We start from the raw sequence: 72089 nt of genomic DNA on the forward strand, positions 1-72089 counted from the left end.
ATTGTGCGAGGCAGATACTCAAGGTCATCAACAAAGAACTCCTTTGGGTATTCAGCGTCAGGTGGCAAAGTCTTCATCATGCTCAACATCTGGCTCATGTTGGGCTCTGGCTTATGGAAGATGCTCTCCAGTGCATTGAGGTGGAGTTGACAATCAGGTTCGAACAGCTCTCCGGGAGTGGGTAGGCCTGTAAGCTCAATGATGTCAAGAGCTTTGGCTTCATGATGAACATTTCCTGTCATCCACTCGAGAACCCATGTCTTTGTATCCCTGTAGTACCGCGAATGTGGAGGGTAGCATAGAATTGAAGCAAAAGTTCCTCATTCCAATGTTCTTTGTCTGTCACAAAGCTTAGCAGACCTGCATCACGAAAGCAGTCAAGTGCTTCTTCTAAGCATGGCAGTCCAGCAATGGCTTCAGTGTCGAGGCGTATATGAGGGAAAATGCTCCCTTGATCATACAGAATGCAGGAGTAATAGCTTCGCTGCTGATAGCTCCAGAAACGATCAGATGATATTCTTGGCCTTGAGTAGGGGTTCTTTGCTCTGTCAAAGAAGGTGTTGTGGCTTTTGAAGCCATTTGCATTGAAGGACCCTGTAGAGGTGGCAGTACTTGGGAACCTTGGCAGTCTTGGCTTTGGTTTCTGGACCAGAGGCCTATGCTCAACATGATAATCAAACTGAGGACCAGAGGCATTAGGCGGAGGGACCAGAATGGGCCATTTGACAGTGATTAGCTGACCATAGTTGTATGCTTGCTCGATTGTATGGGGCCTTGGTGGCGGAACAGGAGCAGTGGCAGCAACAGAGGCGTCAGGCTGCACAACAGATGCTTCAGGAGCATTGCATCATTGGCTTCTGGCACATTGGTTGGTGCAGGCTCCACATTTGCGTCAGCCATGACTACGTCGTTGGCTCCATTTGTGTTGGTGGTGGCAGCCTCAAGATATTCAACCTCCACTTGATGAGCTGGAGGGTCGGGCACTGGCACGTTCATTTCAGGAACAACTTCTTCAGTAATGGGGGGAGTAGGGACACGTTCTTCTTCTTGTTTGTCATCGGCTGATGCAGCCGGATTTTCTTCAGCAGCTTTGGCTTCAGACACGGAAACATTCACAGTCGAAGTGGCTTCTGGAAACACTTGACGTGCAACAGATTGGTGGTGCACTTCTCCTTCTGGAATGCTCGAAAGAGGGACTTGAGGCCTTGGTCCTTTGCGAAGCCTGCATAATGCTGGCGACGCCTTTAGAGATGGAGTTGGCTGGGCCTCAAAGTCTTCCTCTTCTTCTCGCACAGGTGGTGTGACTTGTTGTTGTTGGGGAGTACTCCAGGAGTCTTGTTGTTGTGGGTGATCAGCCCATGATGCATCCTGAGCAATTGGCGTCAGAGGACGACCAATGCTGATGAGTTCGCTGTTCGTGAGAACAGGCGATGATACCAAGTTGTGTTCGATCTGAGGAAGAACTACATCATTTTCAACATTGTCATTGTGACCAATGTCTTCAGCAGCGGTGGGATCAACTGCTGGAATGTCTTCAGCTTCATGAGCCTCTGTGGAAGCAGGCTCATGAACTATCATCCGTCGTTCTTGGTGTTAAGATGCAGGGCGAACCATTGAGATAGGTTCAACAACTAAGGGCTTTGTGTGAGCAGCCCGATTATTCTTGGTTTTGCGCTTCTTCTTGGAGGGAGCAACATCAGAGGCTTCAGGATTTTTCCTTTTTCTGGCTTCAGCCTCGGCAGTCCTTGTCTTCTTCAGTTCTGAAGTGGTTGACCTGACCTTTGGCTTTGAGCCAGTCATGCCGCTTGGGAAGACTATGCGAGGTTCTTCCTGCCTTGAAGGTGCAGATTGGTTAGTTGATGGCTTCTTCTTCTTTGCAGCCATTCTGGGGTCAATGCCAGGACGACCAAGAGCCTTGCGCTTCTCAGCCTCATTGTAGGCTAGCACACACTTGTCAGCTAGACTCTTCATACGGTCACAAGAGCCTTTAGCTTCGTCGTTCTTCTTGAGAAAGGCTTCTTTGAGCTCGTGCAACATGATCTTGAAGTTTTTGACATCTTGCATGCTGAGCTTTGCCACATGCTTCTTGAACTGGGCTTTCTCATAGTCGATCTTGTGCTTCAGTTCAACGATGCGCTGAGCAAGAGCTAGCTCAGAAGCAATAGCGCCATTGAAGGAGACGCTGAGGCAAATGGGAAGTTGCAGATCTTCAAAGCTGAGATTTGGGGTGTCAAACCACTCATCAATGAAGTTATGGATGATTGCCACATTGAAGAGAGGCAAATTGTCGGTGTCAAAACCGGCGGATCTCGGGTAGGGGGTCCCGAACTGTGCGTCTAGGCGGATGGTAACAGGAGACAAGGGACACGATGTTTTTACCCAGGTTCGGGCCCTCTCGATGGAGGTAAAACCCTACTCCTGCTTGATTGATATTGATGATATGGGTAGTACAAGTGTGGATCTACCACGAGATCAAGGAGGCTAAACCCTAGAAGCTAGCCTATGGTATGATTGTTGTAATTGTTGTGTGTCCTACGGACTAAACCCTCCGGTTTATATAGACACCAGAGAGGGCTAGGGTTACACAGAGTCGGTTACAATGGTAGGAGATCTACATATCCGTATCGCCAAGCATGCCTTCCACGCCAAGGAAAATCCCATCCGGACACGGGACGAAGTCTTCAATCTTGTATCTTCATAGTCTTGGAGTCCGGGCGATGATGATAGTCCGGCTATCCGGACACCCCCTAGTCCAGGACTCCCTCAGTAGCCCCTGAACCAGGCTTCAATGACGATGAGTCTGGCGCGCATATTGTTCAGCATTGCAAGGCAGGTTCCTCCTCCGAATAATCCATAGAAGATTGTGAACACCAGGATAGTGTCCGGCTCTGCAAAATAAATTCCACATTCCACCGTAGAGAGAATATTATGCACACAAGTTCAATCTGCTGACGTATTTCGTGGCATGACGTCATTCCACTACTAAGCTTTTACTTGAATAGTTTTTTACTATACCACCTCAGCGCGTTTAGCGAAGCGGTTTCCTTGGCACGTCTTGTCGAAGCAGAGATCGTGTTCCCCTTATTCCGGGATTCTCATCAATACGGACGTGGGTAACCCAACCGCGCCATTGATGGTGGCGCTTGGGGGATAAGCGAGTTTTACCAGGCCGGTGGGGACGCATAGTCTTCGTCCGTCCATATATAAGGGGATAAGGATCCACCTTTTTTACCCACGCCTTCTTCCTCCTTTGCTTATCCATCTCCGCGCACTCGAGCTCCAGCGCCCAAGCCCGCTCATCTCGTCTCAACCTTCTCCAGCCATGTCCGGAGCGGGAGGCAAGTGGATGACCTCCTCCGTTACGGAGGAGCACATCGAGAAGCTGCGCGGCGCCGGATACCTGTCCAGCGACATCGCGCACCAGCTGCCCGACAAGGGGCAGCTCATCCGCACCCCCAGGCCCCATGAGAGGGTCGTATTCCTTCCCCACTTCCTCCGCGGACTAGGCTTCCCACTTCATCCCTTTGTCCGGGGGCTCATGTACTACTACGGCCTGGACTTCCATGATCTGGCGCCAAACTTCATTCTCAACATCTCGGTGTTTATCGTCATGTGCGAGGCCTTCCTCTGCATCCAGCCCCACTTCGGCTTGTGGCTAAAACCCTTCAATGTCAAGCCGAAGGTAGTGAAGGGCGTCCAAGCGGAGTGCGGAGGCGCCATGGTGGGCAAGATGCCCAACGTCCTCTAGCTCGAGGGCGCCTTTGTGGAAACCATCAAAGGGTGGCAATCGGGGTGGTTCTATATCACCGAGCCGCGGGACCCTAAATGGGCAGCGGCCCCCGAGTTCAGATCTGGTGCCCCTATGCAGCTCACCTCCTGGAAAGAGAAGGGCTTGCTATGGAGCAGTTCGAAGGAGCTGACTGGACTCCAGTCCTGTCTCCAGACCTTGGTGAACAAGAAGCTCAAGCTTGTCAACGTGATCCAGGTCATGCTCGTCCGCCGGATTCTCCCCTGCCAACAACGGGCCTTCAACCTATGGGAGTTCGATCCAGCACAGCACCGGACCCTGAGCGGGCTCTTCGACACGACGTACGAAGCTTCCTGGAGGGTGCTATTCAAGGAGGGAGAAGCCCCCGCATTCGCGACTGAAGATCGCGGATTCAGCACGAAACGCCCGAACGGTGCGGTAAGTTATCCTTTACAAGACACCTATTTCTTTCATAGTTTGACTCTATGTGGGATCTAAAATTCCCAATGCCTTTAACAGGACTGGCAGAGGACGTCCGAACAGGTTAACTGTCCGGCTCCCCTCCCTGAAGAACCAGCGGATGCCCGTTTAACGGGGCTACTAGTCCCGGCACTTTATGTGGTGCCGGAGAAGAAGGCCAAGAAGAAGGCCACGGGAACCCGAAGGAGTTCCCGGCGCCAGGTGGTATCAGACTCATCGTCCGATGACTCCGAGGTGGACTCCTCCCCCGAAGGCGAGGAGGAGAAAGAAGACTCTCCCCAGGAGGGGGGAGAGAGGAAGAGGAAGGCTTCCCCAACGGGGGAGGCCGAAGGGTCCAAGAAGGGAAGGACCCTTCCTCCGGACAGCTCCGCCAACGCCAACGACGGCGAGGAGGAGTGGCCCTCAAGGGCCAAGCCCATGGCAAGATCGTAAGTATCCGGATTCCTGAGCGATTTGTAATTTCTCTTTTGTGCCACGTAGTGTCCTTCTAATGCCGCGTACTACCTATAGCCTGGCCGAGGAGGATCTTCCCACTTCATCCAGCGGGTCCTTGGCTCCGTCGGATGTAGATTCCATTCCGACCGCCTCCACCCCTCGCGATGCTGAGGACGCCGAGGTGGGATCCCAGGAGGGGACCTGCCAGGAGGGGGAGGCTCAGGAGGTGCCACAAGGCAACCTCCCGGACTTCGTGCCGGACTCCGTGCCGGAACCCGCAGTGGTTCCGGAGTCCGGCAGGCGGCCCCTTCGTAGGAAGGGCAATACCATGACACCGGCGGCCTCCGTCCAACCGGAGGTGCCGGAAAACTTGTTGGAGGCGCTCAACGGCGCTTCCATCGTGGAAGAACACTGCACTATTATGAGTGCGGTGATTCAGAAGGTTCAGCTCGCCAAGAGCGGGCTGACCGAAGCTTGCAGCAGCCTTCTAACAGGCTTTGAGGTAAGAAGTTTTTAAAATATGCAATGTAATACCGCATAGACAGTAGCCCCTGATTCTCGGTTCGGTGTTCGGAAAGAAAAGCCGGACTGAGGATCTAAAAAGATATACGCAGGAGTTCTAAAAATTATGTCAATATGGGTTTGCAGGCTGCGCTGCTGACCTCTGCCGCATTGACTGCGGAGGTCGGTGCTTTGAAGCAGGACCTCGAGTGGACCGAGAACGAGCTCGGTCTTGCCAAGAAGCAGCTCGAGGACAAAGAAGGTGAGGAACACCGTATTAAATTTGTACGTTACAGAAAAGGGTTTTGGTTGCAATAGAGATAACAAGGATAACGTGGGTACTGCAGGGGCCACGAACGAGGTGGCGACCCTGAAGGAGGCCGTGTCCGCGGCCGAACGCAATGCGGCCGCGGAACGAGCGGAGCGAGAGAAGCAGGAGGCGCGGGTGGCGGAGGTGCGGCAAGAGCTCCAGGCTCTCATGGAAAAGCATGGGAGTTTGGAGCGCGACTCGAAGACTCGAGAGTCCGAGCTTGCCTCGGCTCTTGAAAGTGCCAAAGCCGCTAAGGCCGAGGCCCATAAGGCCCTCCAGGAGATTGAGGCGGTGAAGAAAATAGTGACGGGTAAGGCATTTTTCATGCAAAGCAAGCATGTTAATGTAAATTACCTGTTACTTACCCGGATTCGGAGCTCTCCAGGAGCATTTGCAGATCTGCCTCGCAGCGTATCCGATGCCGCCGCATTCTACCGGGCCGAGGAGGGGAGTTCGACAGAGAAGGTCTTCTGGTCTCAGTATGCTGAGGCCGGACATCCGGTGCCCCCTAGCGACCAGCTGAAGCAGCTGGTCGAGCTCCACAAGGTAGCCGAGCAGGCCATGAAGGGCCTCATAGTACGGCTGTGGCCTGGAGAGGCCATGCCCGGGAGCTACTTCGGCCTCGTGCAGCGGCTGGTGGATGCGTGCCCCTGGGTGGAGGTCATCAAGCGCTCCGCCTGCATTGAAGGTGCCCGTCGGGCCCTTGCCCGTGCAAAGGTGCACTGGGGCAGGCTGGATGCTGAGAGGCTTCTGACGGATGCACCGCCGGCGGGCAAGGAGTATCGTATGCCCGAAATGTACATAAGACTGTCCTGAAGGGTGCCCGCAAGATTGCGGATGAGTGCCCCAGAGATGTAATTTTTTAGTAGACTCGCAATGTGTTATCCTGTGCGCTGAAAACTTTGTTCATATGCGCTAAGCAACGCTTATTTGATTTAAAATATTACCTTCTGTGCGGCTGTTTATCAAATCTAAGAGATGGCAAGTCGTCAGCTTCAGCCCGCAAGCTACGAGTGCTGGGGTGTTCAGGATAAACTTGAGCACTCTTGTTCCCATTTTTGGGACCATCTAGGGAGGCGCTCAACACAACGAACAAGGCAACCGGACTTATAATGCTTGAACACTCTCACTTAGCCATAGAATTCTATAATTTTAAATTTCGGCGAAGCCCCTAGTGTTCGGAAGACCGAATTCGGGGCGCTATCCACGGCTGGGCCGGACACAGCCGGTTCCTCGCTCTAAGCGGCATAAGTCTTTAGGGACTCGAAAAGACCTCTCGAACAGCGACCAGCTCTCGCCTTATCATGACGGTCAGTTTTAGCTTTCTCCACTGAGGCGCTCGCCCAGCTCAACCGGGGTGCAATCGCAGTGGTTCTCCCATTGCTACCTTAGCCGATAGAACGGAACATAAGGTACCAAAACATGGGAGCCGGGCAAACCCAACTATTGACCCAAGACATGATTCGGAGCCGATGCATATAGTGCTATAAGTTCGGGGTGCCGCACTTGTGAAAGTGTTCGGGCTTCTCACACCATAATGCGGGGAACATAAGCCCCTGGTGTATTCGGTCGTACCAAATTGTACGGATGCAAGATGTCATAAACGAACATATATATAAAGAAAAGGAATGCAATTATAAGCGAAAAGTGATGCATTGTTTATTCAAGGAATTCTGCTATGAGTGCAGAACGATACAAATAGTGCGGTAAGCAAGGGTTTTGACTATTAGACATGTCCCCCTCCAGGGGTAGGCTGCGGAATGGTGTAATAAACAGATTTAATGCTCGTAATGGAGACCACCTGAGTGTTCGTCGTAGCCATTGTTCCTCCCTGGCTGTTGCATCGTGAGTTCGGCAGATCTACTGCCGGACAGGGCCTCTGGTAAATGGAGTCCTGTGGATAAAAAATAAAAAGGAAAAGAAAAAGTGCGACACACTTGGGAGCCCCTGGTGTGGTTGAGCCGCACTCTGGGCCTGTCGTGGTCGTGCCCCTCCCCCTGTGCCCAAGGTATCTCCAGAGCGTAATGATGTACGCGGAGAGCTTGTCTTGCAATCATGCGAGGGCTGGGGTTAGGGCCGCATTGCTATGCGTACTCGGAACGTGCCAGGTGGTCTTGATGTATATTGCTCCGGGCGCGCTTAGTCATGTCCGGTCTTTTAACGGCCAGACTCGAAAATTGCCTTAAGAGGCTGCTCTGTACTTCTGCCGCGAGAGCCGCTGTGTGTTCCTCCGTTCGGAGGGAGCGTTCAGTGTTTCCATTGACCGTGCTGACTCCACGAGGGCCTGGCATCTTGAGCTTGAGGTATGCATAATGCGGCACCGCGTTGAACTTTGCAAACGCGGTTCGTCCGAGCAGGGCGTGATAGCCACTGCAGAACGGGACTATGTCGAAGATTAACTCCTCGCTTTGGAAATTATCCGGGGATCCGAAGACCACTTCCAGTGTGACCGAGCCTATACAATTGGCCTCGACACCTGGTATGACGCCTTTGAAGGTCGTCTTTGTAGGTTTAATCCTTGAGGGGTCTATGCCCATCTTGCGCACTGTATCCTGATAAAGCAGGTTCAGGCTGCTGCCGCCATCCATCAGGACTCTAGTGAGGTGAAATCCATCGACGATTGGGTCTAAGACCAATGCGGCGAATCCGCCATGGCGGATACTGGTGGGGTGGTCCCTTCGATCGAAAGTGATCGGGCAAGAGGACCATGGATTGAACTTCGGGGCGACTGGCTCCATCGCATATACGTCCTGAAGTGCATGCTTCCGCTCCCTCTTGGGTATGTGGGTTGCGTATATCATGTTTACCGTCCGCACTTGCGGGGGAAACCCTTCTGTCCTCTACTGTTCGGCGGCCGGATCTCTTCCTCGTCGTCGCTATGCAGCCCCTTGTCATTGTTTTCGGCAATTAGCTTGCCTGCCTGCTTGAATACCCAACAATCTCTGTTGGTGTGATTAGCTGGCTTTTTGGGGGTGCCATGTATCTGACAAGAGCAGTCGAGTATTCGGTCCAAATTGGATGGACCCAGAGTGGTTCTTTTGAATGGCTTCTTCCGCTGACCGGGTTTAGAGCCTCTGAATCCGGCGTTGACTGCCGTATCCTCAATGTTATCGCCGTTAACGCGGCGTTTGTTTTTGCTGCGACGCGACCTGCCATTGCGGTCCTTGCTGTCCGGACTGCCAGAATTTTTGCTGAGGTTGTTACTTCGAGCTAGCCAGCTGTCCTCTCCCGCACAGAAGCGGGTCATGAGTGATGTGAGGGCTGCCATGGATTTCTGCTTTTCCTGTCCTAGGTGCCGGGCCAGCCACTCATCGCGGATTTTATGTTTGAAGGCTACGAGGGCCTCTGCATCTGGACAGTCGACGATTTGATTTTTCTTTGTTAGGAACTGTGTCCAAAATTTTCTGGCCGATTCGTCTGGCTGCTGAATTATGTGGCTTAGGTCATCGGCGTCTGGTGGTCACACATATGTGCCCTGGAAGTTGTCAAGGAATGCGGCTTCCAGGTCCTCCCAACACCCAATTGACTCTGCTGGCAAGTTGTTAAGCCAATGTCGAGCTGGTCCTTTAAGCTTGAGTGGGAGATACTTGATGGCATGGAGATCGTCACCGCGGGCCATATGGATATGAAGGAGATAATCTTCGATCCAAACCGCGGGGTCTGTTGTGCCATCGTAGGATTCAATGTTCACGGGTTTAAACCCTTCAGGGATTTGATGATCCATTACTTCATCTGTGAAGTATTGTGGGTGTGTGGCGCCTCTATATTGAGCAATATCACGACGTAGCTCAAGAGAGCTTTGTCTGCTGTGTTCGACCCGTCCGGAGTTGCTGTATCCGGCGCGACGGTAGTCGTCGTGGGTCATGGGGCGCCCGCGTGATCCGTAGATAGATCTTGATTGTCTTGCCTTATCCTCCTATATATCCCGCAAGTCCGGCGCATTACCCCGTGGCTTCAAGCGGTGCCGGGGTACGGTTCTGGCGGAGGGCCTGGATGCCTCTCTGTCGCGGCCTCGAGGTGGTCGGTCTGCCGTATTGTGCGCTGGTGATGAAGGTTTGTATGCTTCCTCCTCTAGTCGGGGGAGCAACTTGCATTTTGGGTAGCTTTTGGAGGGGCGTTCGAGTTCACACTCTTCGGCCGCGAGGACCTCGGTCCATCTGTCGGCCAGCAGGTCTTGATCAGCTTGAAGCTGTTGCTGCTTTTTCTTTAGGATGTTCGCCGTGGCCATTAGCCTGCGTTTAAAACGCTCTTGTTCGACGGGATCCTCGGGCACGACGAATTCGTCATCATTGAGGCTTGCCTCGTCTCCAGAGGGAGGCATGTAATTTTCGTCCTTCTCGTCAGCCGCTCTCTCCTGAGGGCTGGCTACTCCGTCCTCCTGTGCTGAATCGTGCTGGAGGGGGTTGTCTTCGGCACTCTCTGGGGTGTTATTATCTCCGATGCCGGAATCTCCATTCTTGCTGTGGCGGGATTTAGAGCGGCGCCGCTGACGTCGGCACTTGGGCTGTTTCTTAAAGGAATCTGCCTTCGCTGCTTCTTCGTCGTCCCCATCCTTTGGGGTGTCCACCATGTATATGTTGTATGAAGAGATGGTCTTCCAGTGCCCTGTAGGCGCTGGTTCTTGATCGTCTCCGGCATCGTCGTCCATACCGTCGATGTCTTCAGAGTCATAATCTAGCATGTCGGTTAAATCGTCGACAGTGGCTACAAAGTGGGTGGTGGGTGGGCTTCGAATTTCTTCGTCGTCCGCATCCCAACCATCCTGACCGCAGTCCGGCCAGGGCTCTCCTGATAACGAGAGATACTTTAGCGAATTCAGGATGTCGCCAAAGGGTGAGTGCTGAAAGATGTCCGTAGCGGTGAACTCCATGATTGGCGCCCAATCGGATTCGATTGGCAGGGGCGCCGGAGGCTCGGAGTCCGGCAAGGAGTCCGGCACCTCGGAGTCACAAGCTTTGCGAGGGACAAGGTCGGTATTCGGCTCTATCACCGTAGAAGTCGCAGCCCCCGAGGCGGTGTCCAGCCACCTGTCCTCGATCTGCGTGGTCGGCTCCGAAATATGGGTTAGAGCGGACTCATGTGCGGCCTCCAGGGTACTATCCGGCGGCAGAGCTAGATCGTGCCCATCGTGACAGTGTGGCACGCTCGGCTGTGGCTCGACTCCATCGAAGATCAAGTCTCCGTGGATGTTAGCCGTGAAGTTTAGGCTTCCAAACCTGACCTGATGGCCAGGGGCATAGCTTTCGATCTGCTCCAGATGGCCAAGTGAATTGGCCCGCAGTGCAAAGCCGCCGAACACGAAGACCTGTCCGGGGAGGAAAGTCTCACCCTGGACGGTGTTGTTGTTGATTAAAGAAGCCATCAAGCCTATCGGTGACGACACATAGGAGCTCTCAATGAAAGCACCAATGTCGGTGTCAAAACTGTCGGATCTCGGGTAGGGGGTCCCGAACTGTGCGTCTAGGCGGATGGTAACAGGAGACAAGGGACACGATGTTTTTACCCAGGTTCGGGCCCTCTCGATGGAGGTAAAACCCTACTCCTGCTTGATTGATATTGATGATATGGGTAGTACAAGAGTGGATCTACCACAAGATCAAGGAGGCTAAACCCTAGAAGCTAGCGTATGGTATGATTGTTGTAATTGTTGTGTGTCCTACGGACTAAACCCTCCGGTTTATATAGACACCGGAGAGGGCTAGGGTTACACAGAGTCGGTTACAATGGTAGGAGATCTACATATCCGTATCGCCAAGCTTGCCTTCCACGCCAAGGAAAGTCCCATCCGTACATGGGACGAAGTCTTCAATCTTGTATCTTCATAGTCTTGGAGTCCGGCCGATGATGATAGTCCGGCTATCCGAACACCCCCTAGTCCAGGACTCCCTCACAAATCATTGAAGATCTCTGCTTCTTCCTTGCTCTTGATCAGTAGCTCAAGAGCATCATCTGCAGGATCTTCATCGCTGGACAGATCAATGTGCTCTTCTCGCAGAATGGCATCAGGAGTCAATGTCTGATCAGTATTCTTGACGATTTTCTTTTTCTTCTCCGTCTTCTTGGAGATACGTGATAGATCTTCAGACTGCACACTGTCTTCAGGAGGTGCAGTGGCCAGTGGCTTCGCACGTGAAACTTTTGGAGGAGGAGCTGATCTTGAAGCCTTAGCCTTCTTTGGCTTCTGCGGCTTTGGAGTAGGAGTTGGGGCTTCATCAGTGTCAGCATCATCATCAGAATGATCCACTTTGGCACCTTGGACTGAGATGTGAGTGATGAGGCCGTCAAGGTTGTAGAAAGGACCGATGACATTGGGTTCTGCATCACGTCAGCCGTCAGCACGGGGAGCAGAGGGCCCAGGGTTGAAGTTTAATCCCAATGACTTCTTGTTTTCCTTGGCCGATGCCTTTGCATGCTGGAAGTTGCGCTTGAAGACATTATCATCACGACACCAGAGCAATGACGATGGGTCGGCATTTTCAGGCTGAGGTCCACGGACCATACAATGATAGAAACCCTGTGCAATAACTTCAGCTCTGTTCTTGGGTGGAAGGCTTCAATAGAGAATATCACCCCAAGGACTTTCGATAGCATTCTTCTCAGCGTATTCCTGGGTCACGAACTTGTATTTGAACCATTGTTCAGCCCAATATCGTCGAATCCATTGGATTCGTGTCTTGCCCTGATTATAATCCTCTTTAGGATCTGTCTTGTAAAGCTCTGTGAGGTCATCAGGCAAATCTCTTGATGTTCCCCCACGACGCTGTCTGCCACCCTTCCTTACTGATTTCTCTACAGCCATGAACTTCAAACTGAATGGCTTCAACACGTTCAAAGGCTTCAAAGGCTTTCGCTTGCTGGACAAACAGGAACAGGCTTCGGGAGAGTTAATGTGATGCTGTAAGAATTCTGCAAACGAATGTAGACTATGAGAACCAAGGGATTCTCCCACGGACATGTACCTGTGACAGCATTATAGATGCGAGGGATGGGGAAGACACTACTAGGGAAAAAGCTATACACAGAATCTTAGCAACAGCGCGGTTCAAAAAACTGCGCTAGTGCTATATAGCAGTAGCGAGCTATTAAAAACCACGCTACAGACACAAACTTAGCAGTAGCGCCTGTTGTAAAAAAGCGCTACTACTAATATTCCCATTGGCAGAATGCTAGGCTACGCATAGCAGTAGCGAGCTTAACAGAAACGCGCTACTGCTAGAGCACAGTTAGCAGCGCGTTTCCAGAGAAGAGCGCTACAACTAACGGAAATAAAATAAGATGATAAACAAATAGAAATTTAAATGAAAATGAAAGAAATAGAAAAAGGAGAAAGGGAAAAATAAAATGTAAAGCAAAATAAACGAAAAAGTGAAAAATCAGAGGAAGGCATAGCAGCAGCGTTTGTTTGTAAGAGGCGCTATAGCTAACGTAGCTGCAGCGCGTGCCCTAGACCCCCGCTATAGAAACAGAATAGGAAATTAGCTATAGCAGCAGCGCGTTTTGAGGAAAGCGCTATAGCTAACTTAGCTATAGCGCATTTTGCGAAACGCGCTACCGCTAAGTTTGACTTAGCCAAAAAACCGTTTCCCCCCCGGCCACCACTTCTCCCAAATCCCTCAAACCCACCCCGCGCGCGCGCCGCCGTCTCCCCGATTCCTCGCCCCACACTTCGCCGCCGCCGACGACGCCACCAGAGCCGTGCGCCGTCGATGACACCAGAGCCGCCCCCAACGCCACGGAGCCGCGCGGCCTCGTCAACGCCACCGGAGCCGCCGTCGACGCCACCTTCCTCGCCGTCACCGGAGATGCCCCTGCCTCCCTCGCCGTCACCGGAGACGCCCCTGCCTCCCTCGCCACCACACTGCCTCCGTCGCCACCACCGGAGCCATCATCTGTAAGCCCCCACCCCTCCTCTCTCTCTCATGCATAGGTTAGCCAGTTTAATTAGGTTAATTATCTAGGTTAGGGCAAAAATTTAGTTAGGGCATTGACAAAGAAGTAGTTAGGTTAACTAGTTTAATTAGGTTAATTATCTAGGTTAGTGCAAAAACTTAGTTAGGGCTTTGACAGAGAACTAGTCAGGTTAACTAGTTTAATTAGGTTAATTATCCATGTTAATTAGTGCAAAAATTTATTTTAGGCTTTGACAGAGAACTAGTTGCGTTAACTAGTTTAATTAGGGTTAATTATCTAGGTAAACTAGATTAACTAACTAGGTTAAATAGGTAGGTTAATTCGGTTCGTTGGATTAAGAAGCTAGGTTAAGTAGATTGGCAAAGGTTTTTGATTTTTCAAAAGACCACTATTTTTCAAGGAAAAGAATTTAGGCAAATTTTATTTTTCATTGAAGTGATCATGTTATATCTTTTCATTGAAGTTGTTCGATTGTGCCCAAGTGGTGGCTTTGTTGTTTCCAGGGAATGATGCTGAGTGGCCTATGTTTTGCCGAAATGTTGATTCATTTCTGTTCCGGCAAATTTCAGGTTCTCGATTTGTCCACTTTTTAGCAAAGGTCATGCCGAAATTTCCCGTGAATTTCGGCATGACTTGTGCTACAAACTAGGACATATCGAGTGCCCGGGATTTGCCGCACCAAGAAGGAGTCAACATTCCTGCAAAACAATAGTCCTTTTTTATGTGATTATTCATTTTATTAGGTCTAGAATTAATTGACTAGATTTAATCATAGGAAACATGGCTAGCAACGATGAAGGACAGGGTTCTGGTGATTGCGACGACGTCTACCTGGCGGCAGACGAATTTTTTAGCTTTACCGACGATCAACATATGTTGTTGCTGGGCCCGGCATCGGGGACTGAGACCGACACGCAGACCGGTGCTGAGACCGGTACGCAGACCGGTGCTGAGACTGACACCGGCGCTGAGATTCAGACCGGCATCGAGACCGGCGCTGAGACCGGTGCTACCTCGGGGAGCGGATCCGGTGTAGCACCGAAAGCGAAGAGGCAACGGGTTCCTAACAAACTCAGGACTACTAGACTGGTGGTCATGGAGGTGGACAATGGCAATTTTGAGCCAAAGGCGCCCGAGGAAGTGCGCGCTTGCTACGGCAATCAAATAGGCTGCATCATACACCACAAGCTGGAGTACCGATGGGATCACCAGAACCTTCACATGGCACCTAGATCTAGCGATGCCCATATTCTGCAATGGGCAAAGGACATAGGAGATATCGAGGATCATCAACTTCGAGCTGAGTTCTATAACATCCAGCGCGAACTTGCCCAAATCATCATGAATGAGGTCGTCGGAAAAACAGGGATGTTCCATGCAGAAGGACAAATGTCGCGGGAAGACATCCGAACATGGATAGCCTCTCAGCGTCTCGACATGAAGCCTTTCACAAAGCTCGATGACTATCTCCCTGACTTGGATGGATGGCACGACATGATGGAGTGATTGTCGATATATGACAATGTGTCCGTTTAGTCCATACTTTCTTTTATGACAAAACTTTGAGTTATGCATGGTGAAACTTTATTTGTGATGTAATTAAACCGTCCTCCTCGACTAGCGAAAATCACTCTAGTTAGGTCATTTGGGTACGATGAACTTTGTTATTTATGCTTATGATATGTTGTTTCTATTTTTGCCAAGTCTGTCTCTTTGTGTTGCTCAACTATATATGTTGCATATCATCGACTCATGTGATGATGCAGGTGCATAGATCATAAATGGCGAAGAAGTGCTACGCCAGGAGTATATATATGACAAGTGGCCGGAGTGTCAGGCCCAGGTGTACCGGTTTCCGGTTTCCGAGTGACACACAATACTTAGTTTAGGTTCACGCTAATGCGAGAGAGGGATACGAACTCATGTACTCAAAGTGATATCTATTCTCATGTATATCATTGTTTAGATGTATGACGATGTATTTGCAAGTAATCGAGACTTGTATCGCTATTTTCGAGATTGATGACGAGAGACCACTTTGTGTTGGATGATGATTATGATGATGACATGATTTGATGAGACTAATTGTATGTATATGCTATGATTACATTTGTATGTGGATGATATGCTAAAGATTATTGTATAAAGCCTATTCAAATGCAAAACAAATAAAAAACAAATCTGCAGGGAAAAAAACTAATAAAACTAGTAGTAGCGAGGGGGGGGGGACTTAGCAGTAGCGCCGACTTACCAGTAGCGCTTACCCCTAAACAGCACTGCAGATAATACCAGTAGCGTCCTTTTCTAAAGAGCGCTGTAGCTATTCATGTGTAGTAGTAGCGTGTGTCAACACGCGCTACTGCTATACGTTAGCTGTAGCGCCTTATTAGTAGCGCCGGTACCCGCGCTACTGAGAGGGCCCAAACCCGCGCTGCTGCTAGGCTTTTCCCTAGTAGTGAGAGGTCATATGCATTCTCAGAAGATTTTGAAGATAAATCAGTTTGAAGACATTGACCTCATGATGCGAAGACATTCACTTATATGTTGAGAGTTGGTTCCAGATTTGTACGAATCCGTGAATAAGTAAAAGTGAGGAATCTAACTAGATATGAAGCTTAAGTGAATATACTAGGCAGTATGAGATGCAGACATAATAGATCTAACATTGTATAGGCAGAAACCACTTTTGGTAAATAGGATGAATATTTGAGGATCAAAAAGATGGTAAAAATAGAGTTGTATTTACCACACGAAGAACTGCTAGATGGGATGAATAGGAGACCGAGCAGCTCAATCCACCGTGCCCTAACTTGGCGACGGAGGACACCTACGGCGGCGGCGGAGAGGACGATGTCCGCGGCCGGCGTGAGGACAGCGTCGGAGAAGTCGCGGTAGCTAAGCGCTTCGTCGCCGGCGTCGTCGAGAGCTAGCGGTGGCTCTAGGGTTTTGACGAGGTGGAGAGGTGGAAGAAGGTTTTCTTTACCGCAGGGGACAAGTATTTATAAGGAAGTGTGCGGCACGGCGCAATTACGCAGGTGCCCTTGGCGGTTCACATCTGAGGGGCACGTGGCAAGCATGCAACATACTCAGACTTGTCCCACGTTCCCACGCCCCACGGTTTGTCGGATGGTTGTTCCGGCTTCTCCGGATTTCAAACAATAAGGATGAATCATTTAAAACAGACTTAATGTTTATCTCTGTGTCTTCTGCTGACAAGGACGCAGAGAAGACATTCGATAGTTTCAATAGAATGCATATGATTTGGATAGATAGAGTTTGAGATAGAAAGCATAGAGAGATTAGGGTCCGATCACATTCACTTAGTTCAAAAGATTCAACTAGGAAGACGTAGCTATAAGTGAATGCTGTAGAGGACAGAACACTAGTATATATATCAAAAAGCAATCAGATCAACATAGTGAAGAAAATCATGAAGATAAGTTGAAATTGAAGACAAACCAAATCCGAAGACATAGCAAAAATAACGCCATGAGTGAAACACTTCAAACCGAGAAATTTGGTGGTGGCGTTACCCACCGTATAGGAAGTATTAGACCCAGACACGGCGCACAATTATCGTGGCGCTACGAAGTCAAATTCCACGTTAATGTATTCACACTCAGAATGTAAGTCTTCATTGATTGAAGATATACTTTACTTCGTGTGTTGCACATCTAAGTCATCAACATGCATAAGTGTTAGGATGTGTGCCTGATCATAGGACATTTGAGGATTCCAAGATATTTAGCTCACACCGTAACTTTCAAAACCTTTTCTCATCCAAGGGCTTTGTGAAGATATCTGCCAGTTGCTCTTCAGTGTTGACGTGAATGATGTCGATATCTTTCTTCATGACATGATCTCCGAGAAAGTGATGACGAATTTCAATGTGCTTTGTCTTTGAGTGCTGGACTGGATTGTTGGCGATCTTGATGGCACTTTCGTTGTCGCAGAAGAGAGGTACTTGTTTCAGATTGATGCCATAGTCCTTGAGAGTTTGCTTCATCCATAGAAGCTGAGCGCAGCAAGATCCAGCAGCAATGTATTCAGATTCAGCAGTTGAGAGTGATACACAGTTCTGCTTCTTTGAAGACCAACAGACAAGTGATCGTCCCAGAAAGTGACATGTGCCTGATGTAGACTTGCGATCCACCTTGTCACCAGCATAATCAGCATCTGAGAATCCAACCAAATCAAATTTTGAGCCCTTTGGATACCATAATCCGAGTGTTGGGGTGTAAGTCAAATATCAAAGAATTCGCTTCACAGCTAAGTGATGCGATTCCTTTGGTGCCGCTTGGAATCTAGCACAGATGCAAACACTAAGCATAATATCTGGCCTAGATGCACATAGGTAAAGTAAGGAACCAATCATGGAGCGGTATACCTTTTGATCGAACTCTTTACCATTGTCGTCGGGACCCAAAAATGGTGTTTGGCAGGCATTGGCGTCGTGTAACCTTTGCAATCTTCCATTCCAAACTTCTTTAGACAATGTTTGAGGTATTTTTCTTGAGATATGAAGATGCCATTCCTTTGCTGACGAATTTGAAGACCAAGGAAGAACTTCAGCTCAGCCATCATGGACATCTGATATTGCTCTTGCATCATGTATCCAAACTCATCACTATACTTCTGGTTGGTGCAGCCGAAGATAATGTCATCCACGTATATTTGGCACACAAACAGTTCACCATCATATGTCTTCGTGAAGAGTGTGGGATCGAGGGATCCAGGTTTGAAGCCTTTGCTCTTCAAGAAGTCTTTGATCGTATCATACCAAGCGCGAGGAGCTTGTTTGAGGCCATACAGTGCTTTGTTTAGCTTGTACACCATATCAGGATGTTTTGGATCTTCAAAGCCAGGTGGTTGAGCGACGTATACTTCATCAATCTTGCCGTTGAGAAATGCACTCTTCACATCCATTTGATATAGCAGGATATTGTGGTGGTTAGCATAGGCTAGCAGTATGCGAATAGCTTCAAGCCTAGCCACAGGAGCAAATGTTTCATCGAAGTCAATTCCTTCAACTTGAGTATATCCTTGAGACACAAGACATGCTTTGTTTCTGATGACTTGACCATGCTCATCTTGCTTGTTTTGATATATTCATTTTGTGCCAATAATGTTATGCTTGCGAGGGTCAGGACGCTTGACAAGTTCCCAAACATTGTTCAGCTTGAACTGTTGAAGTTCTTCTTGCATAGCTTGTATTCATTCAGGTTCCATAAAGGCTTCAGCAACTTTCTTGGGTTCTGATATTGACACAAAAGAAAAGTTCCCACAGTAATTTGCTAACCGTGTTGCTCTTGAGCGAGTAAGTGGACCAGGTGCATTGATGCTATCAATTATCTTCTCAATTTGTACTTCATTTGCAACTCGAGGTTGAACTGGACGAAGGCCTTGCTCTTGCTGATCATTGTCATCATTGGGAGGATTGTCTTCAGTCTGAGCATTGTCTTCAGGTTGGTTAGGTGCAGAAATGATAAGTTCCTCTTCAGCCTGTGCTTCAGAAGGCATGATTTCACCAGTTCCCATCAGCTTGATAGATTCGCTGGGTGGAGCTTCGTCTAGTGTACTTACCAGGAGCTCTCTTTGTGAACCATTAGTTTCATCAAATCGCACGTCCATAGTTTCGACGATTTTGTAGAGATAGAGGTTGAAGACTCTATAAGAGTGCGAGTCCTTTCCGTAACCGAGCATGAAGCCTTCGTGAGCTTTAGGTGCAAATTTTGACTTGTGATGGGGATCCTTGATCCAGCACCTAGCTTCAAATACTCTGAAGTAGCTGACATTTGGCTTCTTGCCAGTAAAGAGCTCATAGGATGTTTTGTTCAGAAGCTTATGGATGTAAACACGGTTGATGACGTGACATGCTGTATCAATAGCTTCAGGCCAGAACTTTCTTGGTGTCTTGTACTCGTCAAGCATTGTTCGAGCCATCTCAATGAGGGTTCTGTTCTTGCGCTCTACAATGCCATTTTGCTGAGGTGTGTATGGAGCAGAGAACTCATGAGTGATTCCCATTGTATCCAGATAAAGATCAAGTCCGGTGTTCTAGAACTCGGTGCCGTTGTGACTTCTGATATGCTTGATCTTGACGCCATAATTGTTCATGGCTCGATTGGCGAAGCGTCTGAAGACATCTTGCACTTCAGTCTTGTAGAGAATTATGTGCACCCATGTATATCTTGAGTAGTCATCAACAATGATGAAGCCATAGAGACAAGCAGTTGTTGTGAGGGTAGAGTAGTGAGTAGGGACAAATAAGTCCATGTGTAACAGCTCGAAGGGTTGAGATGTCGTCATGATTGTCTTCGAGGGGTGCTTTGCCCTAGTCATCTTTCCAGCTTCGCAGGCACCACACAAATGATCCTTTTTGAACTTGACACCCTCAATGCCTATGACATGCTTCTTCTTGGCGAGTGTGTGTAAGTTCCTCATGCCAGCATGCCCCAGCCTCCGATGCCAGAGCCAGCATTCTGAAGCTTTTGCAAGAAGACATACGGCAAGCTGTGGACCTGCTGAGAAATCTACCATGTATAGATCATCTTTCCGATACCCTTCAAAGACTAGAGACTTGTCAGATTCCATTAGTACAAGACAACGATATTTTCCGAATAGCACAATCATGTTCAAGTCACAAAGCATCGAGACAGACATTAAGTTGAAACCAAGGGATTCAACAAGCATCACTTTATCCATGTGTTGATCCTTTGAGATTGCAACTCTACCTAGACCCAATACCTTGCTTTTACCAGTGTCAGCAAATGTGATGTGACTCTTGTCTGATGGACGTAAGGTTGAGTCCATGAGAAGACTTCGATCACCAGTCATATGATTAGTGCATCCGCTGTCCATAATCCATTCTGAAGCATGAGGTGTCATACCCTACAGTACAGTTAGGGGGATAGGCTTCACCAAGAGTATTGTGAAGCATAAACATTTGACGGGCAAGAGGATTATTGAAGCTCAGATCAAGATTAGGACTGATAGGATGAATGGCAAACAATTCAGGAACAAAATACATAGTGAGACCATTGGGGCATTTGATCTTGTGCCCTACAAGATGTTTTAGGTCCCCAGCAATAGCATCAGACGCCTTTGATTTTCGGTTGGAGACCTTTGCCTGCAAAATAAAGTTAGTTCTTCTTAACCACCCACATCTTCAGGGGTGGCTTAGAAGTAATGAGTCTAAGTGCAGCATCTGAGAACTTTGGCTTTGGAGCCCTAGCAAATAGCCTTGCAGGAGATGAATGATACTCATATGAATAAGCAGAAAAGTTCTTAGTTTTATGAACATAGCGGTTTGAAGACACACGCTCATATTCATAAGTTTGAGTATGGTTTCCCTGCAAAACATTGGCGTTAGGGTGACTCAGGTGAGTCCTCTGTCTGTATGAAGTCTTTGGACCATATGACGCCTTAGGTCTGGGGTTTGTCTTTTTCCCATGTGGTGTCATGATCACATTCACTAGAAGATTCTCAAGACAGCTTTTGGGAACCCAGATCTTCTTCATAGGTGGTCCATTCATGCAGTTAGTACCAATATACCTGGCAAACACTTCACCATTCTGATTCTTGAACAGCTTATAGTTTGCATCAAGGGATTCATCAATGATAATAGGATTAGCACAGGTAAAGCCAGATAAGGTGGATGGATCCACTGAAGGTCCTTTTGCAGCAACCCATGTGGTTTTAGGATACTGCTCAGGCTTCCAGTAGGAACCATCAACATTCATTTTCCTCTCGAACCCAACACCCTCTTTCCTAGGGTTTCGGTTCAGAATCTGCTTTTTGAGGATATCACATAGTGTCTGATGCCCCTTGAGGCTTTTGTACATGCATGTCATGTACAATTCCTTCAGCCCTGCATCATCAGTGATACTTGTATTGTCCTCAGATGAGGAATTAGTGACAACAGAGACATATGAAGAATTTGTAGCATTAGAAGGATTTGAACATTCAGGTGAAGAATTAGTAGTTTCACGTTCAATGCATTTCAGACATGGAGGAACAAATTCTTCCTGTGTAACACTGATTTTTTGAGCAAGTAATGAATCGCGCTCCTTCTGAAGATCTTCATAATCCACTCTTAGCTTTTCAAGATCTTGCTTTCTTTGAAGACATTCAGAAGAAAGCTTCTCGTGATCAGACAAGAGATTATTATGTTGATCTTGAAGGGCGTCAAACTTGGAATGAAGTCTCCGAAGACTCTCAGCCAGTGCTTTTGACTGATCCATTTCTTCACCCAACATATCATCGCTCTTACTAAGCATGTATTGAACCTTTTCCAAGGCTCTTTGTTGTTTAGTGGCACGGGAAGCAAGTTTGACATAGCTGGGGCCAAATTCATCACCTGATTCATCATCACTAGATTCAGAAAGGTAGCATTCGGTTACCTTTGCACCCCCTGCCATGAGGCATGGTGAAGATGATGATGATTCAGGTGCAAAGGTCATCTCTTTGAGAGACTCCTTGTAATCCTCAAACCAAGGATCATGACGAGTACGATGACCTTCATAGACCTCAGAAAGCCGGTCCCAGATTAGCTTCGCGTGATTGAGGTGCATGACGTTCCTGAACTGATTTCGGGACAGACAGGAGCAGATGACATCCTTCGCCGTGAGGTTCAGTAGAGTGTACTTGCGAATGTCATCAGCCTCCGCCATCTTGCATAGATCGGTAAGACCAATCTCAGTGACGGTCCACAGTTGGCTGTCCATAGCCATGAGTCACTTCTTCATCATGGCCTTCCACCGAGGATACTCATGACCGTCAAAGGTGGGGTAAGATACGTTCTTCAATCCTGCAGTCGACATAGCTAAAACTCCAGGTGGTTAAACCGAATCACACAGAACAAGGGAGTACCTTGCTCTGATACCAATTGAAAGTGCTAGTTATCGACTAGAGGGGGGGGTGAATAGGCGATTTTTATGAAAGTCTTCAAAACGTGGAAGTTTCGAAGACAAACAATAGAAATGACCTAATTGATATGCAACGGAAGATAAACTACAACAAGCAAACCATAGTCAAGTATGCAATAATGTGAAAGTACAAAGACTAATAGCAGCTTAGTAGTAAGGATCAGGATGGAAGATGGTATGAAGCCAACCAACGATAGTAGTCAAGCAATGAAGTCAAACGGGTACGACAAATAGGCAATGACTTCACGAAGACAAACTCTAAGTAAAGGGAGGGAGAGGCTAGAACCAGTCACTTGTTGAAGACACAGGATTTGTTGGACCAGTTCCAGTTGCTGTGACAACTATACGTCTGGTTAGGGAGGCTAAGATTCAACTCAGAAGACCGCGTCTTCACCTTATTCCCCTTGAGCTAAGGACACACAGTCCTCGCCCAATCACTCTGGTAAGTCTTCAAGGTAGACTTCCAAACCTTCACAGACTTCGTTCACCGGCGATCCACAATGACTCTTGGATGCTCAAAACGCGACGCCTAACCAGCTGGAGGATTCACAGTCCTCAAGTGTAATAAGTCTTCAGGTCACGCAGACAGAAAGACTTCAGTGATGCCTAACACTCTTTGGCTCTGGGTGTTTGGGCTTTGTCCTCGCAAGGATTTCTCTCTCTCAAAGGCTTCGAGGTGGGTTGCTCTCAAACGACAAAAGCCGTGCACTAACTCTGAGCAACCACCAATTTATGGTGTAGGGGGTGGGCTATTTATAGCCACTAGGCAACCCGACCTGATATGTCCAAAATGACCCTGGGTCACTAAGGAACTGACACGTGTTCCAACGGTCAGATTTCAAACATACACGACAACTTTACTTGGGCTACAAGCAAAGCTGAATCATCCAACTCTAGATAAGATTTGCTCTCATTGTCTTCGCTCGAAGACATAGGATTTGAGTTGAGCATCACTTCAGTCATTCTGACTTTTTTCACTTGGACCCCACTTAATAGTACGGTGGTTCCTATGACTCAACAAAGAAGAAACAGGAAACAACGAAACGACACAGTCTTCGCGCTCCATAGTCTTCACTCAATGTCTTCTCATGTCATAGTCTTCAATATGAATATCTTCACATACCACCATTGTCGTTAATGTCTTCATACATTTTTAGGGGTCATCTCCGGTAGGTAAACCGAATCAATGAGGGACACTACCTGCGTTATCCTGCAATTTTCACAAACGCATTAGTCCCTCAAGCAAATTTGTCGTCAATACTCCAAAACCAACTAGGGGTGGCACTAGATGCACTTACAGCAGCCCTTAGTGTTTAAATCATTGACAAGCTTTGTTAGAGTGTTAGGTCAAGAACATCAAGTAATCAAAGCAAACAGTCCTAGTATGGCTGGTTGATGCAAACAAGCAATTGAACAGATGTGTGAGCAAATCTTACATATCAAGAAAAGAAGCAAAGAAGGAGGCTTAAAGACCATCACTTGACTGACCAGATTTAAGGGGCATTTAAACATCATGTGCAACATATGAACTAACATAAACATTGCATATTCCAGATTCTACAATGGAATGCACATGTATTAGGTTATGCCATGTATGATGATGCCTAATGTACAGATAGCTGGCCAGGAGTGATTCATCATTGCACACACAATTGAATTGCAGGTTAAGGGCCAGTTCGATTCCGCCTTTTCAGGGCATATTGACAAAATAAGCCATAAAAGATGTAAAGAAGTCATTTTTGAGTTATGGGCTTGGGTTTCACTAATTTCGCTTTGGAGGGGGGTGTTTCGGGTAGAACCTCACTAAAAATTGAAGGGAAGGGGAATAATGAAATGACTCTGTTGTCTGCCTATATTACACTCAAAATGCAACTGCTGACGCCCGTGTCACACCTGACCCTCAAGTAAAAACAAACACGCAAGCGTTCATTGCCCTACCCGCTTGCATCTCCTCTCCCCTTTCCCTCTACCTCGATCCCCTGCCTGCAGCACTAGGGTTCCTCCAGCAAGCCGTCACCACTGGTCCCATCTGGCCTGGTCCTCGACGATGCTATGTCCAGCTAGGCTACATGGCTGGCGGGTAGGGGCAAATCTCCCTGGCTGCTCCTCCCTCTAGCGTCACCCCTCATTCTCATGGTCTCCAGCAGCTGCTCCACTGTGGTTCGTCCAACGCACTACTCCAGCGGGCGCTGCACAACTACAGCTGATGCCACACTACGGCAGAAGGCACCTTATTCCCCCTCCCCTCCTCCCAGGCCATGGCCTTGAGGTGCTGTTGAAGGATGAGCTCATCCAACAAGGTGAGGATCTCCTCTGATTTTTTGCCAAATTTTCATTCTGATCCACTATAAGATGAATTTCTATGAGCTTCTTCTACTGCTGCTATATGATGCATTGCTATGAGCTGCTCCTGCTGCTGCTATATGATGAATTGCTATGAGCTACTATTGCTATATGATGAATTGCTATGAGCTGCTGCTGCTATATGATGAATTGCTATGAACTGCTGCTGCTATATGATGAGTTGCTATAAGCTGCTCCTACTGCTGCTATATGATGAATTGCTATGAGCTGCTCCTACTGCTGCTATATGATGAATTGCTATGAGCTGCTCCTGCTGCTGCTATATGATGAATTGCTATGAGTTGCTGCTGGTATATGATGAATTGCAGACTACTGCTACTGTATGATGAGTTGCTATGAGCTGCTACTGCTGCTATATGATGCTTTCAGGTGGTGCTGCTATATGATAATAACCAGCCACTTGGACCATCAAATTTCAATAAATAATTATTCTTCATTTAAATGTGGGTCATGCGTTCTTCGTTTAAATTAGGCAATGGGATCTCTATGGAAAACATTGAGCAAAGTAGATTGTGCCAAGTAGATGGTATCTTTGTATTTGCATTTTGAGCAAATAGTGATGGTCTGTTTTCCTATCATATTAATTACTGCACTAGGTTCAATTTGTGATGTTTGCAAGTCAAATTAATTTCCATATGGGCAGCAAAATGAAAAAAATATAATGCAATCTAGACTTTCCACTGATTATACCAAAGATAAGCTGAAAATGCAATGAAAAGAACTGGTTGGCTTATTACATGGAGCTTATATTCACAGGTGCTTATTTTCTTAGGATAACTCGTAATAACTGTCCCTAAGAAACTTGGCTAATAGAACTGGCATACAAATAACATGTCACGATGATTGCAATGGAGGAGTGACGTACCATAGCACACTGTATAGGCTCACCGCTGCCTCTCCTTTTTTTGCGATGTTCCATGAAATTGCCACATACATCCTGTACTTTTTCATTGTGTAACCCTATCTGCAAGTTGACACGGCTAATTTCAGACATCTCTACATGATACTACATTGCATATCCCTTGCACATATTTAAACCACCAATTAATGATTGTGTGCGTACCATAAACTAGCCATGACTCTGTATGCTGGACTACCAGGCACTCTAAGGGAGCCTAATGTAGTGCACTAGAATTCCTACATGCCACCTACGATTTTTCGTAATGTACTGCCCCTGTTCCTAAATATATGTCTTTGTAGAGATTCCAGTATGGACCACATACAGATGTATATAGATGCATTTTCGAGTGTAGATTCACTCATTTTGCTCCGTATGTAGCCTATAGTGGAATCTCTAGAAAGACTTATATTTAGGAACGGAGGTACGAGGTAGTATCATGTATGACATCTACATATCTAATTTAGCAGCCAGTAGTAGAAATCATTGTCTGCACAAAGGGATTACTGGTCGAAAATCCTAGCAAAGCACGCTGGCAGGCACAGAACAATACAAGAGAGAGAGAGATGCACTTACAAGATCATAGCAATGCCTCGGTCCAGGATCTTGGTTGGCCAAGCTGTTAGATCCATAAGAAACATCATCCTTGTAGTTTTTGCCAGCTGCATAACAGGTAACAGCGACCGGTTAGTATATTTAAAGTACATCGGGCAGGTGATGCTAGACGGGTTTAAAGGTGACAAGTACCTAGGGTGTGGCAGGTGCTTGGCATCTCTCCAGACGGTGGGAATCAGGTTAGAAACGTCAAGGGTGATGATGCTGCGTTGGCTGTCGGGGTTCGGTAAGGAGATCTAGAACCGTTGAGTAGGGTGTTTGTGGAGCGGCTCCAGTAGGGTGGACTACGATGTGGGCGAAGCGGATCTGTGGCCATGGACGAGGGGGTAGGTGAAGATGCTCCGGTGGTTGGGTTAAGGATGGTGTCGACGACGCGGATTTGCAGCCGTGGACGGGGCGTCAGAAGCTACTCCGGTGGTTGGGTTAAGGATGGTGTCGACGATGCGGATCTGCGACCGTGGACGGGGCGTCAGAAGCTGCTCCGGTGGTTGGGTTAAGGATGGTGTCGACAATGCGGATCTGCGGCCGTGGACGGGGCGTCAGAAGCTGCTCCGGTAGGTTGGATGAGGGTGCGAGGAAGCGGATCTGAGGCCGTGGACTTATGAGTTGGCAAAGCGGCCCTGGTAGGGTTGAGAATGGTATAGGCAAAGCTACTCCGGTAGGGTTGACGATGGTGTCGGTGAAGCGGCTCCGGTAGGGTTGAGGAAGGTGTCGGCGAAGCGGCTCCGGTAGGGTTGAGGAAGGTGTCGGCGAAGAGGATCAGAGGCTGTTGACGGGGGCGTCGGTGGGGCGGCTCCGGGGGGTGTGGACGAAGCGTCTCCGATGGGGAGTACGAATGAGCCGCTGCAGACGCGCGGCGCTTGACGAGATTACCGACGAAGCAGATCTAGCTCCGTGGACAAGGCCGACACTGAATGGGCTATGGTACAGTGGTGGATGAGCAGTCTACTTGTTTCTAGGGGAGGTGGGAGGGGTAGATGCGACTGTAGAAGCAGATCCGGTGAGGTGGACGCCGCTGGCAGTGAATGGGCTATGGTACGCCGGTGGATGAGCAGTCTTGGGTTTCGAGAGGGGAGGGGAGAAAGGGCGATGAAGTACGGACGGCGTGATGTAAGATGCTCTGGTGCTGTGGAGTTAGTCATTTTTGCGGGAGGGGGAGAGGAAATGGGGGTGCCATGTAGTGGGGGGAACCGGAAGTTACCAAAGCAGCCCCGACCTATCATGTAGATGAGGGCGGTATTTTAATTGTTGGTCTCCGTGCACCAAGGACAAAAGGGGGATTTCGCATGCTAAAGACTAAGGTGGCGGAAATTTTAGAAGGAGGCGGGAGATTTTGCCACCCGCGGGATCGTTCGTATCCAGTTTCAATTAATTTTGGACCGTGCTAGCGGGAAGGTCATGCTAGACTGTGTACACGGGGCACGCATCAGCAGTTAATAACTGGTGTGAAGTCCACCCTAGAAAAAAGACAATAACTTGGGATGATGCGCCGATAACTTGGACGTTCACATGGGCGTGGCCAATCGTACGGGTGTAGTGGCGCATTCACAAAAAAGGGACCAAACGCTCAGCCTATGTATTTCTCGTGTAAATAGATAATTTAGTGCCATTGGTTATTTACTTTAAACATAATGCATTGACGTGTTAGTGTAGAGGCGCACAAAAAGAAATGGATATTGTAGTCAGCTACTTAAAAGTGTTACCTCATATAATTACATAGCCTCCATTTCATAAATTGCATACCCGTTGAATTCATATATGAATATTACATATATTAATTCAAAATAGAAACTTAAATCATCCAAGACTAATGAATTTGAATGCAAGAGTAACAATGGTGCATGTACATGATAGCTACATTGGTTGTTTGAAGAAACATCACTGTAACTTTGGCATGCACAACTTAAAAGGTTTATTTAAATAAAAAAATGTGATATGTGAGTGTCCAATCTTTATAGCGTTGAATCGATATTGTACCTTTGGCCACGATACAAAGTAGATATTGACTTATGTTCAAGCGATGCACGTCCACGATCGCTAGATAGTGATACGTGAATGAATTGTGCAATCTCTCTCACACGCATACATATCTCATTTCCCTGTGGGCATCGGAATCACACACGCCCACTTCGTGTATTTCTCTCTCTCCGTCAGGGTTAAATTTGTCTTTCTACCCCGTCCTACAAGTCTCTCACACAGAAACACACACGCTCTCTATGTCTAACACGCCCACCCCTTTAATTCCGCCCACCCACAGCCACTAATGTCTCAAAGTATAATAATGTCTCTCACACATATGCCTAAGGTTAACTCGAGTTCCGGAACCATATGAATACATACAATGGGATTCCAACAGAGCACAATTTGTTTTGAGGTTTCTCTCTCTCTCTCTCTCTCTCTCTCTCTCTCTCTCTCTCTCTCTCTCACACACACACACACACACATGCGCGCGCGCGCACATTGTTTCTCGCTTCATTTTTTCCGGCACTTGCATGCACACACACCGTTTGTTTATCTTCGTGAGGCTTTAAGTATGCCTCGCACAAATGCTATCTACCTATCCCTTAATATAGCTAGATATGTGTCACAAAAACTCCTTCTCCCTACTAGCAATATGCCCATGCGTTGCACGGAACATCAAGATGCATTTGTATGAGAAGTTTATCTTGTGGGAGAAAAGGATGAACGAGGGAATGTCTTATTTGCAAATGCGGAGAGGGGTGTGGGTATCCTTTTGCAAAATTGCCATAGTTTCCTTCCTATCCGTCGGATATAAATCAGATAGCCTATATTGCAGGATGGCAGGAACACCATCATCACCAACTCTATTTTTTTATAAATGTAGAGATATGTGAGTGTCACTGCCCCCCCCCCCACACACACACCCACACACCCACACTTCCCAACACCAAAGGAGTGGGGTGACACCTCGATCTTGATACTAATCTATCGACTGGCTTCTCTCTCAAACATACACACACACACACACACACTACCCGGCACCGAAGGAGTAGGGTGGCTCATCGATCTTGATAATAATCTATCTACTCCTCTTTCAAACACACACACACACACACACACACACACACTCGCTCGTTGTGCCTCTGTGCCTACCGCGCACACTCTCGCTACGTCTTTCTCTCCCTCCCCCCCCAACAATGACAGCAGAAGGGTGACAACTTGATCTGATCATAATCTGTCAATTGGTTTCTCTCTCAAACATTGTGTCTCGGTGCCTCGCTCGGTAGCCCCCTCGATATGTAGACTTCTCGCGCGCGCACAACTGTAGTGACGATGACGCTGAACCCAGTGTGCCTTGTTTTTGCCGGCCTCATGTGATAGTTTTCACCCTGTTTTTTGTTAATTAACAAGGCAACCTTTTCTTTGTTACTACTAGTGAATCTGAAATCATTCGGGGCAGACATAAAATATATCACTTCAACCCAATTATCGCAACAACTATTTTAAAAGGAATTAGCTAGCTGCCTATGCGTTGCACAGAACATCGAGATGCATTTGTATGAGTAGTTTATCTTGTGAGAGAAAAGGCTGAACGAAGGAAGGCCTTATTTGCAAACGTGGAGAGACGTGTGGGTATATTTTTGCAAAATTGCCATAGTTTCTTTCCTATCCGTTAGATATAAATCCGACGGCCTATATTGCAGGATGGCACGCACAACATCATCACCAACTCTATTTTCTACTCCCTCCGTCCGAAAATACTTGTCATCAAAATGGATAAAAAGAGATGTATCTAAAAATAAAATACGTCTAGATACATTTCCTTTTATCCATTTTGATGACAAGTATTTCCGGACGGAGGGAGTATTTGTATTTTTAGAGATTTTAACAAGTGACTATGACCGGACCTTACCAACATACTCAAAAAAGTAGTCCATAATTTTGATGTTACCCTCTTTTCTTGGCGGTGCAGTGCCATCTGGATACCTCATAAATAAATCAAGGACAAATCTGACCCCTTCCTGAAAAGACATACGGAGCAAAATGAGTGAATCTACACTCTAAAATATGTCTACATACACATCCGTATGTGGTAGTCCATTTGAAATATGAAAAAGACAAATATTTAGGAACGAATGGAGTATAAGAGTAGACATGGAGATATATCTCCAGCATGGTCTACAACAAAAATGTGCTGGGCTGGTTAGCGCCGGATGCTCGCAACGCGATGACATGAGTTCAAATTCTGTCTTTTAACTTTAGATTTTATATTATATATTACTCTACTTATTTAATATATGCTTCTTTCGCTACTTTACTGGCAATGGAACCCACAGAGTACTTAGAGTACAAGATTAAGGATGGACTTGTTTCTTTTTAACTTTCTGTACGAAGCTGTAGCCACCCTGCAAGTCACGTGTACACTGTACATGCAATTAACTTTTTATAGAGGGACAATCATACAGGCAATTAGCTCAAATGGATTGGATGTCACTCTATTATTTCCAGCATAAAGAGCATCTCCAACGGCAGCCGACAAATTTCCTCCCGCTTCCTTCCGCAAAGGACGACATCAAACGCCAGCGGCATACATTTTTACAACTCTAACCAACCAGATGAAATTCGTGCAAACATGGACTGATTTCATATAAGCAAGAAGGATTTCGTATAAAAAAGCCGGATCTTCATATAAACATGATGGATTTCATTACATTTACATGAACTAAGAGGTGCCAATCAGGCTCTCTTGTATAATTAATACTCCCTCCGTCCGGAAATACTTGTCCTAGAAATGGATGTATCTAAACTTATTTTAGTGCTAAATTTCCGCCCGCGGATCCCTTTGTCTTCCTCATGTCCATCAGACACTTGCGGGGTCGACGAAGGTCCTCGGAAGAGACGAAGCAGCAAAGAAACCACCTGAATCCGCAGTCGTCGCCTCGGCGGTGGCCTTCATGCGTCCCAAGTGGCGGCGGCCTCCCGTGTTCTACTTCTCCTCGATGATGGCGGCGGACACGGAGAAGCTGGCCACCGACTCACTCTCCATGCACCCGGCTTCTGTCTCTGCCTTCATGGCGCTGCCACAGGCACGGGAGGCACGCCCACAGACACGGGAGGCGCGGCTACCGCAGACACTGGTGGCACGATACAATGCGGCAGCGACGGCGCCCGTACCGGCGTGCTCGCCGCCGTGCAGGCGTGGAGCAACTCGCCACTCCTCATCGAGCTGAACTGGAGCAGCGAGTTGCTGAACCACATGCCTGCTTGGGGCGACAACTGGCTCCGTCGGGCAAAGCGAGGTTGGTGAAGCACCGAGCAGCCTCGCCCGTATCCGGAGGGCTCAGCGGGCCACCCAGCCGGGTAATATGCCGGAGCACGACTCATCGGAAGCCATCGGAAGAGTGGAGAAATTGGTGAAGGAGGAGATGGGGGAGCGGCGGAGGGGTGCGATTCTTGCCCGCTGTTTGTCTGGCCTCATGTAAATAGAGGGCAGACAGTAGGAGCTTGGCCGGTGTCTCGCCTCGTTTAAATTGAGGGCGGACGGGAGGAGCTCGGCCGGTGTTGCGTTTAATTTCGGCCCGCTCATGAACAGACATGTGGCCGGAGTAGGATTCTCGGTTTGCATGCGGGTTTAATGGAGGGGTTTAATGGAGGCGCCGGGGGTGCAGTGGGCGGCGCAGTACTATTCGATTTGACAGCAGTAATGAGCTGTCAAATCACAAAGGCCCTCGCCTCTCGTGAAACCGACCGAGCTAGACTGCCCCACCCTCTAGCCTTTTAAAAAATGTATATACTCCACTTTTGTACAGTAGTACAGTATCGATGAATTGCGCCATGGAGCAAAACTTGAAATTAAAAAAAGGTGGTACATATAGAGAGCGCTCGTCGCCAAATTATGCATATAGTACTATTAAAAAGGCTTGTCACAATAATGGTGTCCAGCACAAGTGCACAACCCACCCCTCAAATAAAACTAAGCACCCTGGAATTCTTTGACAAAACTAAGCACCCTGAAATTCTTTGACAACTAAACTTCTGGCTATATGATGTTGGCCATATATATTGTACGTATATAATGTGAAGAAACGAGTGGTAGTACTATACCAACTAAAAGATGAAATGTAAGAAATACTAGTATGTACGTATTGAAGAGTTAAAGTAACAAGAAGAAACATAACATAGTTCTGCTGGGGACTCAGCACAACACACCCCTCAAATTAAATTAAGCACACCTAAAATTAAACTTTGCAACTTTTTCGGTAGACACTGCATTAGAACCATCATGAGCAACGACACTGCCACCTTACTTGGAGTCCTCGTCCACGTCCTCGACTTCGTCCTTGTCCCTCTTCCTCTTGGCCAATACTTCTTTGCTTGAACCGCACACTTGGCTCTTGCTCTTCATCCAACCCTTGTAGATATTGAAACAAAGGTAGCCATCCATTGCAGCATAGTGGATGTGGTCTATATCTAGTACATTCCGCTGCTATGCATAACGATGAAACGTGTATGGAGGTTTCTCCAGTTTACCGTACGAAGGATGAACCATGGCTCCTGCCAGGGTCAGCATTGAAGGCCGACGAGAGGACACCAGCCGATTCTTCTGGAGGTCGAAGGTGTTGCCTACAATGAGGCCTATCCGACCCAGGACTTCTTTGTCGTTACCAAAGGCTACAATAACGAATTTGACTAGGTTGCTCTCGAGGAAGTCATTAAAATCCATGCATTCAATGTCGGCATGGCATATGTGGTAGACCAAGCATAAGTCATGCACGCAAACCTGGATCACGGCGGGCTTCTTCCTCTCTTCGTCCTATAGATCCTTCTCTCGTACCAGGACTGTGGTGTACTCAACATCTAGCCCAGCGACCCACTCATCATCTGAGTCTTCGAACATGTGTCTGAAGCGAGAAAGGCATCCTTTCACCATCGTGGAAGAACGGGTGTAGATGACGTTGAACTCATGCCAATGATCGTTCTAACCTTGTACTCACCACCGATCATGGAGATTTGGGACGCCATGGATTTGGGAGGAGGGTTAGGATTAGTGGAACTGCCGTAATATGAATGGACGGGACGACTAGGAGCGAACCGCCGTAGTATTGAAGGACGTGCGGGGATGAGTAGGAGCGAACTGCCAACGTGCGAACGACAGGGTAGTGGCTTTCCATTCTCCCATGATACAGGCTTCCGAGAGCCCTTGGATCTGAGATCAAACAGTTGCATGGCGTGATTCTAGATCCATGGTTGAATATCCTATCCTGGAGGTTTATTCTGCAAATTTTCAGCAACTTAGCATGCGACCTTTTGATCTCAAATCCAATGGCTGCCAGCAGCCCGTATCATGGTCGCGCCTACCACGACCATCGCGTCGCACGCGCGGTCGCACCCTTGGAGATTTAACATGGTGCATTAGGCTATCTGATGTTGGCATGTCATACATAGTCATCACTTAGTCACTCATACTACAACAAGGTTAGCTATAAGGTTGGCTATAAGTGTATTTTTTACCCCTCTCTATCTCTTTATTTATACTCCCTCCGTCCCATAATATAAGAACGTTTTTGACACTAGTGTAGTGCCAAAAATATTCTTATATTATGGGACACAGGGAGTACTAGTATTTATTGCATTTCCAAAGGAGTGACCTTTTCCAATGAAATGGTGTGCTTATTAGTTTTTTGATGCTAAGTTTACTTCATTTAATTAGCTATAGACTCAAAATTGTCTTTTCACCTAGGTACACGCGCTTAGCAGCGTTTCTTCCTTGGGTCACCAAACTAGTATCTCTCTTCTTGATTAACTTGCCACATCAGACTTTATGCCTATGTGGCAAGCTTAGCACCTGTAGGAGCAAGTAAGTACAATAGTGCGCTTTACATGGCATTTTTGCATATGTGGAGGAAAGAGAGGCAAGGAAAAAGTGGAGAAGTGGGCTCTGATGCAAGAGCCAGCCTCTACTACATGGTGGAGCATTGGGAGAGGCACCTGTATGGAGGTGGTCAGGAATCGGGAGACTCACGCCGGTCGTAACGCTGCAGTTAAAATGATAATGGCAAGTCAAATCACGGGGCCCCACCTGTCCAACAGTAACTTGATGTCAAATCACACAGCCCTACGTTTGCAGCAGCCTACTTCCTCGTCTTCTCGCATCTCTGTCGAACCGACTAGGCGGAACTGCCATGCCTACCACGCAGGAAAAGCCCGCGCAGTATACTCCCTCCGTCTAGGTGACCAAGGTGGAGAGGAAAACGAGAGAACTTAATGTTTAGTATTTGCTAAGGCTGGTTGTAATGGTACTAGCCTTAGCAATTTTGATGGGGTGTCATAGAATTAAATGAAGAAAGAGAGAGAGTTGAGTACTATGTGTCATACATGGCAATAAATAAAGTACTACATGATACTAATATATGATACATGGCGCAGGAGTACTAAGTATTATTAATACAGTTTTGCTAGAACTCATCTAGATGAGATATAATTTGGTCTCATTCATCTTTTATAGCCATTGGATGTGATGCTATAAGATGCGTGTGTGCTGACGTGGGTTGTATTTGTTCTTGTTTTCAAAGTGAATGAGACCAAATTATATCTCATCTAGATGAGTTCTAGGTACTCCCTTATTAATATCATTGTGTGCAACGAACTGACCACTGCATGTCATGTTTGATAGTCTCAAGTCATTAAAAGCATACAAGCCCCACATCTCTTATTGGTTGATTCCTTTATTTATGTCAAAAAATAAGAAAGAACGTGAGAGTTAATGCACCACGCCTATGTGTTTACTATTTGGTTTTCGTAAGATGACTTAATACTCACCTAGACAGAGGGAGCATTCGATTTGACAACGGGCGGCGCAGTTCCCGTTACGGCTTTAATGCAGACGAGGGAGGGAGTAGCGGTTCCCGATATGTTGAATGGCCAATGCATCCTCCTTCAATTAATGCATGAGGGAAGTAATGGGAGGAGGTCCGGGAAAACAGGTTGCACGATGTGAATGCAACACAGTTTGCCCTCATTGCCCTCATATAAAGGCGCCCCTCCATTCCAATGCATCTACCACATCGTACGCACCTAAGCATTTGCCTAAGCACCTACACTAAGCACAAAAGAGCTCACTCCAGACCCATGGCGGCGATGCCATGAGCGGCCAGCGGCTGTGCCAGATGGTCCACGATGCCGGCCTGCGGCATGGTGCCGAGGATCGTCTCCAGACGGTGTTGGAGACTGGCTGGTGGATGGCCGCCGTCGACGCCAGCTACGACTCTCAGTTGGACCAGATGATCGTTACCACCAGCAACAAGTTCACCATCCTCAAGAAGCTCGCGAACGACATTGCCGTACTCCTCCAGCCCGCGCGCCTAGGCTCCTCATTGCCTGCCACCCTAATCGGCCTCCATAACCAAAACCTCTTTCAAGCACTGGTGGCCCTGCGACTGCCCGCCGGCGCCACGAAGAATGTCCACCTGGAGGTCGCGCTCGCCGCGAGGCGCCTCACCCTGCAAGAATTCGTCGACCTAAACATCCACGTGTACGAGCAAATCGTGTACATAGGTATCTACAAGGCCAGTGAGGACTCTACAACGTTGGCCTTCCTCAACCGGCTGGAGCCTTCGATGCCTTTGCTGAGAAGCACCTTGACCTCGCCACAAAAGCCACCGTTCCTTAGCCGCTAGTCGGTGGCCCGACGCACTAAGTTGAGGAGGAGGAGGTCGTACGTTCATGGATCCATCTTTCTTCTTGCCTTCTGTAACCACCACTGCGATCGCATCATCGTGGCCTTAATTCTTATTGTGCTGTTGCATTCTCGTTCTAGTCAATACCGAGACATGCGATCCCTTTGCTTAATTATATGCATCACTGTAACTAGTACTCCATCCGTCAATTTATAAGTTGTGCTTACCTTTTCCATCAACTTCGTGCAACGCGCGGGCATCTTGCTAGAAACACTAGAATATGTCTATATAATCCGTATCTGATAGTCCATTTGAAATCTCTAAAAAGACAAATATTTAGGTATGGAGGGAGTAATATATTAGGAGTATATCAAAACAATAGTGATTTCTTTCAAGTTTGTGAACAAATACTACTATTCTACTACTTTGTATCCGTCGCAACGCACGGGCACATTGCTAGTAAAAGGAAAAGGCCTGCCGCGTTCGCGTCACACCCCCACACGCCCGGGAATCGGGAGTACTCCACGGCCCGTCCGGCACGACACATAGCTTAGGGAAGGCGTGTTGACTAGAATTTTCACTTTCATGTGGGACCGCCGTTGAGCAAACCGACTCCCCGCCCGCTGATGTCTACTACACAACCTTCTTCTTGTAGACGTTGTTGGGCCTGCAAGTGCACAGGTTTGTAGGACAGTAGTAAATTTCCCTCAAGTGGATGACCTAAGGTTTATCAATCCGTGGGAGGCGTAGGATGAAGATGGTCTCTCTCAAACAACCCTGCAACCAAATAACAAAGAGTCTCTTGTGTCCCCAACACACCCAATACGATGGTAAATTGTATAGGTGCACTAGTTCGGCGAAGAGATGGTGATACAAGTGCAATATGGATGGTAGATATAGGTATTTGTAATCTGAAAATATAAAAACAGCAAGGTAAGTAATGATAAAAGTGAGCACAAACGGTATTGCAATGATAGGAAACAAGGCCTAGGGTTCATACTTTCACTAGTGCATGTTCTCTCAACAATAATAACATAGATAGATCATATAACAATCCCTCAACATGCAACAAAGAGTCACTCCAAAGCCACTAATAGCGGAGAACAAACGAAGAGATTATGGTAGGGTACGAAACCACCTCAAAGTTATTCTTTCGGATCGATCTATTCAAGAGTTCATACTAGAATAACACCTAAAGACACAAATCAACCAAAACCCTAATGTCACCTAGATACTCCATTGTCACCTCAAGTATCCGTGGGCATGATTATACGATATGCATCACACAATTTCAGATTCATCCAACCAACACAAAGTACTTCAAAGAGTGCCCCAAAGTTTCTACCGGAGAGTCAAGAAAACTTGTGCCAACCCCTATGCATAGGTTCATGGGCGGAACCTGCAAGTTGGTCACCAAAACATACATCAAGTGGCACGTGATATCCCATTGTCACCACAGATAAACACGGCAAGACATACATCAAATGTTCTCAAATAAAGACTCAATCCGATAAGATAACTTCAAGAGGGAAACTCAATTCATCACAAGAGAGTAGAGGGGGAGAAACATCATAAGATCCAACTATAATAGCAAAGCTCGCGATACATCAAGATCGTGCCATAGAGAGAACACGAGAGAGAGAGAGAGAGAGATCAAACACATAGCTACTGGTACATACCCTCAGCCCCGAGGGTGAACTACTCCCTCCTCGTCATGGATAGCGCCGGGATGATGAAGATGACCACCGGTGATGGGTTCCCCCTCCGGCAGGGTGCCGGAATGGGCTCCCGAGAGGTTTTTGGTGGCTACAAAGGCTTGCGGCAGCGGAACTCCCGATCTATCTTGATATTTGATGTTTTTAGGGTACGTAGGCTTATATAGGCGAAAGAAGTCGGTCGGGGGAGCCTCGAGGGGCCCACGAGAGGGTAGGGCACGCCCAGGGAAGGGGGGCGCGCCCCCCTATCTCGTGGCCTCCTCGATGATCTTCTGACGTGAACTCCAAGTCTCTCGGATCATATTCTTCCTAAAAATCACGCTCCCGAAGGTTTCATTCCGTTTGGACTCCGTTTGATATTCCTTTTTCTTCGAAATACTGAAACAGGCAATAAAACAGCAATATGGGCTGGGCATCTGGTTAATAGGTTAGTCCCAAAAGTAATATAAAAGTGTATAATAAAGCCCGTAATCATTCAAAACAGATAATAAAATAGCATGAATGCTTCATAAATTATAGATACGTTGGAGACGTATCAGTATTCCCAAGCTTAATTCCTAGTCGTCCTCGAGTAGGTAAATGATAAAGAAAGAATTTATGAAGTGTGAATGCTAGAAGGTGCACAAGTTTGATCAATGATAATTTCAATCACCTTTTCTAGCATGATAATATGTCATAACAGTAGTTCATCTCATAAAACTTCTCACGATAAAGTAACAAGCAATTCACATGTTAAAGCATAGACCATAAACTTTCTTGAAAAGTAGCAAACTTCATTCTCAGTCATCAAACAATTGCAATTGATCTTATTTTCAGGAATATCAAACTCCACATACTCAACTACCATATAGTCTTCTACAATTTCTAACACTCACGCAATACTAATGGTTATGGAGTTTCAATCGGACACTGAGAAAGATAGGGGCTTATAGTGTTGCCTCCCAACGTATTCACCTTTGGGTGATGTCAACAATAATAGTTCATGCTAACTTACATCTAATTGGATATATATATCAGGATCTTCCCAACACGAGGTGCTTGTCAAAGGATAAAATGAAAAAGGGAAAGGTGAAGAGTAAAAGTAAAAGACATAAAGTAAAAGATAGTCCCTTCGCAGAGGGAAGCAGAAGTTGTCATGCGCTTTTAGGGTTGGATGCATAAAATCTTAATGCGAATGAACGTCACTTTATATTGCCACTTGTATATGGACCTTTATTATGCAGTCCATCGCTTTTATTGCTTCCATAACAAGATCGTATAAAGATATTTTCTGCACACCAAAAGATCATACATATTTAGAGAGCAATGTTTATTGCTTGCACCGATGACAACTTACTTGAAGGATCTTGCTCAATCCATAGGTAGGTATGGTGGACTCTCATGGCAAAACTGGGTTTAAGGATAATTGGAAGCACAAGTAGTATCTCTACCTGGTGTAAGGAATTTTGGCTAGCAAGAGGGGGAAAGTCAAGCTCAACATGTTTGAATGATCCATGACAATATACTTTAACTGAGATGTCGGAAAACATAACCCACTACGTTGTCTTCCTTGTCCAACATAAACTCTTTAGCATGTCATACTTAATGAGTGCTCCCAATTATAAAAGATTTCTAGGATAATGTATTTATATGTGAAATCTCTCTTCCTTCAATATTCTTTCATGAATTGTTCAAATGACCAATACAATGCTTGCTAACCTTCAATAAATTTACAACCTCTACTTCTTAGATGTGAAGTCATTACTCCCCATGGGATAAGCAAATGAGGCATATATAATTTCAGATTTATTACAGTCAACTCATTCAACCATTTACTCATAGGATATAAGTGAAGCACACGAGTAAATGACAAACTACTCCAACAAGATATAAGTGAAGATCAATGAGTAGCAAAATAATTATGTAACTATGTGAAGACTCTCTCTCATTTAAGAATTTCAGATCTTGGTACTGTATTCAAACAGCAAGAAAAACAAAATAAAATGGCATTGCAAGGATAGCATAACTCATGTGAAGAAGCAAAAACTTAGGCTCAACCGATACTAACCGATAGTTGTTGAAGAACAAAGGTGGGATGCCTAAGGGGGCATCCCCAAGCTTAGATGCTTGAGACTTCTTGAAATATTATCTTGGGGTGCCTTGGGCATCCCCAAGCTTGAACTTATGTGTCTCCTTAATTCCTCTCATATCATGGTTTCTCTATTTCTCAAAAGCTTCATCCACAACAAACTCAACAAGAACTCGTGAGATAGGTTAGTATAAAACAATGCAAAACCTTATCATTTTCTACTGCAACAAATCACTAAAATTATTATTCAAAATTGCATACTAAATGCCTCTGCATGTTTAATATTCCTATCCTCAAATAGAATCATTAAACAAGCAAACATATGCAAACAATGCAACCATAACAGCAATCTGCCAAAACAGTATAGTCTGAAAAAAATGCAAGATTCATCATACTTCCCTAACTCCAAAAATTACGAGAGAAAATTACCACTGTATTAAATTTATCAGAGCTCATTATGCAAAATGTTTCATCATTATATCATTCTCTGACTTTTCTAGGGAATTTTTGCAACAGCGGTAAACTTCCTGTTTTCAAACAGCAACATGTATACTAGCAAAATAAGCATGGTAAAGGCCATCCTTGACATTTTTATTGAAACTAAAGATGAAAAACATTATTCTAAATAACAGCAATGAAACACTAAAAAAAATAAAATGACGCTCCAAGCAAAACACATATCATGTGGCGAATAAAAATATAGCTCCAAGTAAGGTTACCGATAGACGAAGACGAAAGAGGGGATGCCTTCCCGGGGCATCCCCAAGATTAGGCTCTTGGTTGTCCTTTAATATTACCTTGGGGTGACCTGGGCATCCCCAAGCTTAGGCTCTTTCCAATCCTTATTCCATAGTCCATCGAATCTTTACCCAAAACTTGAAAACTTCACAACACAAAACTCAACAGAAAACTTGTAAGCTCTGTTAGTATAAGAAAATAAAACCACCACTTAGGTACTGTAATGAACTCATTCTAAATTCATATTGGTGTAATATCTACTGTACTCCAACTTATCTATGGTTCATACCACTTAATACTAGCCATAGATGCATCAAAATAAGCAAACAACACACGAAAAACAGAATCTGTCAAAAACAGAACAGTCTGTAGTAATCTGTATCAAACGTATACTTCTGGCACTCCCAAAGTCCTACCAAATTAGGAAGTCCTAAGCAATTTGTGTACCAATCCAGAGAAAAAAGAATCAGATCATAAGCACGTTTCTGTGAATTAACAAAACTAATTTACTGGGTGCAAAAGTTTCTGATTTTCAGCAGGATCAACACAACTACCACCGTAAGTCATCCTAAAGGTCTTACTTGGCACTTTATTGAAACAAAAGCTATAAAACATGATTACTACAGTAGCATAATCATGTGAACACACAAAACAGTAAGGATAAATATTGGGTTGTCTCCCAACAAGCGCTTTTCTTTAATGCCTTTGTAGCTAGGCATGATGATGACAATGATGCTCACCTAAAAGATAAGAATTGAAACATAACGGGAGCATCATGAAGCATATGACTAGCACATTTAAGCCTAACCCACTTCCTATGCATAGGGATTTTGTGAGCAAACAACTCATGGGAACATGAAACAACTAGCATAGGAAGGTAAAACAAGCAAATCTTCAAGATTTTCAACACATAGAGAGGAAACTTGACATTATTGCAATTCCTACAAGCATAAATTCCTCCCTCATAATAATTTTCAGTAGTGTCATGAATGAATTCAACAATATAACCAGCACCTAAAGCATTCTTTTCATGATCTGCAAGCATAGAAAATTTACTACTCTCCACATAAGCAAATTTCTTCTCATGAATAGTAGTGGGAGCAAACTCAACAAAATAATTATCGTGTGAGGCATAATCCAATTGAAAACTAAAATCATGATGACAAGTTTCATGGTTATCATTATTCTTAATAGCATACAAGTCATCACAATAATCATCATAGATAGCAACTTTGTTCTCATAATCAATTGGAACCTCTTCCGAAATAGTGGATTCATCACTAAATAAAGTCATGACCTCTCCAAATCCACTTTCATCAATATAATCATCATAAATAGGAGGCATGCTTTCATCATAATAAATATTCTCATCAAAACTTGGGGGACTAAACATATCATCTTCATCAAACATAGCATCCCCAAGCTTGTGGTTTTGCATATCATTAGCATCATGGATATTCAAGGAGTTCATACTAACAACATTGCAACCATGCTCATCATTCAAAGATTTAGTATAAAACATTATATAAATTTCTTCTTCTAGCACTTGAGCACAATTTTCCTTTTCATCATACTCATGAAAGATATTAAAAAGACGAAGCGTATGAGACAAACTCAACTCCATGTTTTTGTAGTTTTCTTTTATAAACTAAACTAGTGCTCAAACAAGAAACAAAAAGATTGGATTGCAAGATCTAAAGATATACCTTCAAGCACTCACCTCCCCGGCAACGGCGCCAGAAAAGAGCTTGATGTCTACTACACAACCTTCTTCTTGTAGACATTGTTGGGCCTGCAAGTGCATAGGTTTATAGGACAGTAGCAAATTTCCCTCAAGTGGATGACCTAAGGTTTATCAATCCGTGGGAGGCGTAGGATGAAGATGGTCTCTCTCAAACAACCCTGCAACCAAATAACAAATAGTCTCTTGTGTCCCCAACACACCCAATAAAATGATAAATTGTATAGGTGCACTAGTTCGGTGAAGAGATGGTGATACAAGTGCAATATGGATGGTAGATATAGGTATTTGTAATCTGAAAATATAAAAACAGCAAGGTAAGTAATGATAAAAGTGAGCACAAACGGTATTGCAATGATAGGAAACAAGGCCTAGGGTTCATACTTTCACTAGTGCAAGTTCTCTCAACAATAATAACATAGATAGATCATATAACAATCCGTCAACATGCAACAAAGAGTCACTCCAAAGCCACTAATAGCGTAGAACAAATGAAGAGATTATGGTAGGGTACGAAACCACCTCAAAGTTATTCTTTCGGATTGATCTATTCAAGAGTTCGTACTAGAATAACACCTTAAGACACAAATCAACCAAAACCCTAATGTCACCTAGATACTCCATTGTCACCTCAAGTATCCGTGGGCATGATTATACGATATGCATCACACAATCTCATATTCATCCAACCAACACAAAGTACTTCAAAGAGTGCCCCAAAGTTTCTACCGGAGAGTCAAGAAAACGTGTGCCAGCCCCTATGCATAGGTTCATGGGCGGAACCCGCAAGTTGGTCACCAAAACATACATCAAGTGGCACGTGATATCCCATTGTCACCACAGATAAACACGGCAAGACATACATCAAATGTTCTCAAATAAAGACTCAATCCGATAAGATAACTTCAAGAGGGAAACTCAATTCATCACAAGAGAGTAGAGGGGGAGAAACATCATAAGATCCATCTATAATAGCAAAGCTCGCAATACATCAAGATCGTGCCATAGAGAGAACACGAGAGAGAGAGAGAGAGATCAAACAGATAGCTACTGGTACATACCTTCAGCCCCGAGGGTGAACTACTCCCTCCTTGTCATGGATAGCACCGGGATGATGAAGATGGCCACCGATGATGGGTTCCCCCTCCAGCAGGGTGCCGGAACAGGCTCCCGAGAGGTTTTTGGTGGCTACAGAGGCTTGCGGCGGTGAAACTCCCGATCTATCTTGATATTTGATGTTTTTAGGGTACGTAGGCTCATATAGGCTGAGGGAGTCCTGGACTAGGGGGTGTCCGGATAGCCAGACTATCATCATCGGTTGGACTCCAAGACTATGAAGATACAAGATTGAAGACTTCGTCCCGTGTCCGGATGGGACTTTCCTTGGCGTGGAAGGCAAGCTTGGCGATACGGATATGTAGATCTCCTACCATTGTAACCGACACTGTGTAACCCTAGCCCTCTCCGGTGTCTATATAAACCGGAGGGTTTAGTCCGTAGGACACACAACAATTACAACAATCCTACCATAGGCTAGCTTCTAGGGTTTAGCCTCCTTGATCTCATGGTAGATCCACTCTTGTACTACCCATATCATCAATATCAATCAAGCAGGAGTAGGGTTTTACCTCCATCGAGAGGGCCCGAACCTGGGTAAAAAACATCGTGCCCCTTGTCTCCTGTTACCATCCGCCTAGACGCACAGTTCGGGACCCCCTACCCGAGATCTGCCGGTTTTGACACCGACATTGGTGCTTTCATTGAGAGTTCCTCTGTGTCGTCACCGATAGGCTTGATGGCTTCTTCAATCAACAACAACGCCGTCCAGGGTGAGACTTTCCACCCCGGACAGGTCTTCGTGTTCGGCAGCTTTGCACTGTGGGCCAATTCACTTGGCCATCTGGAGCAGATCAAAAGCTACGCCCCTGGCCATCAGGTCAGTTTTGGAAGCCTAAACTTCACGGCTAACATCCGCGGAGACTTGATCTTTGATGGAGTCGAGCCACAACCGAGCGTGCCACACTGTCACGATGGGCATGATCTAGCTCTGCCGCCGGACAGTACCCTGGAGGCCGCACATGAGTCCGCTCTGACCCATAGTTCGGAGCCGACCATGCAGATCGAGGACAGGTGGCTGGATGCCGCCTCGGGGGCTGCAACTTCTATGGTGATACAGCCGAATACCGACCTTGTCCCTTGCAAATCTTGTGACTCCGAGGTGCCGGACTCCGAGCCTCTGGTGCCCCTGCCAATCGAATCCGATTGGGCACCGATCATGGAGTTCACCACTACGGACATCTTTCAGCACTCACCCTTTGGCGACATCCTGAATTCGCTAAAGTATCTCTCGTTATCAGGAGAGCCCTGGCCGGACTGCGGTCAGGATGGTTGGGATGCGGACGACGAAGAAATTCGAAGCCCACCCACCACCCACTTTGTAGCCACTGTCGACGATTTAATCGACATGCTAGATTATGACTCCGAAGACATCGACGGTATGGACGACGATGCCGGAGACGATCAAGAACCAGCGCCTACAGGGCACTGGAAGACCACCTCTTCATACGACATATACATGGTGGACACCCCAAAGGATGGGGACGGCGAAGAAGCAGCGGAGGCAGATTCCTTTAAGAAACAGCCCAAGCGCCGACGTCAGCGGCGCCGCTCTAAATCCCGCCACAGCAAGAATGGAGATTCCGGCACCGGAGATAATAATACACCAGAGAGTGCCGAAGACAACCCCCTCCAGCACGATTCAGCACAGGAGGACAGAGTAGCCAGCCCTCAGGAGAGAGCGGCAGACGAGGAGGACGAAAATTACATGCCTCCCTCCGGAGACGAGGGAAGCCTCAATGACGACGAATTCGTCGTGTCCGAGGATCCCGTCGAACAAGAGCGTTTTAAACGCAGGCTAATGGCCACGACAAACAGCCTAAAGAAAAAGCAGCAACAGCTTCAAGCTGATCAAGACCTGCTGGCCGACAGATGGACCGAGGTCCTCGCGGCCGAAGAGTATGAACTCGAACGCCCCTCCAAAAGCTACCTGAGGGAGTCCTGGACTAGGGGGTGTCCGGACAGCCGGACTATCATTATCCGCCGGACTCCAAGACTACGAAGATACAAGATTGAAGACTCCGTCCCGTGTCCGGATGGGACTTTCCTTGGCGTGGAAGGCAAGCTTGCCAATACGGATATGTAGATCTCCTACCATTGTAACCGACTCTGTGTAACCCTAGCCTCCTCCGGTGTCTATATAAACCGGAGGGCTTTAGTCCGTAGGACAACATACATTACAACAATCATACCATAGGCTAGCTTCTAGGGTTTAGCCTCCTTGATCTCGTGGTAGATCCACTCTTGTACTACCCATATCATCAATATTAATCAAGCAAGATGTAGGGTTTTACCCTCATCGAGAGGGCCCGAACCTGGGTAAAAACATCGTGTCCCTCGTCTCCTATTACCATCCGCCTAGACGCATAGTTCGGGACCCCCTACCCGAGATCCGCCGGTTTTGACACCGACATTGGTGCTTTCATTGAGAGTTCCTCTGTGTCGTCACCGACAGGACGGATGCCTCTACCCGTCTTCAAAGACGGTGTTTTCGCCGAAGGGGCCTTGGCCGCCGGCCAAACTATCCGGCTAGGTGGTTTTCTTATGACCGCCTGTCCGGCCGCCGCTTCGACAATGACTTCTCAAGTCGTCAGAAGCAATCTTCGCGTCAGCCCTAAAGCTGCCGAACAGTTGGATCCGATTGAGCTCTCGTCCGTTAACGAGCTCTTGGATCGCATCGCCGCCCTGGGAGTCGCTACGGACTACAACCAGATTGGGCTTAAAACCGATCCGAGAGAGATTAACTCTCCCCAGGCCACCCACCACGTCGCAGTGGTAGAGGAGCAATGCGGCAACTCTTCGCCTATATTGAAAACAATTCATGTCCGGATTCCCGAACCCTCCATGCCGGATTCCCGCGAAGGGACGGACTTCGATCGAGCATCGAACTTAGAGTCATGCATCGCTCCGGACTCGCTGGATTATGTCCAGCAAACTAAGCTTCCGAATTCGGAAACCCCTCGGCCTTTGAGCCCCAAGATGGGCAGGGATCCGGATTTTAGTCCACCCACCCGCCCAGACATATGCGACCTATCTCTAATACGGCAAGAGCCCGCTGAAACAGTACATCACTACTGGGCCAGATTCCTCCTGGTTATGAACATGATAAAGGACTGCCGAGAGGAAAACGCAATTTCAATCTTCCGCAATAACTGCACGGACAAGGGAATATTAAACGCCATTGATCGATGCAAAATTACGAGCTTCACCGATCTGGCATCCATAGTACGAAAGTACTGTGCGATGGAGAGTTTCCGGAAAACCGAAAATCAATTTTGGGATAATCCGGCCCCAAACCCAGTCCGCAGCAAAAGGGCGCCTTACACTCAGGCCCCAGATGCAAAAATGAAAAAACAAAAACCCAATAAGGGAAACGGAACCGTACTATAGGGATGGCTCAATGGACCCTGTAAGCTTCATAGTACAGAAGGAGCCGTCCCAACACATAGCCTTCGAGCATGTTGGATATTACGGCAGGTAGCCAAAAGTGGCGAGGAACTTCTAGCTCCGGGAAACCACTCCAACAATACCAGCACGGTATCAACAGTCTTTGAGACCTTCGCATCAAACAATATGCGAAAGCGAACAATCCGCGGACTCGCCGAAGTCTACCAAGTAGCAACAGCAAATCCATGGAGCGACACAGCTATTACCTTCAACGCCAGCGACGAGCCTAAATTTCGAACAGCCAGAGCGCCAGCTGCACTGGTACTTAGTCCCATAGTGGACGGCTTTCGGCTGAAAAAAGTCCTCATGGATGGCGGCAGCGGACTAAACCTCATTTACGAGGGAACTCTCCGAAAAATGGAAATCGATTGGAGCCGTATTGAGCGAAGCAGCACAACCTTTAGAGGAATAATCCCTAGCCGGGAAGCGCGCTGCACCGGAAAAATCACACTCGATGTGGTGTTCGGCTCTCCGGACAATTACAGATCCGAAGAAGTCACGTTCCAGGTGGCCCCCTTCAGCAGCGGATATCACGCCTTATTAGGGCGAGAGGCATTCACAATTTTTCAAGCAGTACCTCATTACGGGTACATGAAGCTAAAAATGCCTGGGCCCAGTGGAATAATCACTCTCGTTAGTGATCCAGACATAGCACTCCGCGCCGAAAACAAGACAGCCGCACTAGCCCTTGAGGCACTATCCGAAGCCTTAGCGGCAGAAGAACTCACCGCGCTGTGCTCTACGGTGAACAGGGACGATGTGATACTCGATAAATGATCCAAGTCCACCTCCTTCAAACCAGCAGATGAAATAATAAAATTCCAGGTCCATCCAACGGACCCAACAAAGACGGCCTCCATTGGGGCACAATTGAACCCCGAAGTAGACGCCGCACTGCGTGAATTCCTTCGGCAAAATTGGGACATCTTCGCCTGGCATCCTTCGGATATGCCCGGAATCCCATGCAGGTTGGCAGAACACAGCCTAAACATCCTAAAAGGATTTAAGCCAGTCAAACAGGCTCTTCGATGATTTTCCGAACCCAAAAGACAGGCAATGGGAGAAGAGCTAGCCAAACTATTGGAAGCCGGATTCATTAGAGATATCAAACATCCGGACTAGCTAGCAAATCTGGTGATGGTACCAAAGAAGGATAAATCCTGGCGCCTCTGTGTCGATTTTAAAGACCTCAATAAGGCTTGCCCAAAGGATCCCTTCCCTCTCCCCCGCATCGACCAAATTATCGATGCTACCGCAGGGCATGATTCGTTGTGCTTCCTGGACGCATACTCTAGCTATCATCAAATCAAGATGGCGGAAGCAGACCAAGCCGCAACGGCAATCGTCACTCCATACGGACCATTCTGCTTCAACACGATGCCCTTCGGACTCAAAAATGCCGGCGCAACATATCAGCGCATGATTCAAACATGTCTGGCTACCCAGATCGGCAAAACAGTCGAGGCATACGTAGACGACGTAGTCGTCAAAACAAAACACGTCGAAACTCTAGTAGACGATTTGAGGCTCACATTCGACAACCTCAGAACATATGACATCAAGCTGAATCCGGAAAAATGCGTTTTCGGCGTACCTGCCGGAAAGCTGCTGGGCTTCATTGTATCCGGTAGAGGAATTGAAGCAAATCCGGCTAAAATCCGAGCTCTGTCACAGTTGGATATTCCAAAAGACCTCAAACAAATACAAAAATTAACAGGATGCGTGGCAGCCTTAAGCCGCTTTATCTCCCGTTTAGGAGAAAAGGCGTTGCCCCTCTATCGCCTCCTCAGGCGCACCGAACACTTTGAGTGGACAGATGCTGCCACTGCCGGACTCGAAGAAATAAAGGCCATATTGGCAACAAATCCGGTCCTGGCTGTGCCCACTCTGGGCGAACCAATGTTGTTATACATCGCAGCAACGCATCAAGTTGTAAGCGCGGTCCTCGTCGTCGAACGAGTGACAGAAGGGCATAAATTCCCTCTTCAAAAACCAGTGTATTATGTATCCACTGTGTTAACCCCCTGCAAATCCCATTACCCGCACTATCCGAAGATAGCATATGCGGTGTTCATGGCGTCCCGAAAGCTCCGGCACTACTTTCAAGAGTGTTCGATAACAGTGGCCTCTGAAGTACCACTCAATGACATTATAAATAACCGCGATGCAACGGGCAGGATTGCAAAATGGGCCATTGAGCTCTTACCATTCGACATAACTTACAAACCTCGGCGAGCTATAAAGTCACAAGTTTTGGCTGACTTCGTCGCCGAATGGACCGAAGCCAAACTCCCTAAAGAGTACGGCGCATACTCAAACTGGACTATGCATTTCGACGGCTCCAAAATGTTGGCCGGACTGGGGACTGGCGTCGTACTGACGTCCCCAACCAGAGATACAGTCCAGTATGTACTTCAAATAATGTACACGGACTCCAACAATGCAGCCGAATACGAGGCCCTGTTACATGGTCTCCGGATGGCAGTCTCCATGGGCATTCAATGCCTAGAGGTGCGCAGGGATTCAAACCTGGCAATATCCCAAATAAACGGAGACTTTGACGCCAAGGATCCAAAAATGGCAGCATATCGCAACGCTGTCCTAAAAATGTCAGCTCTGTTTGAAGGACTGGAATTCCATCACATAGCTCGAGATAATAACCAAGCGGCCGACGTACTGGCACGCATCGGTGCAAAACGTGATGTTGTCCCTCCAAATATCTTCCTGGAACGGCTCTTCAAGCCATCCGTACTATGGGAAGAGGAGCCCGGTAGTGACAAACCGGAGAAAACCGCACCAACCGGTGATTCAGCAGATGACATAACACCTTCAGTCCACGTCATAATGGAAGTAATCGCCGCGTGGACAGGACCTTTCCTAGCCTACTTACTTAGGCAGGAACTTCCTGAAGACCAAAACGAGGCCCGCTGCATAGTCCGGCGATCGAAAGCCTACAAGGTCCATGAGGGAGAACTTTATAAGAAAAGTACAACCGGAGTCCTTCAGAGGTGTATCTCCGAAGAGGAAGGGCGAAACCTCCTGGATGAAATTCATGCCGGACTAGGCGGACACCACGCAGCAGCCCGGGCCCTTGTAGGAAAGGCATTCCATACAGGATTTTATTGGCAGACGGCTCGGGCAGACGCGCAGGACTTGGTCCAGCGATGCGTTGGTTGTCAGCTCTTTGCTAATCAGAGCCATATGCCACCCACCGCACTCAAAACCATACCCATTACCTGGCCGTTCGCGGTCTGGGGGCTTGACATGGTTGGACCCCTTAAAGGGGGAACCCACAAGCAAAGGTGCCTATTGGTCATGGTGGATAAATTCACCAAATGGATAGAGGCCAAACCGGTCAAAACGGTAGAGTCCGGACCAGTGATAGACTTTATATCAGGGGTGGTACACCGTTACGGAGTCCCCCACAGCATCATCACCGACAACGGCACGAACTTCACAGCCGACGAGGTTAAGCCATGGAGCAAAAATATGGGCATCAAGCTCGACTACGCTTCAGTCTATCACCCTCAAACCAACGGTCAAGTGGAAAGAGCAAATGGTCTAATAATGAGCGGCATTAAACCCAGACTAGTGAGGTCACTTACTAAATCCAACACACAATGGGTCGAGGAGCTCGACTCCATACTCTGGGTGCTGCGGACAACGCCTAACCGTACTATCAGATTCACACCATTTTTATGGTATACGGCGCAGAGGCAGTCTTGCCCTGTGACATTATTCATGACTCACCTCGAGTTCGCATGTATGAGGAAAGAGAAGCCGAGCTCGATCGGCAGGACAGCTTGGACACATTGGAGGAAGAACGTGACGTCGCGAAGGCTCGTTCCGCATTTTATCGGCAGTAGGCCCGAAGATATCAAAGCAGAGAAGTACGGGCCAAGACTTACAACGTTGGCGAACTAGTTCTACGCCTGCCGGACAAGAAAAAGGACAAGCTCAAGCCCAAATGGGAGGGCCCCTTCATTATCGATCAAGTCCTGACCGGCGGAGCATACCGTCTACGAAATGCGTCAGATAACCGACTCGAGCCGAACCCATGGAACGCAGCCCGCCTCCGACGATTCTATGCCTAGCGCCGGACTAAGAGTTCGTCCCCTTCCCCAGTCCAAACTTTTACACTTCGGCTGTCCTTTGTTTCTCTTTTCATGCCTTTTTATTTAAAAGCCCTTATGGGCCTATTTTCGCATTTTTTGCATACGCATGATGTGCCATCCGCACTCATTATTCCTGGGGGCTTCTTTTACAGAAGCTCAATTACACGGGTTTCATACCCAGCACATGTGTCAAGCTTCCACATGTACCTTTTACTCGCCATTATATGCATCAATATGACTTAAGTTTTGGCCAAGCTGGGTTGCCTGGATCCTGTGCTTACCCCTACGTTCCCGATTGTTCGGCTAGGAGGTAAAGGGAGCACCTCTGCGATTGTTACTGCCGGGTCAGCCGGATGTGTACCTCAGACTGGGTGAAGCCGAAAGCTAGCGTTCTTAAGGGAATATTCGGTCGGTGATTTAAAAGATGACTTTTTACCTATTTATCCATCTGCCCCCAGATGTTTTACTGCTTTCTTTGCAGTCCGGACATGCACTTTAGGGCATGCCTCCCAGGGAAAGGAACCCTTAACGGAACTATTCTCCCTGGAAGATGTTTCTTACTAACCATGTAATATAACATAACTAGTTGGGCACTTGTCTGATAAAGCACTAATGACCCCCACGCCTGGTCTCCATGCATACCACGGTTGTTTCTTAACCAAAAAGGTATTCGGACACACTCCGGACTCTAGGGTCCCGAGGTTGAAGCGAAAAGGTCGGCAAAGACAAACGATCTACAATCCGGCTAGAAGGCATTTCACATGTCACTTTAAAGGATAACATACATTGTCAAATTTACTGATTGTATTCCTCCTCAATCCCGTCTAACAGGCTGTCTAGTTTACAGTCCCGTTGGGAAAATTTAGCAGCCAACTCTACTTGGCTGTATACTAAACTCACAGGGATCTCCTTCCCATCGGGCCCCACCGGTCCAACTTCGGCCATGTGGTTGGGATCCGCCTTCTTGTACCTCGTCTTCACCATGGCCCAAGCCTTCCTAGCACCTTGACGGCAAGCCGAAATCTTCCACAAATGGAAGTGCTGCCGCACTCCCTGCAGCTTCTCCGCAAGCTCCCCGAGGCCCTCGGGTAGGGTGAGGGCTGGCCATAAAGCCTGAACGACGCAGCTCATTGCCTGCCGAACTCGTTCGAGTAGCTGCAACAGTTCGGGAAGTTGATCACCCATTGATACGGGCATCTCCTCTGCAGGACGACCTGTGAGTATACCTACAAGACATGTCATGTCAAAGTACTTCCTTGCCGAACTCTTCTTTTCAAAAGAGTCCGCTCAAGCACTTACTATAAATGCCGCGACGAAGCCGCTGATTCTCCTTAACGGAGCCGGACAGCTCGGCCCGAGCGCCTTTCAACTCTTCTCCGAGCTTGGCGTTGGCATCCTGGAGCTTGTTCCTTTCCTGCTGAACCCTATTCAGCACGCTCTCGCCGGCGTTTAGCTGGTGTAGCAATGCTTGCCTGTCCGGATCTTGTCCGACGGTACCTGCAATGTCATTATTAGACTCGCGCGCACGCCGCACAGCGCTTATATTTATTAATAAAAATGTGTTACCAGGAGGGGTCTCTGCGTCTCCTCCTGCGGCAGCAAGTGCGGCCTCAAGTTGGGCCTTGCAATCTTGCAGCTCCCGAGACAGCTGGGCGTTCTTCTCGGTAAGAGCCTGCGTTTCCAAATGATCCTTAAATCAGTTAGCATAACTACTTTAAGTCTCGGGGGCTACTGGTATATACAACCATTAAAATTCCCTTACCCGTATGTCTTTCACATACTGCTCCGTGGATCTGGTAAAACCATCTTGAGCGGCACGGAGATGCGCGTCCCCTGTGTTAAAGGCATCCAATGCCTCCGGGGAAAAGCACGCTTCACGAAATACTGTCTGGCGGCGCCTATGGTTCATGGCGCTCTCCACCTCAGACTTGGTGGCGGACAGTCTGTCGGTGTCCTCCGTTGGAGAAGGATCCGGCCCGCGTCTTGCGCTTGCCTCCCCCTCCAGGCCGGGCACTGGAGCCTGGCCGGTGTAGGTTGGATCGGCAGCTTCTACGCCCGCAGTCCGGCGAGCACTTTTTCTCCTACAATTATGAGCACTCAGGCGTTTTCTCGGAATGTTGCTCTGAAAATTCAAATACGAGCTATACCTTTGCGGCGACGTTTCCGCCCGCACCGCGCTCCTTTTTCGCCTGCTGGTCCGGACTGGCCTCTGTTGGTCAGCCGCCGCGGGCTCGGCTTCCTGCCGTAAAGGCGCTTCCTGCGAAATACCATCGTTCGCGAAGGTTAGAAATGGGCAGGGAAGAGATAATGGTGTCCGGACTTCGGTCGCAGTCACCTGGGAAGCCGGACTTAGTCCGGGGTAGTCCGCTCTAATGGCAACCAAAGCATTGTCTATGCTGAGCTGGTGAAACACCCCGTCGATCAGTTCCACCTCGATGTCCGGGTCCTCTTCGGAGGCCGGATCCAGGGATCTTTCTGGATCCTCGGGTTGCGGAGCAGGACTCACCATGTCCTCCACAGTCCGGCGTAGATCCTGCGCCGAAGACATAATGTAAGAAACTTAAATTTCGAAAGCATGGGTTGAGCCCTTCAAGGTGTTCACTTACCCATCCTCTAGGGTTGGTCATGGAAAACCCGTTCAAAGGGTTCGTCCAAAGGAAGTCCTCCTTCTCCCCCTTATAAAGGCTGGACAGGATCTCCACCAGATCCTCGGTCGAATCCGGCCCTTTGCGGCCATACCGGGTGGCATCGTCCTCCCCGTTGAAATCCCACATGGGGTGGCCTCTGTATTGCAATGGTTGTACCCCCCCGCTTGATGCATGTCGCCATAACTCTGATCATGGTCAAGCCAGAATGGGCCATTAATCTTATTCGGCCCATCAAGTAATGGACGCTCTTGTCTTCCTCCAATCGGGGGCTCCGTGGGCGCCAGCTGAGGCGTTTCTTCAAGGGAGCAGCACTAAACTCTGGGAGGCCGATCCAGACTGGGTCTGGCAGCGGAGCGTCTCCTATATAAAACCACTCTGAGGGCCAGTCTTCGGACGCCTTCTTGGGAGTACCGGATGGGTATCCGGTCCCGGCAATGCGCCATATTTCGGCGCCGCCCACTTGATATATGGACCCCTCGTGAGAACGGGGTACGAGGCAAAACAGTCTCTTCCACAATGCAAAATGGGGCTCAATGCCCAGGAATAGCTCACAAAGAGCTACATAGCCCGCGATATGCAGGACAGAGGCGGGCGCAAGGTGGTGGAGCTGGAGTCCGTAGAACTCCAGGAGCCCGCGGAGGAACGGATGTATTGGGAATCCGAGTCCCCTTATCAGATAGGGGACGAAGCATACACGCTCCCCCTTATTGGGGCTTGGAGTTTCCTCCGCCTGCCTCCCACCTTGATAAGTAACCAGTCCGGCCCGGACTGGGACCATGAAGGCCGGAGGGAGAAATCCCCCCATCTGGAGCTTCACTAGCTCGTTGTGCGAAACAGAGCACCTCCTCCAATTCCCCGGCGGTGGGCTGGGAGCGCGTGAAGAAGAGCCGCGTCGACGATCCATGATGGAATGGATTTTTAGGTCAAAGGCGCTTTGACAGAGTATTCGCGGGAGGAAGACGGTGTGGTTTGGATCTGGATTCTTGCCTCTTTTATAGGCGGACGACTCGCACAACTGGGGGTGGAACGTAAAAGACACCCTGGCTTTTCGCATTCGTGCGACGCGTGGAAGAGGGCCATTATTTGGTGTAGAAGCCGAGGAACACAGTATTCAAGATGAAGCCGGACACTGTTCGGCAGGTACATGGAATTTGAAGGGAGAACCCGCCTTGCAACGCCGAAGACTATAAATGCGCTGGACTTATCGTCATTGAAGCCTGGTTCGGGGGCTACTGAGGGAGTCCTGGACTAGGGGGTGTCCGGACAGCCGGACTATCATTATCCGCCGGACTCCAAGACTACGAAGATACAAGATTGAAGACTCCGTCCCGTGTCCGGATGGGACTTTCCTTGGCGTGGAAGGCAAGCTTGCCAATACGGATATGTAGATCTCCTACCATTGTAACCGACTCTGTGTAACCCTAGCCTCCTCCGGTGTCTATATAAACCGGAGGGCTTTAGTCCGTAGGACAACATACATTACAACAATCATACCATAGGCTAGCTTCTAGGGTTTAGCCTCCTTGATCTCGTGGTAGATCCACTCTTGTACTACCCATATCATCAATATTAATCAAGCAGGACGTAGGGTTTTACCTCCATCGAGAGGGCCCGAACCTGGGTAAAAACATCGTGTCCCTCGTCTCCTCTTACCATCCGCCTAGACGCACAGTTCGGGACCCCCTACCCGAGATCCGCCAGTTTTGACACCGACACTACCCAAAACGCAAGTTGCTCCCCCGACTAGAGGAGGAAGCATACAAACCTTCATCACCAGCGCACAATACGGCAGACCGACCACCTCGAGGCCGCGACAGAGAGGCATCCAGGCCCTCCGCCAGAACCGTACCCCGTCACCGCTTGAAGCCACGGGGTAATGCACCGGACTTGCGGGATATATTGGAGGATAAGGCAAGACAATCAAGATCTATCTACGGATCATGCGGGCGCCCCACGACCCACGACGACTACCGTCGCGCCGGATACAGCAACTCCGGCCGGGCCGAACACAGCAGAGAAAGCTCTCTTGAGCTATGTCGTGATATTGCTCAATATAGAGGCGCCGCACACCCACAATGCTTCACAGATGAAGTAATGGATCATCAAATCCCTAAAGGGTTTAAACCCGTGAACATTGAATCCTACGATGGCACAACAGACCCCGCGGTTTGGATCGAAGATTATCTCCTTCATATCCATATGGCCCGCGGTGACGATCTCCACGCCATCAAGTATCTCCCACTCAAGCTTAAAGGACCAGCTCGACATTGGCTTAACAGCTTGCCAGCAGAGTCAATTGGGTGTTGGGAGGACCTGGAAGCCGCATTCCTTGACAACTTCCAGGGCACATATGTGCGACCACCAGACGCCGATGACCTAAGCCACATAATTCAGCAGCCAGACGAATTGGCCAGACAATTTTGGACACGGTTCCTAACAAAGAAAAATCAAATCGTCGACTGTCCGGATGCAGAGGCCCTCGCAGCCTTCAAACATAACATCCGCGACAAGTGGCTGGCCCGGCACCTAGGACAGGAAAAGCCGAAATCCATGGCAGCCCTCACATCACTCATGACCCGCTTCTGTGCGGGAGAGGACAGCTGGCTAGCTCGCAGTAACAACCTCAGCAAAAATTCTGGCAGTCCGGACAGCAAGGACCGCAATGGCAGGTCGCGTCGCAGCAAAAACAAACGCCGCGTTAACGGCGATAACGTTGAGGATACGGCAGTCAACGCCGGATTCAGAGGCTCTAAACCCGGTTAGCGGAAGAAGCCATTCAAAAGAACCACTCCGGGTCCGTCCAATTTGTACCTCGACCGCTCTTGCCAGATACATGGCACCCTCGAAAAGCCAGCTAATCACACCAACAGAGATTGTTGGGTATTCAAGCAGGCAGGCAAGCTAATTGCCGAAAACAATGACAAGGGGCTGCATAGCGACGACGAGGAAGAGACCCGGCCGCCGAACGGTAGAGGACAGAAGGGTTTCCCCCCGCAAGTGCGAACGGTAAACATGATATATGCAACCCACATACCCAAGAGGGAGCGGAAGCATGCACTTCGGGACGTATATGCGATGGAGCCAGTCGCCCTGAAGTTCAATCCATGGTCCTCTTGCCCGATCACTTTCGATCGAAGGGACCACCCCACCAGTATCCGCCATGGCGGATTCGCCGCATTGGTCTTAGACCCAATCATCGATGGATTTCACCTGACTACAGTGCTGATGGACGGAGGCAGCAGCCTGAACCTGCTTTATCAGGATACAGTGCGCAAGATGGGCATAGACCCCTCAAGGATTAAACCTACAAAGACGACCTTCAAAGGCGTCATACCAGGTGTCGAGGTCAATTGTACAGGCTCGGTCACACTGGAAGTGGTCTTCGGATCCCCGGATAATTTCCGAAGCGAGGAGTTAATCTTTGACATAGTCCCATTCCGTAGTGGCTATCACGCCCTACTCGGACGAACCGCGTTTGCAAAGTTCAACGCGGTGCCGCATTATGCATACCTCAAGCTCAATATGCCAGGCCCTCATGGAGTCATCACGGTCAATGGAAACACTGAACGCTCCCTTCGAACGGAGGAACACACAGCGGCTCTCGCGGCAGAAGTACAGAGCAGCCTCTTAAGGCAATTTTCGAGTCCGGCCGTTAAAAGACCGGACATGACTAAGCGCGCCCGGAGCAATATACATCAAGACCACCTAGCACGTTCCGAGCACGCGTAGCAATGCGGCCCTAACCCCAGCCCTCGCATGATTGCAAGACAAGATCTCCGCGTACACCATTACGCTCTGGAGATACCTTGGGCACATGGGGAGGGGCACGACCACGACAGGCCCAGAGTGCGGCTCAACCACACCAGGGGCTCCCGAGTGTGTCGCTCTTTTTCTTTTCCTTTTTATTTTTTATCCACAGGACTCCATTTACCAGAGGCCCTGTCCGGCAGTAGATCTGCCGAACTCACGATGCAACAGCCAGGGAGGAACAATGGCTACGACGAACACTCAGGTGGTCTCCATTACGATCATTAAATCTGTTTATTACACCCTTCCGCAGCCTACCCCTGGAGGGGGACATGTCTAATAGTCAAAACCCTTGCTTACCGCACTATTTGTATCGTTCTGCACTCATAGCAGAATTCCTTGAATAAACAATGCATCACTTTTCGCTTATAATTGCATTCCTTTTCTTTATATATATGTTCGTTTATGACATCTTGCATCCGTACAATTTGGTACGACCGAATACACCAGGGGCTTATGTTCCCCGCATTATGGTGTGAGAAGCCCGAACACTTTCACAAGTGCGGCACCCCGAACTTATAGCACTATATGCATCGGCTCCGAATCATGTCTTGGGTCAATAGTTGGGTTTGCCCGGCTCCCATGTTTTGGTACCTTATGTTCCGTTCTATCGGCTAAGGTAGCACTGGGAGAACCACTGTGATTGCGCCCCGGTTGAGCTGGGCGAGCACCTCAGTGGAGAAAGCTAAAACTCACCTTCATGATAAGGCGAGAGCTGGTCGCTGTTCGAGAGGTCTTTTCGAGTCCCTAAAGACTTATCCCGCTTAGAGCGAGGAACCGGCTGTGTCCGGCCCAGGCGTGGATAGCGCCCCGAATTCGGTCTTCCGAACACTAGGGGCTTCGCCGAAATTTAAAATTATAGAATTCTATGGCTAAGTGAGAGTGTTCAAGCATTATAAGTCCGGTTGCCTTGTTCGTTGTGTTGAGCGCCTCCCTAGATGGACCCAAAAATGGGAACAAGAGCGCTCAAGTTTATCCTGAACACCCCATCACTCATAGCTTGGGGGTTGAAGCCGACGACTTGCCATCTCTCAGATTTGATAAACGGCCGCACAGAAGGTAATATTTTAAATAAAATAAGCGTTGCTTAGCGCATATGAACAAAGTTTTCAGCGCACAGGATAACACATTGCGAGTCTACTAAAAAATTACATCTCTGGGGCACTCATCCGCAATCTTGCGGGCACCCTTCAGGACAGTCTTATAGTACATTTCGGGCGTACGATACTCCTTGCCCGCCGGCGGTGCGTCCGTCAGAAGCCTCTCAGCATCTAGCCTGCCCCAGTGCACCTTTGCACGGGCAAGGGCCCGACGGGCACCTTCAATGCAGGCGGAGCGCTTGATGACCTCCACCCAGGGGCACGCATCCACCAGCTGCCGCACGAGGCCGAAGTAGCTCCCGGGCATGGCCTCTCCAGGCCACAGCCGGACTATGAGGCCCTTCATGGCCTGCTCGGCTACCTTGTGGAGCTCGACCAGCTGCTTCAGCTGGTCGCTAGGGGGCACCGGATGTCCTGCCTCACCATACTGAGACCAGAAGACCTTCTCCGTCGAACTCCCCTCCTCGGCCCGGTAGAATGCGGCGGCATCGGATACGCTGCGAGGCAGATCTGCAAACGCTCCTGGAGAGCTCCTAATCCAGGTAAGTAACAGGTAATTTACATTCACATGCTTGCTTTGCATGAAAAATGCCTTACCCGCCGCTATTTTCTTCACCGCCTCAATCTCCTGGAGGGCCTTATGGGCCTCGGCCTTAGCGGCTTTGGCACTTTCAAGAGCCGAGGCAAGCTCGGACTCTCGAGTCTTCGAGTCATGCTCCAAACTCCCATGCTTTTCCATGAGAGCCTGGAGCTCTTGCCGCACCTCCGCCACCCGCGCCTCCTGCTTCTCTCGCTCCGCTCGTTCCGTGGCCGCATTGCGTTCGGCCGCGGACACGGCCTCCTTCAGGGTCGCGACCTCGTTCGTGGCCCCTGCAGTACCCGCGTTATCCTTGTTATCTCTATTGCAACCAAAACCCTTTTCTGTAATGTACAAATTTAATACGGTGTTCCTCACCTTCTTTGTCCTCGAGCTGCTTCTTGGCAAGACCGAGCTTGTTCTCGGTCCGCTCGAGGTCCTGCTTCAAAGCACCGACCTCCGCAGTCAATGCGGCAGAGGTCAGCAGCGCAGCCTGCAAACCCATATTGACATAATTTTTAGAACTCCTGCGTATATCTTTTTAGATCCTCAGTCCGGCTTTTCTTTCCGAACACCGAACCGAGCATCAGGGGCTACTGTCTATGCGGTATTACATTGCATATTTTAAAAACTTCTTACCTCAAAGCTTGTTAGAAGGCTGCTGCAAGCTTCGGTCAGCCCGCTCTTGGCGAGCTTAACCTTTTGAATCACCGCACTCATAATACTGCAGGTTCCGGCACGGAGTCCGGCACGAAGTCCGGGAGGTTGCCTTGTGGCACCTCCGGAGCCTCCCCCTCCTGGCGGGTCCCCTCCTGGGATCCCACCTCGGCGTCCTCAGCATCGCGAGGGGTGGAGGCGGTCGGAATGGAATCTACATCCGACGGAGCCAAGGACCCGCTGGATGAAGCGGGAAGATCCTCCTCGGCCGGGCTACAGGTAGTACGCGGCATTAGAAGGACACTACGTGGCACAAAAGAGAAATTACAAATCGCTCAGGAATCCGGATACTTACGATCTTGCCAGGGGCTTGGCCCTTGAGGGCCACTCCACCTCGCCGTCGTTGGCGTTGGCGGAGCTGTCCGGAGGAAGGGTCCTTCCCCTCTTGGACCCTTCGGCCTCCCCCGTTGGGGAAGCCTTCCTCTTCCTCTCTCCCCCCCTCTTGGGGAGAGTCTTCTTTCTCCTCCTCACCTTCGGGGGAGGAGTCCGCCTTGGTGTCATCGGACAATGAGTCCGATACCACCTGGCGCCGGGAACTCCTTCGGGTTCTCGTGGCCTTCTTCTTGGCCTTCTTCTCCAGCACCACATAAAGTGCCGGGACTAGCAGCCCCGTTAAACGGGCATCCGCTGGTTCTTCGGGGAGGGGAGCCGGATAGTTAACCTGTCCGGACGTCCTCTGCTAGTCCTGTTAAAGGCATTGGGAATTTTAGATCCCACATAGAGTCAAACTATGAAAGAAATACGTGTCCCGTAAAGGATAACTTACCGCACCGGCCGGTCGTTTCGGGCTGAATCCGCGATCTTCAGTCGCGGATGCGGGGGCTTCTCCCTCCTTAAACAGCACCCTCCAGGCAGCTTCGTACATCGTGTCGAAGAGCCCGCTCAGGGTCCGGTGCTGTGCTGGATCGAACTCCCACAGGTTGAAGGCCCGTTGTTGGCAGGGGAGAATCCGGCGGACGAGCATGACCTGGATCACGTTGACAAGCTTGAGCTTCTTGTTCACCAAGGTCTGGAGACAGGACTGGAGTCTGGTCAGCTCCTCCGAACTGCCCCATAGCAAGCCCTTCTCTTTCCAGGAGGTGAGCTGCATAGGGGCACCAGATCTGAACTCGGGGGCCGCTGCCCATTTAGGGTCCCGCGGCTTGGTGATATAGAACCACCCCGATTGCCACCCTTTGATGGTTTCCACAAAGGCGCCCTCGAGCCAGAGGACGTTGGGCATCTTGCCCACCATGGCGCCTCTGCAATCCGCTTGGACGCCCTTCACTACCTTCGGCTTGACATTGAAGGTTTTTAGCCACAAGCCGAAGTGGGGCTGGATGCAGAGGAAGGCCTCACACACGACGATAAATGCCGAGATGTTGAGAATGAAGTTTGGCGCCAGATCGTGGAAGTCCAGGCCGTAGTAGTACATGAGCCCCCGGACGAAGGGATGAAGTGGGAAGCCCAGTCCACGGAGGAAGTGGGGAAGGAATACGACCCTCTCATGGGGCCTGGGGGTGGGGATGAGCTGCTCCTTGTCAGGCAGCCCGTGCGCGATGTCACTGGACAGGTATCCGGCGCCGCACTGCTTCTTGATGTGCTCCTCCGTAACGGAGGAGGTCATCCACTTGCCTCCCGCTCCGGACATGGCTGGAGAAGGTTGAGACGAGATGAGCGGGCTTGGGCGCTGGAGCTCGAGTGCGCGGAGATGGATAAGCAAAGGAGGAAGAAGGCGTGGGTAAAAAAGGTGGATCCTTATCCCCTTATATATGACGGACGAAGACTATACGTCCCCACTGGCCTGGTAAAACTCGCTTATCCCCCAAGCGCCACCATCAATGGCGCGGTTGGGTTACCCACGTCCGTATTGATGAGAATCCCGGAATAAGGGGAACACGATCTCTGCTTCGACAAGACGTGCCAAGGAAACCGCTTCGCTAAACGCGCTGAGGTGGTATAATAAAAAACGATTCAAGTAAAGGCTTAGTAGTGGAATGACGTCATGCCACGAAATACGTCAGCAGATTGAACTTGTGTGCATATTATTGTCTCTACGGTGGAATGTGGAATTTATTTTGCAGAGTCGGACACTATCCTGGTGTTCACAATCTTCTATGGATTATTCGGAGGAGAAACCCGCCTTGCAATGCCGAACAATATGCGCGCCGGACTCATCGTCATTGAAGCCTGGTTCAGGGGCTACTGAGGGAGTCCTGGACTAGGGGGTGTCCGGATAGCCGGACTATCATCATCGGCCGGACTCCAAGACTATGAAGATACAAGATTGAAGACTTCGTCCCGTGTCCGGATGGGACTTTCCTTGGCGTGGAAGGCAAGCTTGGCGATACAGATATGTAGATCTCCTACCATTGTAACCGACTCTGTGTAACCCTAGCCCTCTCCGGTGTCTATATAAACCGAAGGGTTTAGTCCGTAGGACACACAACAATTACAACAATCATACCGTAGGCTAGCTTCTAGGGTTTAGCCTCCTTGATCTCGTGGTAGATCCACTCTTGTACTACCCATATCATCAATATCAATCAAGCAGGAGTAGGGTTTTACCTCCATCGAGAGGGCCCGAACCTGGGTAAAAACATCGTGTCCCTTGTCTCCTGTTACCATCCGCCTAGACACACAGTTCGGGACCCCCTACCCGAGATCCGCCGGTTTTGACACCGACATAGGCGAAAGAAGTCGGTCGGGGGAGCCTTGAGGGGTCCACGAGAGGGTAGGGCACGCCCAGGGAAGGGGGGCGTGCCCCCCTGTCTCGTGGCCTCCTCGATGATCTTCTGACGTGAACTCCAAGTCTCCCGGATCATATTCTTCCTAAAAATCACGCTCCCGAAGGTTTCATTCCGTTTGGACTCCGTTTGATATTCCTTTTCTTCGAAATATTGAAACAGGCAATAAAACAACAATATGGGCTAGGCCTCCGGTTAATTGGTTAGTCCCCAAAGTAATATAAAAGTGTATAATAAAGCTCGTAATCATTCAAAACAGATAATAAAATAGCATGAATGCTTCATAAATTATAGATACATTGGAGACGTATCACCCGCCGCCGGGTTGGAAAACAGAAACGAGGGGAAGATCTAGCTGTAGCACGGAAGCCAAGAAATTTGGTGTTAGATGGGGCTCGTTGATAGAGTAGGAGCATTCCGTACTAGTACTACTCCTACTAGTACCAAGTTTGTACTCCTAATACTATATTACTAGTACTACCACTATACAACTAGTAGGTACGTGCAGAGCACAACATCGTAGGAACAAAAAATGGGAAGATCTTGTTTTGGGTGATTTATCTTTTTTTCAATCAACGTAGTATGAATAATATGATGTGGGGGGCACCCATGAAGCTTATGTGGCTTGGTTGCATGGCTACGAAAGGTTAGTGAAAAATAAATAGATAATGTTATTAGAGTGCACTCCACTAAATAGATATACTTTGGATCCATTGCAACGGACCGACACATCTATATCTATACCCCCTATATAGTGTGTGAAAAACTTTGAAAGTTAGTCGTTGGATGAAGCCAATCCGACGGTACAAAGATGGCAAATCCAAGCACTACTGGCCGTTGGATATCATCCACCAGATTTTGCCACATGTATAATCTAGAAGACTCCATGGTTGAACTTAATTCATGACTAACTTTGCCACAACTAAGCTTAGGCAAAGTTATTAGTTCTTCAAAATGAGAGACACAAGTTGGCAAGCCTAAGGGAATCTTGCCACATTTTTTGTGTGTATGTCATGTGGGGCCTTAGTGTGGCTTGCCTAAGGTGTGGCTTGAACCAAACACTCACCTAAGTTAATCAAACTTGCCTAACCTTACATTCCACCAGATTTTGCCACATGTTAGAATCTAGAAAACTCCACATGTAGAAGCATAATGCACAAACCACCAGAATCTCATGCGTGCAATGCACGTGTACCTTACTAGTACTAGTTGGTAGTAGTAAGAAACAAATTCCAGTTTTGGCATGAGCTCGTACTGTGGGAGCACCACAAGGCCTGCCGCAGGAGTTACATTTCCCTCTCGGGGCCCACGAGACCGAACTTCAGTGGCTTAGTGCCCGGCCTATGATTCAATGACATGCGAACCTTAAATGCGGCTGGCCCACATGTCATTCTCATGGTGGTGGCGTGGTTCGCGACTCACTCATTCGAGATGAACCGGCCGGTGGTGGCGTGGCCGTGGCGAGGGTGCCACAGCTGGGCGTCGGGGCATTACAAGGTGTAGATGGCCACACCGGCGGGTACTACCTGTAGTACATAAGTACTCCAGCTGATGATTGATGCCCGGGATGAAATGTGTCACAGCCGCTGGATGAAAATTCGATGGTGCGGGAGTACGGATCGGAGCACAACAGCGGAGCAGGCAAACCGCGTCCAATCGGGTGTGTTTGTGGTAGAAAGTTGATGGTCACCGTAGTTCAGCTGGCCCGCATGTCATGCACACAAAGGCAGAGGAGCGGTGGGGCCGAGAGGGATGAGGGGCACATTAGGGGGATGAGGATCCCTTAACGCAAAGAATCCTACCATTCTGTCACCCACATGTGGGACCCATAAGCATGGGTCCCACCTGTCAGTGAAGGAAAGGTAGGGCAAGGCAGTGATAGCCACGTCAGAGGATCAATGTCCACGTCGGGGGACGTCGTGCTGTGGGTTGGAGCGGCGTCGTAGGAATCGCGTGTGGGTGTGGCAGTGGTAGAAACAAGAGACGTGATGGTCGCCGTGGTTCAACTTCCATGGACAAGCTGTCATGTCTGCTGACACATGTATATCAAAACTAGAGTGTTTATATTTCAAGAACGTGAACAAGTATTATTCTACTACTTTGGATCCATTTCAACGCACGGGCCAGCACATTGGTAGTTGTAGTGTCCATCTCTATCTCTAGAGGCCTTCCCTCGTTCATCATTTTCTCTCACAAGATAAACTACTCATACAAATGCATCTTGATGTTCCGTGGAACGCACGAGGATGTTTCCTTGGGGATCTCTCCAGCGCGGCGTGGTCGTAGTTGCAAGTTGACGCCCCTTGAGATGCCGACGTTGAGGGGCACTCGGATTTCCTCCGATGAGCAGGTAAGATGAGTTTGATCACGTAGTAAATGCATTCTAAAGACTACTTCCATGTCCATTTCCTAATTCTCCCCCAGCCCACTGTTTCACAGGTTAGGCTCGGTGCGAGTGGAGATTGGCCTTCATATGTACGGGAGGGTACCAACATCAATTTGCACAACATTTACAACGGTGACACCGTTCCCGTAAAACTTTGTCCAACATTGGGATCAGCCATGCAACGAGCCACCACATGAATTGGTACGATGGAACCACAGTGAGATTGAATAAGATAGCATGAACCTTGCACATGACGGTCAAAGGCGGACCATGCTGTCTGCGGCCGATTTGTTGCCGTACGAGTACGAAGACGTTGTGCTCCTTTCTAACCGCATCTTCGCGGTGACAAACCAGGGGACTTATTTTGTATGGGACACATCCTACGATATACTCCCTCTCTCTCAGTTTATTTGTTTTGAATCTTTTCGTTTTATAAGTTTCAAATTCAAATTTAGAGCTCCCCATCACATGTTGAGATTACAATGTCCATTAAATCGTTGCGTGCATGTATAGTAAAGAAACAAATCTCGAGTTTGGCATGAGTTCGTGCAGCGGTAGCACCACAAGCCCTGGCGTAGGAGTTACATTTCCCTCTCAGGGCCGTCGGGACCGAGCTTCAGCGCCTTACTACACCTACCTTTGAGTCAATAACATGTGGACCTGATAGGTGACTGGTCCACATGTAATGCTCCCGAAGGCAGAGGGGCAGTGGGACCAAGAGGGGAGAGCCGCAGGTTGGGGGACGTGTGGTGTCATGGGTTTGAGCGGCGTCGTGGGAATCGCGTGTGGCTATGGTAGAAACTTGATGCTTGCCGCATTTTAGGTGGCCGACATGTCAAGCACATAAAGGTAGAGGGGCGGTACGGCCGAGAGGGGTGAGGCGCACGTCGGGGGACGTGGTGCCGTGGGTTGGAGAGGCGTCATGGGAATCGCGAGATGAAACATGATGGGCGCCGTAGTTGAACTTCCATGGACAAGTTGTCATGTCTACGGACACATGCACTGCATACCAATCACTGGAAGGAGTAGCAGAGGAAGCTATATATGCGGATAAATATTTCCTTATAGTCAAGCGGACCCATGCTACTACTCTGTTCCAAAGACATGCACACCATCGAAATAGTCCATCTATATCAATATACACCAAGAGGGAATATTTTTTTTACAAGAGAGGAAATAGTTCATCCATCCATAATGCCTCCTGTTGGTGCAACCTTTCATTTTCCGTGGGAGACGGCTTCGCAACAAGCTCTTTTGACCTTGCAGCTATCTCGAAAATCACACGGGCATCGAGGGCAACATATTTTATCCGCTCGTATGTCAAGGGATAATTCTCCCATCCAGACGACCTTAATGCCACCGTCTTGTCACCCTTCTGAAGATTTGTACTGAGCACAAAATTTGCTATGTCAAATAGGGATGGTGTCTGTTTATCACAATCCTCTACATGAATTTTGATTCTGGTTTGTAGGTCAGCGATGCTTTTCAAATCAAGGTTGTACGGCTCCAGCTTCTGTTTGTCCCCTTCGATGGCTGCCCCACAGAAGTATACGTCCTCCCAAGACAAGAAAGCTCACCTGGTATGGAGGGCGAGTGTATGATGTGGTACACCAAAACATCATCTTCGAGGAACATCTGAAGGACAGCGGCACGTTGGATCTTCCCAGGGGCACGCTCCATGTACTCCGCGTCGAGACCGATGACCCTCGTCTCCACCTTTTCGAGGGAGTTGGATACATTGTTGATCCACTACGAACAACCCTTGGGTGGATGGTGACGGTGGCAACTATGCTCATCGAGCCTTCGACGAGGACATGTTGGACGGCTAAAACCTGCATCTCGATCTCTTTCGCCATTTGGAACCGCTGGAACGGAGGGCTATGGTTTGGAGAATTAGGGTTAGATGGCTAGTCTAACTGAAGTAGTAGATGATTATTTAAAGAGGTTAAAACAATGTGAATGCAGTGGGGTTTGGATGCAAATGAAGACGAAGGGGAGGTGAAGAAGCCGAGGAAAATTGGTTCCCGATGGAGAAGTAAATGGGAGAAGTGGCGTGCAGGCAGTTGATTAGACGGCTAGGTAGACTAAACAAAAAGGCTATGCGGGTAGACTGATGAATCGTACCTGTTCGTGTACGTGCCCATCCTTCCTGATAGGTGGACCTATGCAAACAGATAAAAAAATGTGTCGTAGCTTTTTTTTAGGGCGTGAGTGGGAGACAGAACATTTTTTGGTTAAGGAATACTCCCTCCGTTTAGGTGAGTATAAGTCACCTTATGAAAATCAGGTTTTCGTCTCCGGATCACTGGTCGCTGAAGCGGGGCTGCAAATTATGATGGTGTTGGGATCATCTCTTCGAATGACTTTGTTGCCTTTGCTGCTGGTTCTGGATGGGTAGTTCTTTCTTTTTTTATGCATATTCCTTGTCATTTGGTCATCCTCGTCTATGTCACTCTTTCTATGTAATAGTTGCTTCTATTTAGAATGTCATTCTCGTCTGGATCACGAGAGTCTGAGCGCTGCAGATGGGTGCGTTTTGGTGGTGTAGCAAGACTTCTTATGAAATATCATGCCTTGTTGTTTATGTTAGTAGTAGTCACTAGTCAGTGTTTGAATGTTGTATATGTCGTTGTTTCGAACTGTTTATTGTCTCGAACTACTGGTGGGCTAAATGAGGGCATCACCATTCTCCAGTGTTCAGAGTATATCTCCTTTTTTCAAGTTATATAATGTGAGCTCAGTGTCTTTTCGATGATGTACACTTGTTTGGGACAGTGAGGTGTCGTTGAATATGGGCCGAGTAGTAACGCAATGTCAAACAGGTTAATTATGACTCTCAGGCCCGGCGCTCAAAAGATCCTGAAAAAAAGGTCGGGCTCTCCAAAAAAGAAAGAATAAGGACTCTTAGGCCGACATGTGAGTGCCACCGGTGTTTTCGTGCGCTTGCGCGCTGAGAGCATATTGACGCGTGCTCGAAATTCATGCTACCTTTTCATCCCCAGTCTCCCGCCCCTCCCCCACCTCTGGAATCTCGATTCCTACTCTAGTTCCCCCAAATCCCCCTCCTGTACTCCCTGTACTCAAGCGCACTATCATGTCACCGGTCAATGCGGATCCCCGAGCCGGAGATCCTGAGGTCCGTCCTGCCTTCGGTCGCTGCGTGATGTCACTCAATAGTGGCATGTCGGCGCTTGACGACCAGTTTGCCGGCAAAGTGCTGATGGTAACCATCAACAGCGACCGGCCTCCCGTCTCGCCGGACGACCTTGTCAAAGCTCTTGGCACTGCGCACAGCATCCAAATAAGTGACTTGCTCGTCGAAGTCTGTCCGCCGCCGGCTGATTTCTTCGTCAGGTTCCGGACAACTTTCGATTGCAGTTGTGTGTTCGAATCTTCCCGGCGTTTGTTCTGCGATGGCGTGCTGGTGAGCTTTGATCAGTGGCACCCAAGATGGGGCTCGGTGACCTCTGATCTTGAGTTTTTAACAAAGATTAATTACCTTCCACGGCATGCCTCGACGTGCTTGGAACAGCGAGTCCATGAACGAGCTTATCAACGACCTTGGAGGTGAGCTCGTAAGTATGTTTGTTCCTCCAGATAGCTGGGCTCTGACGGTTATGGCATGGATGAAGAAGTCGTCCACCATACCGAAGGTGATTGGTGTTGAGATACCGGTGCAGGAACCGGGGTTGTACTATTCATCGCAACAAGGCTGCCGCGGACCACGTTAGGGATGTACCTGTATCGAGTGTCCGTGCATGTCGAAGAAGTGGTCAATCCATCAATCGAAGTCCTACCGCCGCCGCTGGTGCCAGGGTCCGTCGACGACGTCCATTACAGGAGTCAACGTTAGACTTTCCCTGTGTTGCTTGGAACGATGGATGGCACAGGGCCTACTCCATCGCGCGGCGGAGGCCACTGCTTCTTTGGGAGAAGAGGCAAGGCTGGCTGCCTGGATGTGCTCTAATTTGAGGTAACAACTGAATCTTGTCAGATACTAGTTAAATCCAAGCTATGGGTGTGAAGCACTGATATGCCAGTACATTTGATTGTGACCTGTTCTAATTTTGTACCTGAACTTTTTTTAGAAAGGGATGTATGTCAACTTAATGTGCTAGCAGAACTTATTGTGTTGTCTGTCTGTTTTCTTTGCACAGCATTCAAGATATTTCCTCGTCATTGATAAAGACGATGAACCGTTATGTACGACTTCGTTTGTTTCAACATAGCCCTACCCGTAGCGATCCACTTCTTCCATCCTGATTGTGCCGCCTACGTGAAATTTTTGTATGCAAGTTCAGTGTGCTATGATGTTCTATATGATTGTGTCAACTATATAAGTTTTTACTGAGCATCAGCAATGCATATGGCTGAAAGATGTATTTACGAGCATCGACCGATGGGTCTCTCTCTCTCTCTCTCTCTCTCTCTCTCTCTCTCTCTCTCACACACACACACACACACACACACACACACACACACACACATGCACGCGCACATTTATTTGCTTGTGACAACTTTTAATTAGGTTTCACTGTAATCTAACTTTTTTCTTAAGTTATTAATTGAGCTCAGAGACTTCAAAAAGTTGTACAGAAGCCTTGTTTGGGCCTTTCTAGCGTCGCTTAATGTGGGCTGAGTAGCCATGTTAGGTTGTACTGTACTACACATGCCTTTTTTTCAACATCAACAATGCAACTGGGCTGACAGTTGTACACAATATCTGGGTCAACTTGTTATTCTCCGCCCCGCTGGGCTGCAAACTTTCCTAGGAGGTATGCATTAGGCTTAGCAAGAAAATGGACTTTAAGAAATAATAAATGGGATGTAATTATAATAACTGGGCAGTAACTATGCACCAAAAGCGTAATTAGTTTAAAAAATATATTATTTTTGGAATTTGAAAATTTTAATTTCATTACTTGTTGCGCGCGCAATATTTCGTTGGATTTTAACGTAATACAACTTTATTTTGAAATTATATTTAACCTGACTAAAAATTTCGGATAAAAATATTTTGGATCCCATCAAAATGTGGGAATTGTTTTTGAATTCTGTTTTGAGTGGTTGTTTGAAATTATTAATCGTTGTCCTAGCTAGAAGTTGGGCTGTACTTTTAACAAAATGTAAATGGGCTGTAGTAAATTCCATTAGAATTAAAAAATGGGTTGTACATTCTTACAAATTGTAAATGGGCTATATGTTCTCTGCCAAATCCGAGCTGTGGGCCTACTAAGTTGACGTTTACCAAGGGCTTTGTCAACTTAGTCAATATAAACGATTCTAGCTGCAGTGATCATACGATGTCCATCCAACGGCTGTAGTGCTTCTTCAACCTCTGGTCTTCTTGCTCCAACCGCCCAAAGCAGCGCCGGTCGTGCAGCGTGCTCCTGCCTCCTGTGGCCGGCTGTGATGCCGCGGAGGCCTCATCACCCCGTACTACTCCCACCGCTAGCCAGGCCATCCCTCTACTCACCCACACCCGCGGCCTCATCGCCCCGTACTACTCCCACCGCTAGCCAGGCCATCCCTCTACTCACCCACACCCCCTGTTATTCTGCGGCAACGGCAGCCTCGCACCGCAGCTGAACCAGTGAACCCTCGTAGTCCACTCCGCGCGGGCTTCCACTACTACGTCTTCCCCGGCTCCGCGTTGTCCCCTTCCTAGGCCTCACCGTCGTCCATCGCCCTAGTGCTCTCAGCGCGGTGTGGTAAATGTGGTCAATGACCGACTTCCATCGGAAGAGTACTGTACGTGGAGAGGCTGACAACTGGGTCTAGGCGGCCGCAAGGAAGTGCCTCCTTATTACGCGCAAAATAATTATTCCTCCACCTGACAGCAGGGACCCACTGGACGGGCCACCTTATTTCGTAAAAAAAACATTTCCCCCTGACTGCTGGGAGCCTGGGACCCACCAGACGGGCCATCGTATTTCGCGAAAAAACGTTCCCCCCGCTGTCAGCTCGGACCCACCGAAAGTGCCTCCTTATTACGCACAAAAAAATGAATACTCCCCCTGCTAGATGGGACCCACCATGGTGGGAGGCTAACTTGTGGGCCTACTAAGTTGACTGGGACGGGGGCCTTTGTCAACTTTAGTCAATATGAACGATTCTAACTCCATTGACCATACGATGTCCATCCAACGGCCATAGTGCTTCTTCAACCTCTAGTCTTCTTGCTCCAGCCGCCCAAAGCAGCGCCGGTCGTGCCACATGCTCCTGCCTCCCGTGGTCAGCTATGCTGCCGTGGAGGCCTCACCGCCCCCTACTATTCCCACCGCTGGCCAGGCCCTGCGGCAACACAGCCTCACACCGCAGCTGAACCAGTGAAGCCTCGTACCCCTCTCCGCGCGGGCTTCCACTGCTGCGTCTTCCCCGGCTCCGAGTCGTCCCCTTCCTAGGCCTCGCCGTCGTCCACTGTCGTGGTGCTCTCGGCGCGGCATGGTCAACTTGGTCAAGGAACGACTTCCATCGGACGTGGACTGTACGTGGAGAGGCTGATAGCTGGGTCCACGACCGTAGCAAGGAAGTGCCTCCTTATTACGCGGAAAATAATGATTCCTCCACCTGACAGCAGGGACCCATCGGACGGGCCACCGTATTTCGTGAAAAAAAACGTTTCCCCCCTGACTGCTGGGACCCACCAGCTACACCTTCGCACGCAAGGAAGCACTACTAGGGAAAAGCCTAGCAGCAGCGCGGGTTTTAGGCCTATCAATAGCGCGGGGACCGGCGCTACTAATAAGGCGCTACAGCTAACGTATAGCAGTAGCGCATGTCGTCCCACGCTACTGCTATACATGAATAGCTGTAGCGCTCTTTAGAAAAGGGCGCTGCTGATATTATCTGCAGCGTTGTTTACAAGGAAGCGCTACTGGTAAGGTGGCGCTACTGCTAAATTTCCCCCCCTCGCTACTACTAGTTTTATTAGTCTTTTTCCCTCCATATTTGTTTTGTATTTGAATAGGCTTTATACAATAATCGTTAGCATATCATACACATACAATTAGCCTCATCAAATCATGTCATCATCATAATCATCATCCAACACAAAGTGGTCTCTCGTCATCATCTCAAAAATAACGATACAAGTCTCGATTACTTGCAAATACATCCTCATCCATCTAAATAATGATATATGCGAGAAGAGCTATCACTTTGAGTACATGAGTTCGTATCCCTCTCTCGCATTAGCGTGAACCTAAACTAACTACTACATGTTGCTCGGAAACTGGAAACCGGTACACCTGGGCCTGACACTCTGGCCACTCGTTGTATATATACTCCTGGCGTAGCACTTCTTCTCCATCTATGATCTATGCACCTGCATCGTCACATGAGTCGATGATATGCAACAT

Source organism: Triticum dicoccoides, chromosome 2B (assembly GCF_002162155.2).
Source record: "Triticum dicoccoides isolate Atlit2015 ecotype Zavitan chromosome 2B, WEW_v2.0, whole genome shotgun sequence".
Taxonomy (NCBI): domain Eukaryota; kingdom Viridiplantae; phylum Streptophyta; class Magnoliopsida; order Poales; family Poaceae; genus Triticum; species Triticum dicoccoides.